Raw genomic sequence first — 72,089 nt, 5'->3', positions numbered from 1 at the left:
CCTGTTGTCCCCAAATGATATTGTTCTTGATGCCACCAGATACGTTTCTTACCAGGTAAACTTAAGGTTCAGAAGGAAAGGACTAATTGTATAATATATTTTTCAGGTGCGTGAGTTGATTGTCAGCTGTGGAAGCTGCCTAGAGAGAGGCGGAAAGAAGAAGAAGAGGAATCCCCAGCTACCTTGAAACTGTAATGGACGTTAACCCCAACACCTGCCTGTACAATGTGGAAAGTGTGTGAATGTGATGCCTCTTTGTTCTTGTTATTGCTTCAGGCCCATCAGGATATGAATCTTTGTGTGTGTGTGTGTGTGTGTGCGTGCACTTGTGCATGTGCGCACACGCGTGCTTATAGTGAAGGTATGTGTGGCATGTTACCATAGGGCACATGTGGTTTTGTTGCTTTCATGTATCTCGGTTTGTTTATCAATGGGTGAAGCGATGAAAGTGAATCAAAAGGTAGATTCTGAAATATAGTGGACTGCAGGCTGATGTTGCTCTTCTGCAGTCCACCATCCTATCTCTCTGTCTATCTATTACCAGACGACTTAATCCTGTAAGGTTTGTCCACAAACAAATCGCCTCCATGTCGCCCTGTACCCCGCCCGCCATTTCACTGCCCTGCTCCCAGCTTACACCCCTCTCTCTCATATACCTCTCCACTCCATTCCTCCATCTCATCCTTAGCCTCCCCCTTCCTCTCCTCTCCTCCACCTCACTCACATACATTATCTTCATTAGCCTCTCACTCTCCATCCTCCTTATTTGAAATTGTGGGTTGAGGGAGGTTGTATATTAGTGTCACCAGGTGAAGGCATCCCTCTTTAGCGTCAGTTCTTTTTTTATTTTAATTTACAGTTGGTGGATTTATACAAACCAAGGATGAACATATTTTTTTTTCCATCCTCCTCTATGCAGAGATAGGGAAGGTGTTGAGGGATGTTTAAATACCTGGGCAGCTCCACCACTCTCACACATCAGTGCCACCACATGAAGGCACCTTAGGCTAAGTAAAGTAAGTCTAGTATTGGACCTTATGTTGTATATGTGTTGGTCAGGAACTTATATTCATCTTGGACATGTGTTATGAGTGTAATGCTGGATGGTAGTGAGACATGGGCAGTAAAGGAAAAGGATATTCATTGGCTCAGACATACAGAGGACAGTGATTAGATGGATGTGTTGTGTGTTCTTGAATGCTACGCCTGGGAGGGCTAGGTTTGTAATGGAAGAGTTGAGAGGAAGGAAAGAACTTGAATGTACTTTTGATTTCACTTCTGTAACCCAGGAACACACACCTGTGAGTGGTAACCATTTTTGTGAGGTGAACCATTTTATGAGGTGAAGTGGAGCCAACTATGGTGCGCATGTTACTGAGTGGAGAGAGAAATGGGTCATTCCATCGTGAGAAACGTTATATTCAGAGATAAGTTACTGATCTACTCTCACTTGTATTATGTAGGCAATATAAATAAATAAATGCTGTTTGCAAGGTATACTACCAACACCTCACAGTACATTATGCCATGATCAGATTATTCATATGTTTTTATTCTGATTTTATATAAATTTTTAAAAGTGGCGTGAGAAACGTTACCACGATGCTACCCCACCTTTTACTTTGCATGAGTATTTTCAATAACTTTGTGATTTTACTGGTTAGGTCAAGAAATACTTTATATCAGTCATATGTCAGTGTATGAGGATCATAATCATGGCCAGCAAATTCTATTTCCCCTAAGAATTTTGCTACTGTTAAGGAAAATGTGACCGTGAGACACGTAACAGGAAAAGTGAGAAACGTTACTTGTGCGATTTGTATTTCTCATATGATTACAAAATCATCTTTTATGAAGGTTACAGTAATTGTATCACAAAACAATGTAAGTCATGTATTAATGTGAAACACGATAAATTAACCAAAACATGATTCTTGTAAACCAGGGTTGGGGGTGATGCAGCGGAAAAGAACAATGTAATTTTGAATATTATGAACAGAAATTACCTTATAAACATGTAGGTAACCCTACAGCCAGTAACAGATGTGAAAGTTACATGATAAGCTTACCTGTATATCACAACAGTGATAGAAATAAGACAAAGATCAACTACTTGCTCATTGAAGATGGAATATTTATCCTTTTAGACTAATTAATTGAGGAAGGAAAGTTGACCCCTATGAATGTGCGTGTCATTCTTGACACATGAGGAGTTGGCAATGCCTGCACAACCATATCCTCTGAGATCTCGTCTCTGTCCAGGTTGTCAGGAAAATGAAACTATTTTGTCAGTGCCTCTCTTTCTTAAATAATTAACTTCAAACATGCCTGGCTCTGGAACTGATTCTACCACTGCAACATAATGCTTCGACAGCTTCTTGGTAGTGTAATGAACTAGTACATAGTTACCTTGGGATGGTTTTTGTGTTGCCTCAATATCATTAGTACTCTGTGGCTCAGGCTGGGACATGAATGACTTACATTTCTGCAAGAGATGGTGTACCTTCCCTATCACTGCTAGTACTGGAGTCAGATTGTGGGTCATAGCCAGTCTTCTGAAGATAGCACTGCTTAAAAGGTGATTGGTCTGCAGTCAAATGATACACTGCTACTTTACAGTGGCCAAGAGGTTTTACTGACCTGCACTGCTGAATGGATTTTGCTGCCTTACAGTTTTTCCAGATCTGTACGTATCTTGACTTCTCAGTGTTTATAATTCAGTAGACACATACATTAGTTCAGTTTTATCAGTTATTTGTTCAGCCTCCTCATAAAATTCTACAGCAGACCTTGCTGTACAGCGACCTTGCAAAACTCGCTTGTAGACATTCCGTTTTAGTAAAGCCCCAATCCTATCATGAGGGCCCTTGCCATGATAACTTAAAATTCCATTTAGCAGTGTAGTTGTGGATGGCTTTGTAAGAGGTTAGAGCTGCCATAGAATACCTATTCTTGAAGTAGGCTGCTGCCTCATCAGTCCACAATGATACATGTGTAAAATGAATACTAGCAGACTTCAAATAATCAGCTGGAGTCACTGGAGACATGATGGTAAAGCACACTCACCAGGTACCAGGCAAAATCAATTTACTGTTTGGAAAGAATAAAAACTTAAAGATAACATACTAAATTACAAACACAGGAGTTTTATATAAACATTGGACTTCAGTGCAGGTACTTTGAGTTTTTGTTCAAAGGTGTGCGTGAGAAACTTTACATAATTTTCTGGTAACGTTCCTCACAGTGGGCATGTAACGTGTGACAGACCATATGGCTTACCAAGGTTTGTTTCAAAAGTATCCCAACGTTACGTTATTAAGGCCTTAAGATGCCTGTTTATAATATAAAGTTATGTTGGTATTCTCCAGATTGTTAGTTGTGTATGGGAAAAATGAGGAAAAAACATGAGACACGTTACTCCTGAAATACTTCCATTTAAAGGTCATGCTACATTCTGACCACAACATACACTATATGTAAACAACTGTAGTGTCAATCACAACTCAAATAGACACATTTTCAGTAAAACACAATGTCAGCTTTCCAAACAATAACATACTCTGGTCAAATGATGTTATGAAAGTTGCAATATTCAGCACTGATTTTTCTTTGGTGACATAACATGACAGTTTTTTATGCAGCTCCCCAAGTTGACAGTTTAGGCTCTTTCTCTTCAGATTGATAAAATTAATGATTAAGCTTTAAAATGATGTATAATTTGTATACTTTTAAGCAATTCTGTTTTTGACACAAAAGGTCGACATCTTTGTGGAATTACTCAAATGTGACATCCATCCAAGAACTAAACTTTTACACTATTCCCCGCTGTCAGCCGCAAGGGAATAGAGACTCGGTGCATGGGAAGGGCAGTTGCTTCCCTGCAGTTGATGGGTCTGCTCATCTAGACAGACAATGGTTGACCAACAGCAACAACAACCCCTGCAGTGTGATATAGACTAATTTCTGTAATTCTTTGTATTGGAAGGCAGATTAATTCAGCATATGGTGACATTCTTTTTATCCCTTCAATATGTAATCTGTAGCTAGCGTATACTGTATGTGGACTGCAGACTGGGGTACTGCGTTTTTATTATTATTATTACTATTATTATTATTGACTCTCGGATACGCTTATGTGAAGATACAGAACGTGGTCAATGTTTTTGGCTATCATACAGAGCCAGGATTCTGGGGGCTTGAATGGTGAGCGAATGGAAGCATGGCCCATTGGATTGGGCTATCTAGACATTGCTACTCCTCACCCTGCCCTAGGGTGGGAAAGGAGGTCCGGATGATGATGATGATTATCATTATAGCAAGGAGGAATACTTGGCTGCCAAGCGTAGGGCTAGAAGAGAGGTATACAGGGCGAAGTCTGAGTCACCGAGACTTTTGTTTGGTAACCTAAATAGTGTGGAAAGGAAAAATATGATATTTAAGGTGGTGAATCAGATGAAGAGGGATAATCGGGATATTATAGGTGAGCAGTGTGTGAAGAATGATGAAGGGTAGTGGGTGAACAGTGAGGATATTAAAGATGCATGGAGAGAGCATTATAGCCGGTTGTTGAATGAGGAGTTTGACTGGGACAGGGAAAGTTTGGAGCCAGCAGATCCAGTGTTTGGCCCTTGATTGATGCTGCTACTGTGAGTGAGACAATAGGCAGGATGAAGGTGGGGAAGGCAGCAGGTGTGTCTGGGTTGACTGCCGAAATGTTGAAGGCCTCAGGAGATATAAGGATGCAGTTAGTCACTGACCTGACAAATATGATTATTTATGAGTGAATGCTACTCGGGGATGAGCGAAGCTGGTCACTCTCATCCTAAATGTCGAGACCAACTGCCTAGCCCCGGGCTCCTACGCTCCTCATGGGGCAATGTAGGATTGGATGATGGATGGATGGTGTTGTCCCAGATGATTGGCTGAAGAGTGTAATTGTAAATGTGTATAAAGGGAAGGGTGATGACCTGGAAATAGGAAATTATAGAGGTATAAAGCTTTTAGATCTGATAAGGAAGGTAATGGAGAGAGTCTTAGAAGGTATGATTAGATAGAGAGAGAGTGAATGTTGATGAGATGCATTTTGGGTTTATGCCAGGTAGGGGGACCACTGATGCCATAATCATTGTTAACAGCTTCATGAAAAATATATTGGTAAGAAAAGGGATATGTGTTTTGTTTTTGTTGATTTGGAAAAGGCCTTTGACAGAGTCCCTAGAGAGGTGGTGAAGTGGAGAATGAGGCGGCTTGACTAGGAGGAGTGGCTGGTTAGGGTGGTTTTGGCTATGTATGTGGGTGCTCGCACCCAGGTAAGAGTGAATGGAGATCGAGTGAGAGTTTTCCATGAACGTCGGTGTGCGTCAGGGGTCAGTTTTGAGTCCTATGTTGTTTATCATGGTACTTGAAGCCCTCTCACGTGACTTCAAAAGCGGATTCCCGTGGGAGATGTTGCATGCTGATGATTTGGTGTTGATTGCAGAGAATGAAAGGGAAGCGGAGGAAAGATTTAGGAAGTGGAGGGATTGTATGGGGCACAAGGGCTTAAGGGTAACTGCAGATAAAGCAAAAGTGATGATATCTAGGGTTGGTGGGGGTACTGTCAAAGACGAGGGAGAGTGGCCATGTGCAGTTTGCCATGAGGGCGTGGGAAGTAATTCCATCTTGTGCGGTGTTTGTGATAAATGGGGGTGCAAGAGATGTAGTGCTGTCAGGCGTGAAGGGATTGATCTTGCTGGTGAATCTCTTGAGTGTGTGGAAGACTTTTGTTATTTGGGAGACATGTGTGCTGGAGCTTGCTCTGTGGCTAGGGTGAGAAGTGGTTGGAAGAAGTTCAGGGAGCTCTTGCCTCTCATGACATTGAGAGGACTCTCCCTACGTGCTAAGAGGTCTTTGTATGCAGCATGGGTTAGGAGTGTCATGCTGTATGGTAGTGAGACCTGAGCAGTAAAGGAGGAGGATATTCACAGGCTTAGACTTACAGAAATGACAATGATTAGGTGGATGTGTAGTGCGTCCCTGCGCATTTATTTAATAACCTATTACATTATGTGATGGTCATATCACTGGGCCTTGGACGGAGCATAATCACCTCGGGTGGGCCCTGGACGGAGCATAATCTCTCACCCAAGGAGATTGTGTGCTCCGTCCCCCCCCCCCCAGGTGATGATGCTCCGTCCAGGGCCCACAGTGATATGACCATCACATAACAGGTTATTAAATATATACATAGTGTAATAATTTTGTCTATTTGTACTTTATTAAACCCTCTCCCAGACATGAGATGGAGGAGGAAGGGGAAGAGGAGGAGTAGGAAGGGGAAGGGGAACAAGGAGGAGGAGTAGGAAGGGGAACAAGGAGGAGGAGTAGGAAGGGGAACAAGGAAGAAAGGGAAGAGGAAGTGGGAGGAGGAGGAGGGGGAAGGGGAACAAGGAGGAGAAGAGGAAAGGGAACAAGGAGAAGGAGAAGAGGAAAGGGAACAAGGAGAAGGAGAAGAGGAAAGGGAACAAGGAGAAGGAGAAGAGGAAAGGGAACAAGGAGAAGGAGAAGAGGAAAGGGAACAAGGAGAAGGAGAAGAGGAAAGGGAACAAGGAGAAGAGGAAAGGGAACAAGGAGAAGGAGAAGAGGAAAGGGAACAAGGAGGAGGAGAAGAGGAAAGGGAACAAGGAGGAGGAGAAGAGGAAAGGGAACAAGGAGGAGGAGAAGAGGAAAGGGAACAAGGAGAAGGAGAAGAGGAAAGGGAACAAGAAGGAGGAGAAGAGGAAGAGGAAGGAGAAGAGGGAAGAGGCAGGATTAGGAGAAGAGGGAAGAGGCAGGAGGAGGAGGAGAGGGAAGAGGCAGGAGGAGGAGAAGAGGGAAGAGGCAGGAGGAGGAGGAGAGGGAAGAGGCAGGAGGAGGAGGAGAGGGAAGAGGCAGGAGGAGGAGGAGAGGGAAGAGGCAGGAGGAGGAGGAAGGAGAAGAGGCAGTGGAGGAGGAAGGAGAAGAGGCAGTGGAGGAGAAAGGGGAAGAGGCAAGAAGAGAGGGAAGAGGCAGGAGGAGGAGGGGAAGAAGCATAATTAGGAGGAGGAGAAGGGGAAGAAGCATAATTAGGAGGAGGAGAAGGGGAAGAAGCATAATTAGGAGGATGAGGAAGGGGAAAAGGGAGGAGGAGGAAGGGTAAGAGGCAGGATGAGGAGGAGGGGGAAGAGGCAGGATGAGGAGGAGTGGGAAGAGGCAGGAGGAGTGGGAAGAGGCAGGAGTAGGAGGAAGGGGAAGAGTCAGGAGGAGGAGGAGAAGGGGAAGAGGCAGGAGGAGGAGGAGAAGGGGGAAGAGGCAGGAGGAGGAGGAGAAAGGGGAAGAGGCAGGAGGAGGAGGAGAAGGGGGAAGAGGCAGGAGGAGGAGGAAGGGAGGGTAAAAAGAAGGGGGGGGGGAAAGAGAGGAGGTTGAGGGAGACGAAAGAGAGAAACAAAGGAGAAGGAAAGAGGTGGGGGGGGGAGAGAGAGAGAGAAGTAGAGGGGAAGAGAGCGGTAAAGGGGGGAGGGGTAAGTATAGGGAGCGACATGAAAGAAATGTAGAGAGAGGGGGGGAATGTAAAGAGTAAGAGGGTGGGTTGAGGGAGAAAGGACAGAGAGGAAGAGGAGGGGGGGAGGTACAGGGGAAGAGAAAGAGCGGTAAAGGGGGAAGGGGTAAGTAGAGGGAGCGCCATGAAAGATGTAGAGAGACGGGGGTAGAGAGGAGGGTGGGTTGAGGGAGACAGGACAGAGGGGGGGGGGGTTAGAGAGAGAGAGAGAAAGAAAGGGAGGAACAGGAGGTGGAGATGGAAGGAAACAGGGGGAGTGGGAGGTAAAAGGGTAGAGAGAGGGGGGAGATGTAATGGGAGGGAGGGAAGTAAGGGGAAAGACGGAGACACGCGGGGTTGAGAGTCACGAAGCAAAGGGAAGGAGGAAGGACAGGTAGGTTGAAAGACAAAACAGACATCAGGCTGAAGCAGTTTACAAATCCTATATCTATGTATTAACAATGTTTTCTATTTACTGGAAGCTAAACTGCCAAAAGCAATTAATTTCCAACAGTTGCTAGAAATTGTTGGGAAAACTAAAGATACATAGTACTTGTAAATGTGAAAATCTTTGGGCTTAGACTAAAATAATGTTTTCTACTTAACAATGATGACTGTGTGGCTATACTTCTTTCATTTTAACTTGGCCCAGGTTTTCCACTTATGCATCTGCTTTTTCTCCATATCAGTTCTGCATGATTAGCACCATATTCTCGTGCTATTTACTCCAGATTACTAGACACACTGACGTCCCTTTTAGGCCAGGTTAACATGAAAAGACTATATTGTTACCCTGAATTTCATATATCTTGTAATTACTTAAAAGTACAAAATAAAGTAATGCATACACTATGGTTTTTCTGTGTCTTCTTTATAAGTACTGGGTGTACAGCCAACATACTACTTTAAATAAAGTTACTAATTATACATACTGCTGGAATAAGCATATTCTTAACCTAAAAAGTAGATACATACAAATATAAGATGGACAGAGACATACTGTATGTATAAATATAAAACCAACTCTAACTTATAAACCATCATACTCTGGCCTTATGAGATTTGGGGGGAATAAATTTACGTCACTGGCCTCAAGGGTCTACTGTGACAATCATGAAATAAGGACTCACAGGAAAGGGGTGTGACGCTGAGAAGGGGTTTTTAGTTCACATATTTTCCGACAGATGGCACCACTTGCAATTCTTAAGAAAAAGAAATGACCGGTGGCGCCATCTATTAAGCCACAAGTAAAACTTTTCTAAAAGTTTCCAAGTTCTCAATAGATGACACCACTTGTTCTTTTATACTCTGCCTCCGGACGGCGCAGGGGGGGAGAAAGTGGAGAGGGGGAGAGGAGGAGGGAGGGGTAGGGGGGAGGGGGAGGGGAGAGGGAGTGGGGGGAGGGGAAAGGAGGGAGGAGGAGAGGGAAGGAGGAAATGGAGAAGGGAGAATGGAAGGGAAGAGGGGAGAGAAGGGAGAATGGAGGGGAAGAGAAGGGGAGGGGAATGAAGAGGAACAGAGGAGGAAGGAGGGGAGAAGGGGGAAGGAGGGGAGAGGGGAGAAGGAGGGGTGAGGGGAGAGGGGAGAAGGAGGGGAGAGGGGAGAAGGAGGGGTGAGGGGAGAAGGGAGGGGAGAAGGGAGGGGGGATGAGAAGGGGAAGGAGGAAGGGAGTTGGTGAGGGGAGGGGGGAGGAGGAGGAGTGGGGGAGAGGAGGGGAGGGGGTAGGAGGAGGAAAGGACAGGGGAGGAGGAGGAGGGGATGGGGTAGGAGGAGGGGACGGGGTAGGAGGAGGAGGGGACAGGGTAGGAGGAGGAGGGGATGGGGTAGGAGGAGGAGGGGACGGGGTAGGAGGAGGCAGGGATGGGGTAGGAGGAGGAAGGGATGGGGTAGGAGGAGGGGAGAGCGAGGAGTGGAGGGAGAAGAGGGAAGAGCAGGGGAGGGAGAGAGGATAGGGGGAGGAGGAAGGGGGGGAGGAGGGGAGGGGCAGTGGGGAGAGGGGGAATGAGGAGGGAAGGGAGGGGAGAGGAGGAATGAGGAGGGAAGGGAAGGGAAGGGAGAGGGGAGGAGGAAGGCGGAGGGAGGGAGGGAGAGGGGGTCAAGGAAGGGGAGAGGGGGTCAAGGAAGAGGAGAGGGTGGTGGAGGAAGGGAAGGAGCGGGGGAAAGGAAAACAGGAACAGGCGTAGGATGGGGAGAAGGAATGATTCAGATGAGGAGGAGGAGGAGGCGAGGGAAGGGGAAGATAAGAGAGGAGGATGACAAAGGAAGAGGTTTGACCGTCCTAACGCCCCCGGTTGGCTTGCATAAAATCACAGTGAAAATCAGCTGTTTTGTGGCTGATTTCGAGGCCATAAACAGAAAGTCAGCAGTATCTCGAAAATGGTGCATTTTAGAGCAAAACGGAGCAAGCAGGTGGCCCCTTTGTATGACCTGGGCCTGTTCTCTCCTTCCCAACCGACTGAGCAAGGTTTCATCCACCTATCACTCATGGGGAAATAGGTAATATGTAATTTTGGTTAATTATTTTTTGATGTAAATATCTTACACATTCGTCTCAAAATGAAACAGCTAGTAGATCTGTGAAATACCTATCAAGTTCAGTTAATAAATATGCTAACACCAATTCGGTTCAGTAGGTACAAATGAGTAAAATATCGGAACAAAAACATGAATCTGTGACGTAAATATATAATATATTCGACTCAAAATGAAACAGCCAATAGATCAATGCATTACCTATGGAATCCAAGCAATAAATATGCTAAAAACAACGCGGTTCAATAGGTATGAATAGGCAAAATCCTTGATACAACAAAGTATATGGGTGTTTCACTCCCCCTTCCATACAATACTGTGTGTGTGTGTGTGTGTGTGTGTGTGTGTGTGTGTGTGTGTGTGTGTGTGTGTTGTGCACATATTCATGTACACTGATAAATGTGCACATAATGATCATGTGCAAATAATGATTCATTAACTTGTTATGTATGTATGTATGTCATGTGCACAATGATCCATTAACTCATTATGTCTAGATGTATGTATATGCATACAGTGTTATGAGTACATAATGATCCATTACCCTTGGTTGTGTCTGTATGTGTTATGTGCACATGATCCATTACCCTTGGTTGTCTGTATGTCATGTGCACATGATCCATTACCTATGCTTCCATATTCTATGTATGTATGTACAGTATGTCATGTGCACGATCCATTACCTATGCTTACATCTTCTGTCTGTCTGTCTGTATGTATGTCATATGCACATGATCCATTACTTATGCTTACATATTCTGTCTGTCTATTTATGTATGTCATATGCACATGATCCAATACCAATGCTTACATATTCTGTCTGTCTGTCTATATGTATGTCATGTGCACATGATCCATTACCTATGCTTACATATCCTGTCTATGTATGTATGTGTCATGTGCACATGATCCATTACCCTTGGTTGTCTGTCTGTATGTATGTCATGTGCACATGATCCATTACCTATGCTTACATATTCTGTCTATGTATATATGTGTCATATGCACATGATCCATTACCCTTGGTTGTCTGTCTGTCTATCTGTATGTATGTATGTCATGTGCACATGATCCATTACCCTTGGTTGTCTGTCTGTATGTGGCATGTGCACGATCCATTACCTCTGATTACGTATATATGTGTATAGCAGACCCACACACCACCCTTGACTGAGACATTTGTGTGCGTATGTATTTTTGTATGTATCCGAGTGTATGACTTACCACGTGTATATGTTATACAGTATACCTGAGCGAGATTTAATTTACTAAGCTAAAGTATCTGTGGACTGAAGATATAATTAACTAATGTGATAATTATAGTCATATAAACCACCACAATATAGACTATTGCTATAAATAATTTATATACTATATATATATATATATATATATACACACACACACACACACACATATATATATATATATATAAACTCAAGACAATTAACTAGACAAGAAATATAATACCAGATGTCATAACTACAACCACACTATTAATGATACACATCACTATAGTCTTCAGATATTGGTATGTTTAGGTGGCTATATCTCATGCCTCCCATACACTTTTCAGAAATCTTATGCTCTTTTCAGGCAAATTTCATTATTATTTTACGACACTGGCAATTAAAATTTACGCTCTTTTATGCTGGTAACTATAGTTTTCTAATATTTTCTTATGAGTTAACTAACCATGAATCATCATGTGGTAAGTCAAAAAACATAACTAAAAACATAATGCATTAATCTATTTTGGTGTAAACTGCAACATCAGTATTCTGTGCTGGTTCTGTCACAATAACTGAACACAAATTAACTAAGATGTCCTTCAGAGTGGACGGTAACTAATTTTACAATAAGCATACATTCAATGCAAACCACCTTAGTTTACTGTGAAGTTAACAGCACAACATTTTGTGTCCACTATCAAAGATGCATCATCAAATAGTACATCTGGAACACTATTAGATTCCCAAGTATGAACAACAACTGCTTCTTAACAATTCATATATTCGTGGTATAACAGGAAATTCCCAAGTATGAACAATAACTGTTTCTTAACAATTCATATATTCGTGGTATAACAGGAAATATACCAAGAGAAGCTAGTTGAGATGAGAAAATATACAAAAAATATAACAAGCATAATACCAGACTTGTGGTACAACTAAAATATACCAAAAAAAGTGATATGAGGTATGAGACAAAATACATCAGAAAAATATAACATGCATAATACCAGACTTGCAGTATAACAGGAAATATACCAAAAGAAGTGACTTGAGGTATAACAAGGCAACATATATAAGAAAAATAAAACAAGCATAATACCAGACTTGTGGTATAACAGGAAATATACCAGAAGCGTGTATGTGGAATAACAAAAAGCATAATAGTGGCTTTGGGATACAACAAAAGGTACCAAAAAGAAGCAATACGAGGCACAAAGAGACAAATACTGTGACTTCATACTGACCTATAAAAGCCCATTTCAAACATTATATATATATATATATATATATATATATATATATATATATATATACATACATACACACACACACACACAGTATACATAGAAAATACAAAATTATCACACCATGCTTTGCTGTACATTTTTTTTTTTTTTTTATGAAACTGAATCACTTTACGATCTCACTATTATTATGTCACCAAACGCCAAGATAATCCAAGTACCTCTTATGACTAAACCTTTAAGTAACGTCACCAAGTATTATGTCACGAAGCATATACTGTAATGTCACCAAGCATATACTAGTACTTCGTCACCAAGCATAGATTTTAATGCCAACAACCATTTTTTAATGCCACTAAGTAATTGTGTTACTAGACAAACTGTCAAAAATTGCAGCTTTCAGCTAGTGTGATCTTCATTCATATGCTTCTAGCTCCTCTAAAATATGGTCATAGTGAGGGACGCCTTCATGTGGTGGCGCTGATGTAATTGGGTGCTTCTACTGCCCACCCACACAAACATCCCTCAACTATCTCCCAAACAAGAGTCGTACCCTGCAGGAGAACAATTTCAACGTCCCTCGCCTCATCTACCAAACAACGGTTGTGGGCTGCAGGAAGGCAATTTCAGGCTGCAATCCACAGGGTTTATATTTCTAATGAACCTGGAGCTACAGCAACAATATATACATGAAGATCACTCTACCCAGGTCCACCACGAGGAGGTAAGCTGCTCGGACCCACACCATGCCCGTCCCAACCACCCTTCCATTGGACATGCTGCCATCATCATCATCGCATAGGCCTTGCAGTTTGATATGCTGAAATCTGTGTTGAACGATGGCAATAGACGTTTGACATTTGGAGAAACGTTTCAAACTGGAAGCATTAAGTTTAGTCTTCAATTTCTTCTTGATCTTTGTCTTTGGAACACTCCGAGAACAGGAAGTGGTGTGTGTGACAAAGAAATCACACCAAGAGCAGGAACTGGTGTGTGTGATGTAGAAATCACACCAGGAACAGGAACTGGTGTGTGTGAGACGCAAAGAAACCACACCAGGAACAGGAACTGGTGTGTGTGAGATGCAAAGAAACCACACCAGGAACAGGAACTGGTGTGTGTGAGATGCAAAGAAACCACACCAGGAACAGGAACTGGTGTGTGTGAGACGCAAACAAACCACACCATGAACAGGAACTGGTGTGTGTGAGACGCAAACAAACCACACCAGGAACAGGAACTGGTGTGTGCGATGCAAACAAACCACACCAGGAACAGGAACTGGTGTGTGTCATGCAAACAAACCATACCAGGAACAGGAACTGGTGTGAGACGCAAAGAAACCACACCAGGAACAGGGACTGGTATGTGTGACGCAAAGAAACCACACCAAGAACAGGAACTGATGTGTGACGCAAAGAAACCACACCAGGAACAGGAACTGCTGTGTGTGACGCAAAGAAACCACACCAGGAACAGGAACTGCTGTGTGTGACCCAAAGAAACCACACCAAGAACAGGAACTGCTGTGTGTATGGAATTGTAAGCTCACGCTGAGAACGGAATCGAATGCTGGCCGCAACGCAATCCCCGCTGGTGCAAGCTTAGCACCATCCGACCGAATGTACATCGAAAGAGTTCTTTCTAGCGAATCAAGCTGGCCCATACCACAGGCTTTATCCGGATATATTTTTTATACAGTGTAGCTTGGTGACATTTTGGTGACATCGTACTTTAGAATACCTTGGTGACGTTTCGGTGACATCGTACTTTTATAATATATAAAAGTACGTCTAATCTGGAAACCTAGCAGCTTGGAGACATTTTTAACAATTAAAAATATCATCCATTTAGGAAGCTAATGAATTGGAGGCACCCTGGAAGACACACACACACACACAAATGCCTTTCTAAAGGCTTGCCAGTTACTACAGAATATTCAGGTGGTCCATGTGGCTGTGATCAAAAGCGATCTAACTCAAGGGGTGTTTGGGGTGCCATGCCCATCAGAGCAATGATGCATGAACCATAGCCATCAGAGCAATGGAGTGAACCATAGTCATCAGAGCAATGGTGTATGAACCATAGCCATCAGAGCAATGGTGTGTGAAGACTGGGAGGATGTGAAATATGTATCAGCGTCCCACGTATGACATTCAGATAAGTGCTGGTGCCCTGATTAACGAGCAACACATCGGCCCAGACTATACTCAATTCAACAAGTCCGACACCATCAGGAATGACATCAGTGCCTCAGGTGTTGATGACCCCACAGATATGGTGCCAGGCAGGGTGAAAATGGCATATAGTCCGATTGTTTGTTGTACCCAGGGGTTATGGCCTCAAAAGCGTCCTCTCAGGTACATCCAACACCCACACGGCACATAATAAACATTTGTGATAAAAATTACTAAAATCAAAATTGAAAATACATTATTCAATAGAAAAAAATAAAAACCAAGCAACCACGTGATTGTCACACGCAAGGGCCGAGTGCATGTGATGGCCGGAACGTCCTCCCTTTGTGACATCTCGCCGTTCACCTTACGTGCCTGTTGTGGGTTCGCGCAGTACATCCTAGGGCCAGAGCATCACATTTAAGACCCCTTCTTAGCGACCCCCTCGTAAGAAGACCATCCCCACACAACAAGCAAGCATGGCGAGACGACATCAATTTGACAGAAACTGGGAGGATATGTATGTGTGGACTATTCTAAGTACTCAGCCATCCAGGCCTCACACGAAGAGAGACAGTGAGAGAGAGGTAAAGGGGAGGGAGGGGGGGACATGACTCAGCCAGGGAAAACACCTGATATTCAGTCAGCTAAACGGTACGGTAAACCATACCGTGTCTGGGCTTGGCAAATTTTTACAGCCGGACACCCACTCCTGACACCAACCCTCCCCAATTCATCCGGGCTTGGGACCGGCATTGAGTTGAGCCGGCATCCTCCTGGGATCAAACGCAACTCAATGGCTGGGTTAAAAGGTCATATACTCCTAATTTAACTTGGCCTAAAACTGCTATCTACCCATGATTCCCTGCAAGGTTAACAAGCACCTGTCATCTGGTGTACGGATTATTTTTTCATATTTTTCCTCCCTCTGTTCTGTTATTTTATAATCATCATCATTGGGACCTCCTTGCCCACCCAGGGCAGGGTGAGGAGTAGAAATGTCCAGACAGCCCAAATTTGTCCAATCCAATGGGCCACGGTTCCATTCACTCATCATTCAAGCCCACGGAATCCTGGCTGTATCGGATATGCCAAAAACATTCAACACGCTCTGTAGCTTCACATAGCCTAAACATATCCAATAGTCAATCTGGACACTGTCACATTAAAAAAAGGGTTGCCAATTCCCTGATCATGCACTTCTCACAATATTCACCTTCTGCTTGGCCTACCTCGCCTCCTCCCTCCTTCAAATTCATCCAGCCAGCTCGATCTCTCGTCAGTTCCCTAGCCTCACCAACTTCCATACCTCTCTTCCTCACACACTTATCCACCATATCCCTCCACCTTCTCCTTGGCCTACCTCTCCTCCTCCCTCCTTTAAATTCACTCAGGTTAACCTTTTTCACCACTCCATTGTTATCCATTCTCTCCACATGACCATACCATCTCAGTACACTCTCTTCGATTCTGGTGTCCCCAGACTTCCTCACTCTGCGACTTTCATGAATCACATTCTTTCGTATCCTATCCACTCTCTGTACTCCATATACATATACAAGACAACAGCAATAATATGCAAATATATCAATGGAAATTACAATAGGAAAAAATCTACATGAGTAATCAGAAAAATCGCACATCACAAAACAACAATAATAATAATAATAATAATAACAATAATAATGTACAGCAAATGCATAATAACAGGGAGAGAAAACGAATCACTCCCCTACATTTACTGCAAGCTAATTAAATAAGCATTTTATAACCTGAGGCTGTTTCCCTCTTTTTCTTTTCTTTCTCTCTCTCTCTCTCTTTTCTCTCTCTCCTTTTTTTCTGACTGATTGTAAGTTTACTGTTTCAAAGTAAAAACATGACCCCTTTCAGCTCAGTGACACTATTTCACTAGTAACCACGGAGATTCTACAGTACAATTGCAGTTGATTGGTTTGATTAGTAACCAAGCAGATTCTGAAGCCTGAAACATGAAATAGAAGATTCATTTGACTAGTAACCAAGGAGACTAGTGTACAATCACACGACTGAGGTTTGATTTGACTAGTAACCAAGGAGGTTCTAGAGTATGATCGCTGGGGAAGTTTGATTCGACTGGTAACCAAGGAGTATGATCGCTGGGGAGGTCTGACTAGTAACCAAGGAGATTGTAGAGTATGATGGCTGGGGAAGTTTGACTAGTAACCAAGGAGATTCTAGACTATGATCGCTGGGGAGGTTTGATTTGACTAGTAACCAAGGAGACTCTAAAGCTTGATTGCAGGAAAAAGGTTTCATTTCACTAGTAATCAAGGAGATTGTACAGAACGATTGTTGGAAATAGGTTTGATTCGACTAGTAACCAAGGAGGCTCTTAATGAACTTGGACTATAATATTTTTTTTAACAATCCAGAAATTAATTTGGTTTGAATAAAAAAAAAAAAAGACAGGTTATAAAATACTTAGCCACATGTTAATAATAATAATAATAATAACAATAATGACAAGCTGCTCCTCCACTTATGAAATTATCATTATCATCATCACTGTCATTATCTATCTATCATCTGTCTGTCTGTCATTGTTCATTTATCTATTAGTTTATATATCACTATCTATAAATTATCTATCACCATCTATCTATCATCACCACTACCTATTACAACTGTCTATCCATCATTATTTATCACCATATATCTATCTATCATCATCACAACTGTCTATCCATCATTATCTATCACCATATATCTATCTATCATCATCTCAACTGTCTATCCATCATTATCTATCACCATATATCTATCTATCATCATCACACCTGTCTATCCATCATTATCTATCACCATATATCTATCTATTATCATCACAACTGTCTATCCATCAATTTCTATCACCATATATCTATCTATTATCATCACAACTGTCTATCCATCATTATCTATCACCATCTATCTAATCACCATCATCACAACTGTCTATCACAATTGTGCGGTATCTATCATCACCATCATCACAACTGTCCATCATTGTCTATCACCATCTATCTATCTATCACCATCATCACAACTGTCTATCCATCATTATCCATCACAATTGTACCTATCACCTATCTATCAATCTATCTATCAGAGGAACTCAATTTAGTGGTGAAGCAACTCTCAACATATCTATCCAACTATGTCAGTCTATCTATCTATAACATTTATCTATCTGCCTATCATTCTACCTAAAAGGTGAAGAAACTTTTAACATTATCTATCCACCAATCTATCACTATGTATCTATAACATTATCTATCCTATTCACCAATTTATCAGTCTATCTATTACATTTATCCTATCCACCAATCTATCTGCCTGTCTATCTATAACATTTATCTATCCTATCCACCAATCTATCAGTCTATCTATTACACTTATCTATCTGCCTATCAGTCTATCTAAAAGGTGCAGCAACTTAACATATCTATTTCACAGGAGCTCATATGGTGGAGAAACTAACATCTATCAATCAATATATCTATCATAAGTGGTGATGCAACTGTAAACGTACGTTAACTTGGTCAAAGAAAATGCTAGTCACAAAGAAGTGCTATGGAGGGATGTATTGCATAGTAATAACACTAGAATATGATGCTAGTCACAAAGAAGTGCTATGGAGGAATGTATAGCATAGTATTAGCACTAGAATATTATGCTAGTCACAAAAAAGTGCTATGTGGGGAAGTACAGCATAGTATTAACACTGGAATATGATGCTAGTCACAAAGCAGTGCTATGTGGGGATGTACTGCCACAAAATTACAATATATTGGCCAAGTTAAACTGAAAGAAATATTGAATAACTCACGATTTTGATGCACTGTAGTAGTGGTGGTGATGGTGGTGGTGGTGGTAGTAGTAGTAACAGCAGCAGCAGTAGTAGTAGCAGCAGCATCAGCAGCAGTAGTAGTAGTAGTAGTAACAGCAGCAGTAGTAGTAGTAGTAGTAGTAACAGCAGCAGTAGTAGTAACAGCAGCAGTAGTAGTAGTAGTAGTAACAGCAGTAGTAGTAGTTGTGGTAGTAGTTGTTGTAGTAGTAGTAGTGCTGACAATTTCATCATCGTCACTACACAGGATGGCCTTGCAGGAGTGCTCCTTGCCTGTGGTTGATGGGTCTGCTCCTTTAGACAACCGGGGTAACCAACAACTGAAAAAATAATTTGATTTTAGCAAACGATATCAAGTTAAGGAACTCTCTCACTCTCATGGCAGGTTTTATCTAACTATCTATCTACCTATCTATCTACCTATCTATCCATCTGATTTACCTTATCTATCTATCCATGTATCTACCTAGTAAACAATCACTCTACCTATCTTCTAACAATCAATTCATCTATTGAACATAATAAACAATAACTTTGTGTGCAGGGGAGGCATCATTCATTCGTATCGTTTCAGTAACATTATTAACATATTACAATCTTTTGCGTAACATTATTAACACATTCCGATCATTGAGTAAAACACATTCCAATCTTTTCAGTAACACATGAACCCATTCCAATCTTTTGAGCATCACCAATAACACATTATGATCATTTGCGTATCACTAACAACACATTACAATCTTTTGCATAGGGTGTGCCTGTTGAGACACATGAGAATGGCGGTGCTTTAGTGGACATTTGAGCCGGGAGGGGGTTGGTGATAGCCAATACCCTCTTCAGGCACAAAATGATGCACAGGTATACATGAAGAGTGATGATAAGGATGGGTGGTGAACTGAATGAAAGGAAGGCAATGATTGATTATGTGTGTGTGGATGAAAGGATGCGAAATGTGTAATGGATGCAAGAGCATATAGAGGCTGAGGGAGTGGACTTTCTGACCACACTTGGTGGCGGTCAGAATTAAGGTCCAAGTAAAATGAAGAAATAGAAGAAGGGAAGGACAGGAGGAAGGAGTAGGCACAAGGAGAGAGGAAAAGTTACAAGAGGATGAGAAAAAGGCAGAATATAAGAGAGAAGTGGAGGAGCGACTGGGTAAATATGGATTGGAGCAGATGGAGGACGTGCAAGATGTGTGCAAGATATTTATAGAAGAAATCTGTGTAGCATGTGAGGTGGTGTATGGGATGAAGAGAAGACGAAAGGGGGTGCAAGGAACAGCATGGTGGAATGAAGAGGTGAGACAGGCTGTGGCACAAAAGAAGAAAACATATAGTGAGTGGATGAGAAATAGGGTGTGGAAGAAGTTCAGAAACGGGAGAGTTGTATGTACAGAAGAAGAGGTGAAAGGATTAGTGAGAGAGAGTAAGAGGAGGGTGGATAAGGAATTTGGAAGGAATTTGAGTGTCAAGTGAAGGGACTAAGAAAATGTTCTAAAAAGAAGTAAAGGGAGTCAGACAGGTTGGAGATGAAGTTAGTCGGGGAGTGAAAGATGAAAACGGTAAATTACTAGTGGAGAAGGGAGAAAGTGAGCAGATGGAGAGAACCCTTTAATGATTCGCTGAACACAGAGAATGAAAGTAATGTGAGTATAAGTGGCTGGGGAATGGCTGGGAGAAGAAGGGATGTGAGAAGAGAGGAAGGAATCAGTAGGATGGAAGTTGTAGAAGCAATGAAGAAAGTCAAAATGGGGAAAGCCCCAGGAATTGATGAAGTGTGTGGTGAAATGCTGAAGCATGGGATAGAGAGTAGTAGAATGGATGTGGAAGATGTGCAGGTTGGCCTGGGAGGAAGGTAGAGTCCCGGGAGGATTGGAAGTCAGGTATAATTATTCCCTTGTACAAAGGAAAAGGAGGAAAAAGAAGTGTGTGGTAATCATAGGGGCATTTGTCTTCTTAGTGTAATAGGAAAAGTATATGGTAGAATATTTATTGACAGAGTTAGGGAAAGAGCAGAGGAATTAGTTGATGAACAGGGAGGTTTTAGGAAGGGAAGAGGTTGTGTAGATCAGATATTCATTCTTAGATCCTTAGTCGAAAAGTTTCTAGAGAAGGGAAAGAAGTTGTATGCAGCCTTCATGAATTTGGGGAAAGCATAATATGACAGGGTGGATAGACAAGGATTGTGGAAAGTATTATATATGGAGTTGTTGGGAAGTTGTTGAATGCAGTGAAGAGTATGTATTAGGAGGCTAAGACTGCAGTGCTTGTGGATAGTGAACTGAGTGAATTTTTCTATCTGAAGGTTGGGTTGAAACAGGGATGTGTCATGTCTACATGATTGTTCAATCTGTATATGGATGGGGTTATAAAAGAGATACAAGGTAGGGCAGTGGATGTTGGGGTGGCCCTAATGAGAGAGGGCAGTGTTTGGAAACTCCCTGTACTGTTGTTTGCAGATGATACTGTGTTAAGTGGCGATGAAGGGGAGCTGCAAGGCTTGGCGGACGAGTTGGGGAGTGTGTGTAAGAAACGGAATCTAAAGGTGAATGTAGGGAAGAGTAAAGTTATGATCTTCGAGAGAAGTGAAGTCAGTGAATGTATTGTGAGGTTGGATGAGGAGGAAATGGAAAATGTGAGTACCGGTTCGTTTAAGGACTTGGGTAGTATGATGTGTAAAGATGGAAGTTTGGAGGGTGAAGTGCTTGACAGGGTACAACAAAGAAGAAAGGTTGGTGGTTCCTTGAAAGCAGTAATAAGAAACAGGGAAGTGAGCATGGATGTGAAAAAGCTACTACATGACAGTATTGTGTTACCAATTCTAACACATGGAAATGAGTTATCTGAGAGGAGCATGTGGAGTCACATGGAGAGACAGACTGACAAATGAGGATATATAAGAGCGTTGTGGTGTAGATGTGGATGTGACAGAAAGTGTTAGGTGAAACACACTCAAGTAGTTTGGCCATATGGAGAGGGAGAGACTGACGAGGAGTGTATGTGAGTGAGGTGGAGGGGGAGACAGGGAGGGGAAGGACAAGGATGAGATGGAGGGATGGGGTCGAGAGGTATATGAGAGAGGGGTGTGATGATCTGGGAGCTGGGCAGTGAAATGGCAGGGGACATGGCGACACGAAGGCGTTTTGTTGTGGCCACCCCGTACGCGACTAAGGCATCTGGCAATAGATAAACAGATCACTAATAACACATTACGATCTTTTGCGTATCACTAATAACACATTACGATCTTTTGCATATCACTATTAACACATTAGGATCTTTTGCGTATCACTAATAACACATTACGATCTTTTGTGTATCACTAATAACACTTTACAATCTTTTGCGTATCATTAATAACACTTTACGATCTTTTGCATATCACTAATAACACATTACGATCTTTTGCATATTGCTAATAACACATCACGAGCATTTACGTATCGCTAACTGCATATTACTAATAACACATTACGATCTTGTGCATACCACATCACTAATAACACATTACAATCTTTTGAGTACCGTATCACTAATAACACATTACAATCTTCTGCGTACCATATCACTAATAACACATTACGATCTTTTGCATATCACTAATAACACCTTTCAATCTTTTCAGTAACACATTATTAACACATTCCAATCATTTCAGTAACACACCAGTAAAACATTCTGATCTTTTCAGTAACAGTATACAGTATATATACACACTGATCTTCCAACACACTAACACAGTTCGATCTTTTCAGTAACACACCATCAGCACAGTCTTTTGAGCTACACACTACTATATTAACACAGTCCGATCTTTTGACTAACACTTTATCGCATTCCGATGTTTATAGTAACATGTTAGTAACATATTCTGATCTCTGAGTAACAATAACAACACACTCCAATCTTCTGAGTAACACTTTTGTAACACATTCTGTTCTTCTGTTCCCATCTTCTGCATAACACATTCTACCATGTAATCATGTACCTCTAGGTGAAGGGAGCAATTAGTGAGATAGGTGAAAGTAAACTTTGTTTCTTATTATTACCATCAAAAAAAGTTACACCCATATGCATATACTGAAGCTGTTTTTAGAACAGTAAACCCTCGCTTTCCCATACCCCACTACACCAGATACCAGGCTTAAACTCCCACATACATATACTGATGCTGTTTTTACCACACCAAAACCTCGCTGAACTGTACCTCGCTGGACCTGATATAGGATTTAATGAACACTTGGAGATCCCTAGACAAACCATTGTACATATCACATACCATCCAGTTAAATGGGACAAACCATGTGGACCAACTAAACGACTCTGGGCCCTCCGGACACTTTTTTATAATTTAACATACACTATCAATTACACGGGGCGTAGGACACACTGATGCTGGTGGCAGTTCTTCCCTACTGTTTGGGCGTCATGAAGAAAAGCAATGCAAGGGTGTGAAATTATGGGCCAAGTCAGGGTAAAATGGGACGTTTTCATTTTTTGTACTAGAACCTGCTGTTTAACTCATTATTATTTCCATTATGAGTTTGAAATTCCACTTCAGGGGAGGACCATCAGACCTACCAGAATATCAGCTTCATCACATTGGAAAGAATGTAAAGCAGTAGTACTGTCCTATTCCGGCACTAAGCTACATGAAATTAATAGGCTGCAAAAGGACAACAAACTGGACAAAGTTAATTGAAGAATACAGAACAATGTATGAAAAGTAGCTGCAAATAGAAAAGGTGTCCCCAGTAATTAGTGCAAGTTAACATTTTTCAGTTTTTTTCTTATACAGGATCACAACACACAACCATTTAAAACCACCTTACTCCCCTTTACCTCCTTTAACATACTTAATATTAGCAACTAGAACTGACACACTTAATGCTGACTAGTTGGAGGGATGCAGCTATGTAGGTGAGGGCAGTCACATGGCAGGGACAGGGCGAAGTGAGCGGAGGATGAGTTGGAGAGGGGACAGCCAAATGGCACAGGACAGGGCGACGTGGAGGTGTCTGTGCCCATCCTCTACGCCCCCGGGATTAAGGTGCCTGGCAATAAGTAAGATAATGTAAGAAAATCAGCTGCAAGTAGACAAAAAGTGTATTAGGAAAAGGATAACATTTCAAAAATTCCTATCAATAGCCAAGAACTAGTAACTATCCAAAAACAGCAAAATTCCCCCCCCCCCCCAAAAAAAAATCTTAGTTATCTTATTGACTTATTGATTAGTAAGTAGAATAATGGAAGTAATCAATCTAATATCCGGACGCCCAATAACCGAACATCCCCACTACCAGGACATCAAAAAAAAAAAAAAAAAAAAAAAAAAAAAAAAAAAAAATCCCATCCATAATTTGAACTTACCGCACGCACCACGGGAGAGCATTGTTTTGGCGCGTCATTCCTCCGACGTCCGATAGAGCGCCCCTGCATCCTCCCCACATAATAAACATTTGTGATAAAAATTACTAAAATCAAAACTGAAAATACATTATTCAATAGAAAAAAATAAAAACCAAGCAACCACGTGATTGTCACACGCAAGGGCTGAGTGCATGTGATGGCCGGAACGTCCTCCCTTTGTGACATCTCGCCGTTCACCATACGTGCCTGTTGTGGGTTCGCCCAGTACATCCTAGGGCCAGAGCATCACATTTAAGACCCCTTCTTAGCAACCCCCTCGTAAGAAGACCATCCCCACACAACAAGCAAGCATGGCGAGACAACATCAATTTGACAGAAACTGGGAGGATATGTATGTGTGGACTATTCTAAGTACCCAGCCATCCAGGCCTCACACGAAGAGAGACAGTGAGAGAGAGGTAAAGGGGAGGGAGGGGGGGACATGACTCAGCCAGGGAAAACACCTGATATTCAGTCAGCTAAACGGTACGGTAAATCATACCGTGTCTGGGCTTGGCAAATTTTTACGGCCGGACACCCACTCCTGACACCAACCCTCCCCAATTCATCCGGGCTTGGGACCGGCATTGAGTTGAGCCGGCATCCTCCTGGGATCAAACGCAACTCAATGGCTGGGTTAAAAGGTCATATACTCCTAATTTAACTTGGCCTAAAACTGCTATCTACCCATGATTCCCTGCAAAGTTAACAAGCACCTGTCATCTGGTGTACGGATTATTTTTTCATATTTTTCCTCCCTCTGTTCTGTTATTTTATAATCATCATCATTGGGACCTCCTTGCCCACCCAGGGCAGGGTGAGGAGTAGAAATGTCCAGACAGCCCAAATTTGTCCAATCCAATGGGCCACGGTTCCATTCACTCATCATTCAAGCCCACGGAATCCTGGCTGTATCAGATATGCCAAAAACATTCAACACGCTCTGTAGCTTCACATAGTCTAAACATATCCAATAGTCAATCTGGACACTGTCACATTAAAAAAAGGGTTGCCAATTCCCTGATCATGCACTTCTCACAATATTCACCTTCTGCTTGGCCTACCTCGCCTACTCCCTCCTTCAAATTCATCCAGCCAGCTCGATCTCTCGTCAGTTCCCTAGCCTCACCAACTTCCATACCTCTCTTCCTCACACACTTATCCACCATATCCCTCCACCTTCTTGGTCTACCTCTCCTCCTCCCTCCTTTAAATTCACTCAGGTTAACCTTTTTCACCACTCCATTGTTATCCATTCTCTCCACATGACCATACCATCTCAGTACACTCTCTTCGATTCTGGTGTCCCCAGACTTCCTCACTCTGCAACTTTCATGAATCACATTATTTCGTATCCTATCCACTCTCTGTACTCCATATACATATACAAGACAACAGCAATAATATGCAAATATATCAATGGAAATTACAATAGGAAAAAATCTACATGAGTAATCAGAAAAATCGCACATCACAAAACAATAATAATAATAATAATGTTCAGCAAATGCATAGTAACAGGGAGAGAAAACGAATCACTCCCCTACATTTACTGCAAGCTAATTCAATAAGCATTTTATAACCTGAGGCTGTTTCCCTCTTTTTCTTTTCTTTCTCTCTCTCTCTTTCTCTTTTCTCTCTCTCCTTTTTTTCTGACTGATTGTAAGTTTACTGTTTCAAAGTAAAAACATGACCCCTTTCAGCTCAGTGACACTATTTCACTAGTAACCAAGGAGATTCTACAGTACAATTGCAGTTGATTGATTTGATTAGTAACCAAGGAGATTCTGAAGCCTGATTGCATGAAATAGAAGATTCATTTGACTAGTAATCAAGAAGACTAGTGTACAATCACATGAATAAGGTTTGATTTGACTAGTAACGAAGGAGGTTCTAGAGTATGATCGCTGGGGAGGTTTGATTTGACTAGTAACCAAGGAGTATGATCGCTGGGGAGGTCTGACTAGTAACCAAGGAGATTGTAGAGTATGATGGCTGGGGAAGTTTGACTAGTAACCAAGGCGATTCTAGAGTATGATCGCCGGGGAGGTTTGATCTGACTAGTAACCAAGGAGATTCTAAAGCTTGATTGCAGGAAAGGTTTAATTTCACTAGTAACCAAGGAGATTGTACAGAACGATTGCTGGAAATAGGTTTGATTCGACTAGTAACCAAGGAGGCTCTTAATGAACTTAGACTATAATATTTTTTTCAACAATCCAGAAATTAATTTGGTTTGAATTAAAAAAAAAGACAGGTTATAAAATACTTAGCCACATGTTAATAATAATAATAATAACAATAATGACAAGCTGCTCCTCCACTTATGAAATTATAATTATCATCATCACTGTCATTATCTATCTATCATCTGTCTATCTGTCATTGTTCATTTATCTCTTAGTTTATATATCACTATCTATAAATTATCAATCACCATCTATCTATCATCACCACTACCTATCACAACTGTCTAGCCATCATTATCACCATCTATCTATCATCACAACTGTCTATCCATCATTATCTATCACCATCTATCTATCATCACAACTGTCTATCCATCATTATTTATCACCATCTATCTATCATCAAAACTGTTTATCCATCATTATCTATCACCATCTTTCCATCATCACAACTGTCTATCCATCATTATCTATCACCATCTATCTAATCATTATCATCACAACTGCCTATGATCTCCAGTCTTATAAACGCAGTGTGTCCAGGCATCTCGAAATGATCGGATCTTGAATTTGGCTCTCTCTTGTATTTTGTTTTTCTCTTGGAGGGAACTGTTATTGTGGGCTCATGGCCTTTGGTTCCTTCTTCCTCGCATTAAAAAAAAAAAGTCTACCCATCATTATCACCATCATCACAACCGTCTGTCCATCATTATCTATCACCATCATCACAACTGTCTGTCCATCATTCTCTATCACCATCATCACAACCGTCTGTCCATCATTCTCTATCACCATCATCACAACTGTCTGTCCATCATTATCTATCACCATCATCACAACTGTCTGTCCATCATTCTCTATCACCATCTATCTAATCATCATCATCACAACTGTCTATCCATCATTATCTATCACAATTGTATCTATCATCACCATCATCACAACTGTCCATCATTGTCTATCACCATCTATCTATCTATCACCATCATCACAACTGTCTATCCATCATTATCCATCACAATTGTACCTATCACCTATCTATCAATCTATCTATCAGAGGAACTCAATTTAGTGGTGAAGCAACTCTCAACATATCTATCCAACTATGTCAGTCTATCTATCTATAACATTTATCTATCTGCCTATCAGTCTACCTAAAAGGTGAAGAAACTTTTAACATCATCTATCCACCAATCTATCACTATGTATCTATAACATTATATATCCTATCCACCAATTTATCAGTCTATCTACTACATTTATCCTATCCACCAATCTATCAGTCTATCTATAACACTTATCTATCCTATCCACCAATCTATCTATTACACTTATCTATCTGCCTATCAGTCTATCTAAAAGGTGCAGCAACTTAACATATCTATTTCACAGGAGCTCATATGGTGGAGAAACTAACCTCTATCTATCAATATATTTATCATAAGTGGTGCAACTGTCAACATAAGTATAACTTAGTCAAAGAAAATGCTAGTCACAAAGAAGTGCTATGGAGGGATGTATTGCATAGTAATAACACTAGAATATGATGCTAGTCACAAAGAAGTGCTATGGAGGAATGTATAGCATAATAACTAGAATATGATGCTAGTCACAAAAAAGTGCTATGTGGGGATGAACAGCATAGTATTAACACTGGAATATGATGCTAGTCACAAAGCAGTGCTATGTGGGGATGTATTGCCACAAAATTTAAAATATATTGGCCAAGTTAAACTGAAATATTGAATAACTCACGATTTTGATGCATTGTAGTGGTGGTGGTGGTGGCAACAGTAGTAGTAGTAGTAACAGCAGCAGCAGTACTAGTAGTAGCAGCAGCAGCAGTACTAGTAGTAGTAGTAACAGCAGCAACAGCAGTAGTACTAGTAGTAGTAATATAGTAGTAGTAGTGCTGACAATTTCCTTATCATCGTCACTACACAGGATGGCCTTGCAGGAGTGCTCCATGCCTGTGGTTGAAGGGTCTGCTCCTTTAGACAACTGGGGTAACACAACTGAAAAAAATAATCTGATTTTAGCAAACGATATCAAGTTAAGGAACTCTCTCGCTCTCATGGCAGGTTTTATCTAACCATCTATCTCCCTATCTATCCATCTGATCTAACTTATCTATCTATTCATGTATCTACCTGGTAAACAATCACTCTACCTATCTTCTAACAATCAATTCATCTATTGAACATAAACAAACAATAACTTTGTATGCAGGGGAGGCATCATGCAGTCGTATCGTTTCAGTAACATATTATTAACATATTACAATATTTTGAGTAACATTATTAACACATTCCAATCATTGAGTAACACATTAACACATTCCAATCTTTTCAGTAACACATGAACCCATTTCAATCTTTTGAGCATCACCAATAACACATTACGATCTTTTGCGTATCACTAACAACACATTACAATCTTTTGCATAGGGTGTGCCTGTTGAGACAGATGAGAATGGCAGTGCTTTAGTGAACATTTGTGCCCGGGAGGGGGTTGGTGATAGCCAATACCCTCTTCAAACACAAAATGATCCACAGGTATACATGGCGAGTGATGAGAAGGGTGGGTGGTGAACTGAATGAAAGGAAGGCAATGATTGATTGTGTGTGTGTGGATGAAAGGATGCGAAGGTGTATAATGGATGCAAGAGCATATAGAGGCTGGGGGAGTGGACTTTCTGACCACTACTTGGTGGTGGTCAGAATTAAGGTCTAAGTAAAATGGAGAAATAGAAGTAAGGAAGGACAGGAGAATGGAGTAGGCACAAGGAAAGAGGAAAAGTTACAAGATGATGAGAAAAAGGCAGAATATAAGAGAGAAGTGGTGGAGTGATTGGGTAAATATGAATTGGAGCAGATGGAGGACGTGGAAGTTGTGCGCAAGATATTTATAGAAGAAATCTGTACAGCATGTGAAGTGGTGTGTGGGATGAAAAGAAGACGAAAGGGGGTGCAAGGAACAGCATGATGGAATGAAGAGGTGAGACAGGCTGTGGCACAAAAGAAGAAAACAAATAGTGAGTGTATGAGAGATAGGGTGTGGAAGAAGTTCAGAAATTGAAGAGTGAGTTATATGTACAGAAGAAGAGAGAGGTGAAAGGATTAGTGAGAGAGAGTAAGAGAAGGGTGGATAAAGAATTTGGAAGGAATTTGAGTGTAAAGTGGAGGGACTGTAAGAAAATGTTCTGGAAAGAAGTAAAGAGAGTCAGACAGGGTGGAGATGAAGTTAGTCGGGGAGTGAAAGATGAAAATGGTACTAGTGGAAAACGGAGAAAAAGTGTGCAGATGGAGAGAACCCTTTAATGAATTGCTGAACACAGAGAATGAAAGTAATGTGAGTATAAGTGGCTGGGGAATGGCTGGGAGAAGGAGGGATGTGAGAAGAGAGGAAGGAATCAGTAGGATGGAAGTTGTAGAACCAATGAAGAAAGCCAAAATGGGGAAAGCCCCAGGAATTGATGAAGTGTGTGGTGAAATGCTGAAGCATGGGGGAGAGATAGTAGTAGAATGGATGTGGAAGATGTGCAGGTTGGCCTGGGAGGAAGGTAGAGTCCCGGGAGGAATGGAAGTCAGGTATAATTATTCCCTTGTACAAAGGAAAAGGGGGAAAAAGAAGTGTGTGGTAATCATAGGGGCATTTGTCTTCTTAGTGTAATAGAAAAAGTATATGGTAGAATACTTATTGACAGAGTTAGGGAAATAAGAGAGGAATTAGTTGGAGATGAACAGGGAGGTTTTAGAAAGGGAAGAGGTTGTGTTGATCAGATACCGGTATTCATTCTTAGATCTTTAGTGGAAAAGTTTCTAGAGAAGGGAAAGAAGTTGTATGCGGCCTTCATGAATTTGGGGAAAGCATATGACAGGGTGGATAGACAAGGATTGTGGAAAGTATTATATATGGAGTTGTTGGGAAGTTTTTGAATGCAGTGAAGAGTATGTATTAGGAGGCTAAGACTGCAGTGCTTGTGGATAGTGAACTGAGTGAATTTTTCTATCTGAAGGTTGGGTTGAAACCGGGATGTGTCATGTCTACATGGTTGTTCAATCTGTATATGGATGGGGTTATAAAAGAGATACAAGGTAGGGCAGTGGATGTTGGAGTGGCCCTAATGAGAGAGGGCAGTGTTTGGAAACTCCCTGTATTGTTGTTTGCAGATGATACTGTGTTAAGTGGCGATGAAGGGGAGCTGCAAGGCTTGGCGGACAAGTTTGGGAGTGTGTGTAAGAAACGGAATCTAAAGGTGAATGTAGGGAAGAGTAAAGTTATGATCTTCGAGAGAAGTGAAGTCAGTGAATGTACAGTGAGGCTGGATGAGGAGGAAATGGGAAATGTGAGAACCGGTACGTTTAAGGACTTGGGTAGTATGTTGAGTAAAGATGGAAGTTTGGAGGGTGAAGTGCTTGACAGGGTACAACAAAGAAGAAAGGTTAGTTGTTCCTTGAAAGCAGTAATAAGAAACAGGGAAGTGAGCATGGAAGTGAAAAAGTTACTACATGACAGTATTTTTACCAACTCTAACGAATGGAAGTGAAGCCTGGACCTTGTTGGAGGGACACAAGTTAAGAGAGCAGTGGAAATGAGTTATCTGAGAGGAGCATGTGGAGTCACATGGAGAGACAGACTGACAAATAAGGATATAAAGGAACGTTGTGGCGTGGATGTGGATGTGATAGAAAGCATTAGGAGAAACACACTGAGGTGGTTTGGCCATATGGAGAGGATGGAGAGTGAGAAACTGACGAGGAGTGTATGTGAGTGAGGTGGAGGGGGAGAGAGGGAAGGGAAGGCCAAGGATGAGATGGAGGGATGGAGTGGAGAGGTATATGAGAGAGGGGGGTGTGAGCTGGGAGCTGAGCAATGAAATGGCATGGAACATTGCGACACGGAGGCGTTTTGTTTGTGGCCACCCTGTACGGGATTAAGGCGTCTGGCAATAGATAAACAGATCACTAATAACACATTACGATCTTTTGCATATTACTAATGACATATTACGATCTTTTGCATATCACTAACAACAAATTACGATCTTTTGCATATCACTAATAACACATTACGATCTTTTGCGTATCACTGATAACACTTTACAATCTTTTGCGGATCACTGATAACACTTTACAATCTTTTGCGTATCACTAATAACACTTTAAGATCTTTTGCATATCACTAATAACACATTACGATCTTTTGCGTATTACTAATAACACATCACGAGCTTTTGCGTATCGCTAACTGCATATCACAACTAACACATTAAAATCTTTTGCATATCACTACTAACACATTACAATCTTTTGCCTACCATATCACTACTAACACATTACAATCTTCTGCATACCATATCACTACTAACACATTACAATCTTTTGCGTATCACTAATAACACCTTTCAATCTTTTCAGTAACACATTATTAACACATTCCAATCATTTCGGTAACACACCAGTAAAACATTCTGATCTTTTCAGTAACAGTATACAGTATATTAACACACTGATCTGAGTAACACACTAACACAGTTCGATCTTTTCAGTAACACACCATCAGCACAGTCTTTTGAGCTACACACTACTGTATTACCACGATCCAATCTTTTGACTAACACTTTATCACATTCTGATGTTTATAGTAACATGCTAGTAACATATTCTGATCTCTGAGTAACAATAACACACTCCAATCTTCTGAGTAACATTTTTGTAACACATTCTGTTCTTCTGTTCCCATCCTCTGCATAACACATTCTACCATGTAATCATGTACCTCTAGGTGAAGGGAACAATTAGTGAGATAGGTGAAAGTAAACTATGTTTCTAATCATTACCATAAAAAAAAGTTACACCCACATGCATATACTGAAGCTGTTTTTAGAACAGTAAACCCTCGCTTTCCCATACCCCACTACACCAGATACCAGGCTTAAACTCCCACATACTGTACATATACTGATGCTGTTTTTACTACACCAAAACCTCGCTGTACTGTACCTCGCTGGACCGGATATCGGATTTAATGAACACTTTGAGATCCCTGGACAAACCATTGTACCGTACATACGCGTACCAGATACCATCCAGTTAAATGGGACAAACCACGTGGACCAACTAAACGACTCTGGGCCCTCCGGACACTTTTTTATAATTTAACATACACTATCAATTACACGGGGCGTAGGACACACTGATGCTGGTGGCAGTTCTTCCCTACTGTTTGGGCGTCATGAAGAAAAGCAATGCAAGGGTGTGAAATTATGGGCCAAGTCAGGGTAAAATGGGACGTTTTCATTTTTTGTACTAGAACCTGCTGTTTAACTCATTATTATTTCCATTATGAGTTTGAAATTCCACTTCAGGGGAGGACCATCAGACCTACCAGAATATCAGCTTCATCACATTGGAAAGAATGTAAAGCAGTAGTACTGTCCTATTCCGGCACTAAGCTACATGAAATTAATAGGCTGCAAAAGGACAACAAACTGGACAAAGTTAATTGAAGAATACAAAACAATGTAAGAAAAGTGGCTGCAAATGGAAAAGGTGTCCCCAGTAATTAGTGAAAGTTAACATTTGTCACTTTTTTTCTTATACAGGATCACAACACAAAACCATTAAAAACCACCTTACTCCTATTTACCTCCTTTAACATACTTAATATTAGCAACTAGAATTGGCTTACCTAATACTGACAACTAGATGGAGGGATGGAGTGATGTAGGAGAGTGCAGTCACATGGCAGGAACAGGGCGGCGACGTGAGCGGGGGATGAGTTGGAGAGAAGACAGCAAAATAGCACAGGACAGGCCAACGTGGTGTCTGTGCCCATCCTCTACATCCAGGGGCACACCCAGGGCGGCGGGGGGGAGGGGGGGGGTCCACCCTTAGCTCTCTGGGTCCTTTAGAAATTTATATATATTTATTTTGATAACAGCAAAAAATTAAAAACTGGCAAGTACAAACAAAGAGTAACACATGAGCAAGCAGCTCTGGCTCAACCTGCATATGACCTCCCAGTAATTATCGGATTACCTGACCTCACCTCACTATGGGCCCCCCCCCTCAGAAAATTCCTGGGTGCGCCCCTGTCAACACCTACGGAATTAGGGTGCCTGGCAATAAATAAGATAATGTAAGAAAATCAGCTGCAAGTAGACAAAACGTTTAACTGGAAAAGGATAACTTCTCAAAAATTCTTATCAATAGCCGAGAACTATTAACTATCCAAAAACAACAGAATTCCCCCCCCCCCCGAAAAAAAACAAATCCTAGTTATCTTATTAACTTATAGATTAGTAAGTAGAATAATGGAAGGAAATTAAAGTGGCAAAAAAGGCAAAATCAGAGCAGGAATTTCTTGTCTAAAAATTTTGGTATAAACCCTCAAAAACCGACAGCCATTAATCATATAAATTAGTAAATTCCTTTACCATACTTTTATTTTAGTTACCTCCACCAACTTATCTAACATTAATAAGTAGAATAAATTGTGTAAATAGCCTGTGATGAGGAAAAAAAAAATGAGTTATCTCAGAGTACCGTACTTGCTATGGCAACGTTCTTTGGTATCTGGTCTCACAATATACCGGTAACCACTTATCAGCCTAATTTCCAAAAATGCCTTAGTATACTTATATCCCAGTTCTCTCCATTAACTTTTCTAACATTAATAAGTATAATTAATATAAGTAAATTATTCACAAGTGGTCAAAAATGATCAGAATACAAACATTACCAAGGCAACCATCTTCTGTGTACCTCTCACAATCATCACATAATACACCAAGATTATCTTCACAAAAATCCTACTAATCTCCATTCACTTCTCTAACAATAGTCATAATAATAATATGCGCAAAATACCTATAAGTAGTAGAAGAGAACGGGATAAAGAGTAACTAACAGGACGAAATTTGAAACGACTTAAAAACAATCAAGAAATAACTATACTGTTTTTACACTAACTTGGCCCAGATATTTGTCCTTTGCAGCATATTTCACACAGCTTATTGATAGAAAAAGACAATTCTACAGCTCTACATCCATTCCATAGCACTTCTTCGTGACTGGCACCGTATTCTTTGGTTAATCTTTCGTTAAAACCCAGTATTCAAGGCAGCGATCTGACAATTTTAGGACAAGTTAGGGTAAAAAGGGTATAATCACCTAAATACCCTAACCATATTCACCTTTTTCTTACCTCTATTAACTGATTTAACATTGATAAATGGATAAATAAGCTGTACCAGTAAGTAGGTAAAAGGTGGAATTAGAGACGGGGACTTAACAACTTTCTTTGACTTCATCTCACAGTAGCACCAATCATATCCTCAAACAATCCTAATCTCCACTTACTTGTGATTACCAGCACACAGAAACGTGTTCATAAAAGAGCCGCAACTAGAAAAAACTTATATATGGATACTTCTCAAGACGAAATTTAAAAAAAAACTAAAATCTATCGATCTAACTATTGCTGTCAATAATTTATCACAAAACACCAATTTCCTTACCATACTCTCATCCTCCTTATCCCTATTATATAACTTATTTAACATAAGAGTGAGGGAAGAGTTCTGGACAAATGTAGAAGTGTGCATGGAAAAGTTTGGAAGGAATGAGAGAGTGTTTTTGATTGGTGATATGAATGGTAAAGTTGGGAATGTGAAGGTGGATGGAATAGTTGGTGAGTGGGGTGTGCCTGCTGAGGTAGATGAGAATGCGAGTGCGTTAGTGGACATTTGTGCTGGGAGGGGGTTGGTGATAGCCAATACCCTCTTCAGGCATAAAATGATCCACAGGTATACATGGCGAGTGATGAGAAGGGTGGGTGATGAACTGAGTGAAAGGAAGGCAATGATTGATTATGTGTGTGTGGATGAAAGGATGCGAAGATGTATATTGGATGCAAGAGTTTATAGAGGTTGGGGGAGTGGACTTTCTGACCACTACTTGGTGGTGGCCAGAATTAAAGTTCAAGTAAGATGGAGGAATAGAAGAAGGGAAAGACGAGAGGAAGTAGTTGCAAGGAGAGTGGAAAGGTTACAAGAGGATGAGAAAAAGGCAGAGTATAAGAGAGAAGTGGAGGAACGATTGGGCAAATTTGAATTGGAGCAGATGGGGGACGTGGAAGGTGTGTGTAGAATATTTACAGAAGAAATATGTGCAGCATGTGATGTGGTGTGTGGAAGGAAGAGAAGACGGAGGGGGGTGCAAGGAACAGCGTGGTGGACTGAAGAGGTGAAACGGGCTGTGGCACAAAAGAAGAAAGCATACAATGAATGGATGAGAAATAGGGACGTGGAAGAAGTTGAGAGGTGGAAGAGAGAGTTATATGTAGAAAGAAAGAGAGAGGTGAAAAGATTAGTAAGAGAGAGTAAGAAGAGAGTGGATGAGGAATTTGGAAGGAATTTGAGTGTTAAGTGGAGGGACTGTAAGAAAATGTTCTGGAAAGAGGTGAAAAGAGTAAGACAGGGTGGAAGTGAAGTTAGCAGGGGAGTGAAAGATAAAAATGGTAGATTACTAGTGGAGAAGGGAGAAAAAGTGAGCAGATGGAGAGAACACTTTAAGGAATTGTTGAACGTAGAGGATGGAAGTAATGCGAGTATAAGTGGCTGGGGAATGGCTGGGAGAAGGAGGGAGGTGAGAAGACAGGAAGAAATCAGTAGGATAGAAGTTGTGGAAGCAATGAAGAAAGTTAAATCAGGGAAAGCCCCAGGAATTGATGGAGTGTGTGGTGAAATGCTGAAGCATGGGGGAGAGATAGTAGTAGAATGGATGTGGAAGATGTGCAGATTGGCCTGGGAGGAAGGTAGAGTCCCGGAGGATTGGAAGTCAGGTATAATTATTCCCTTGTACAAAGGAAAAGGGGAAAAAGAAGTGTGTGGTAATCATAGGGGCATTTGTCTTCTTAGTATAATAGGAAAAGTGTATGGTAGGATACTTATTGACAGAGTTAGAGAAAGAACAGAGAAATTAGTTGGAGAAGAACAGGGAGGCTTTAGGAAGGGAAGAGGTTGTGTAGATCAGATATTCATTCTCAGATCTTTAGTGGAAAAGTTTCTAGAGAAGGGAAAGAAGTTGTATGCGGCTTTCATGGATTTGGAGAAAGCATATGACAGGGTGGATAGACTAGGATTGTGGAAAGTGTTAAGAATATATGGAGTAGATGGGAAGTTGTTGAATGCTGTGAAGAGTATGTACGATGGTGCGAAGGCTGCAGTGCGTGTGGATGGTGAACTAAGTGAATTTTTCTCTTTGAAAGTTGGGTTGAAACAGGGATGTGTCATGTCTCCATGGTTGTTCAATCTGTACATGGATGGGGTAATAAAAGAGGTACAAGGTAGGGTAGTGGATGTTGGAGTGGCCCTGGTGAGAGAGGATAGTGTTTGGAAACTCCCTGTACTGTTGTTTGCAGATGATACTGTGTTGTTGAGTGAAGACGAAGGGGAGCTGCAAGGCTTGGTGGATGAGTTTGAGAGAGTGTGTAAGAAACGGAATCTAAAGGTGAATGTAGGGAAGAGTAAAGTGATGGTCTTTGAGAGAGGTGAAGTCAGTGAATGTACAGCGAGGTTGGATGGTGAGGAATTGGAAAATGTGAGTACGTTTAAGTACTTGAGTAGTGTGATGAGTAAGGATGGATGTTTGGAGGGTGAAGTGCTTGAAAGGGTACAGCAGGGAAGAAAGGTTGCTGGTTCTTTGAAAGCAGTGATAAGAAACAGGGAAGTGAGCATGGAAGTGAAAAAGTTACTACATGACAGTATTGTGATACCAACTCTAACGTACGGAAGTGAAGCTTGGACGTTGTTGGAAGGACACAAGTCAAGAGTGAGAGCCGTGGAAATGAGTTATTTAAGAGGGGCCTGTGAAGTCACATGGAGAGACAGGCTGACGAATGAGGATATAAAGGAGCGTTGTGGTGTTGATGTGGATGTGATAGGAAGCATTATGAGGAACACGCTGAGGTGGTTTGGCCATGTGGAGAGGATGGAGGGTGAAAGACTGACGAAGAGAGTGTATGTGAGTGAGGTGGAGGGGGAAAGAGGGAGGGGGAGGCCGAGGATGAGATGGAGAGATGGGGTGGAGAGGTATATGAGAGAGGGGGGTGTGAGTTGGGAGCAGGGGAGTGAAATGGCGGGGGACAGGGCGACTTGGAGGCGATTTGTTTGTGGGCACCCCAAACGGGATTGAGGCGTCTGGCAATAGATAGATAGATAGATAGAAGAGAAAAAGGTGAATAAAAAGGCTGTAACAAGGTAGAAAAATGGAGTTAGATCAGGATATCAAGACAATTTCATCACCTCACAGTAACACAATTTCATCTTAAAACATAAAAATTCCCTTAACATTTATATCCCAGTTATCTCCATTTGCTTATCTAACACTTGCAGGCATATTATTGTACATAAATTACCCGCAAGTCAGTATACAGTATATAGAATTATAGATAGATAATTATTTAAACTTTCTTAAATTTGTTCTCACAAACACACTAAGATTTCCTTAACTGAAATCTAAAACAGTGGTTCACAAACTTTAACATCTGCCGGAACGCTTTCTCAATCACTGTTGCTTCTCGGCACACACACACACACTTAATGATGTGAATCAATTGAAAATCACTGCAGAGCTTCGTCATTCTTACAGTTTTCAGCGTGATGTATGGGCTTGCTTTTGGTCACAACGACTATCAATATCTGAAAGGATGCTTGTTAGTTGCAGGCGCTCATCAAGTTCTGCATCCAACTTGTGTCTGTATTTTAGTGGCAATATAGCGTGAGAAACCAGCTTCACGCCTAATCGGTGTTGCAAATGGCATCGGATGTTTCATAGCTCGTTTTGTAATATCAGGATACTCGTGCAAAAGCTTTGCCCAAAAGGTAAGCAGCGAGTCTTTATCAAATGTTGTTCTGTGCGTTTGTTCTGTTGAAATTTCAATCAGTTGCTAATTCTCGTTCACACGCGGTCTGTCCTATTACAGAACCAGAATCCATAAATGGACAGAGGGTCTGCTTGCCTCGGAAATTATTCCCTCAAGGTATTACTTAATTGTTTTAAATGGTGAACAATGCATTCTCCTGAACTTCCATCCAACTACAAGGAATTTTTAGTCAGGAACAGATGAAGAGTTGGAAAACATTCACTTTGTTTTGCCTTTGCACAATCAACCAAAAAGTTTACTTTGAGAAGATTCAATATTGTCCTGAACCTTCAGTATGTCACATCTGAGCCTTGCAATGGCAAGTTCAGTTCGTTTAGTTTTTTTAAAAACATCTGTAAGATTGCCGTTTCATTGACTAGACTTCGTCACTAAACCTATATGACAGAGAAATGCTGTTTCCTGTAAGAAAGATTCTAATCTTATTTCGTATCACAGACACGTGAAAGAATTTTGCCGCGGGATAACCAGCGTACCTCCGCGTGCAGTAACTGAGCAGTATGACTGAGCCCCATCTCCTAGCAGAGCCGTAAGTAGCTGCGAATTTCGTGGTCTAGCTTTGATGAAATTTAACACCTTGAATACCTCATCGAGCATAACTTTAGTTCGCATGGCATCTTTACTGCAAGTGCAAATCTATGAAGGCAACAGTGTCTGCCTAATAAGAGCCAAAACACCTTTTACTGGGCTTGTCATTGCTTTTGCACCATCATTGCAAACGGCAGTACGAATACAGTACTAATTTTAGCGAATTAAGTTCCCTTAGATATGTTGTATAGCTACAGTACACCAATGACTTCGAATTTAAAATTCAAATATTCAACAGTTTCTACCCTTCATTACAATAGCTGTCAATAATCACAGATATTTGTCAGACACGTACTGGATGCGTGCCTTGACACACGAAAACTGGTAGCCTACCACGGAATCGCGTAACCCTTTGGGAACCAGTGATCTACGATATTTACATTAACTTATCTAATTATACTAAGTAGATAAAAGTAAGTAAATTACCTGTATCCTGTATATGGGAAAGAAGGGAACTGGTGCAGCATCCTTATCGGGACGAAATACGGGGACGTAACCTGAAAACCAGTCAACAATTTTACACACACACACACACACACAAAAAAAAAAAAAAATCCTGACCATTCTAACCTCTAAACAATCTCTATTAACTTGCCTAAATTTTACAAGTTCAATAATGTAGCTAACTTGGTTGAAAACGGTTATAAGTTTGGAATCAAAGCCAAGTACATGGGACGCCGGCCTCTTGGGCGTCTGTGCACTCCATCACCATTTACCATCTCGAAACACCAATAACCCTTACGATAGCTAATTCAAAGTTATCTCTGTTACCCTTACTAAAACTAGTAACAGAATAAAGTGGGCAAAATATGTGTAAGTAGTCAAAAATTTGAATTAGGACGGATACTTACGAAGCCAACTTTTCGCCGTCGCCTGCTCCAATCTCATCAGTCATCTAAAAGCATCACCATTAAACCATTTCCCTACCATACCCACCTCCAAGTGATCACCATTAGCCTATCTAAAATCAGTAAATATAGTAATGTTTGCAATTTACCAGTGACTAATAAAAAAAAGATGAATTGTGGTCTGGTGCTTACCATGCTGTCCTCTCTTTCTTCAAAATGGCGTCGGGATACAACTTCCTGTCCGATCTCCTTGGCATTCATATAACATCTTCAACAATTTCTGGGATTTTTTGGCATCCATTAGCAACTTACTATTAACCGAAAAAGGGTTGTTTGGTCAATTTTTTCCAGTTTAATATTTCCCTACCTTGGTTGCAGTGAGAGAAAAAATATAAAAAATAAAACATTTTTATCCACGCGCACCTGCTGAAAAACGTTTATAATTTTGGAACCTACCCGCCGATTTGAAAAGTTCAAAGTTTGCTTCACTCAGTTCACTTTAAACAGACCAAAAACTGCCATTTGTATATTTTGACCAATGAGTTACAGCAATAAATTAATAATAGAATATGAAGCTGCTCATGAAGTGGTGTAGAAATTATGTAAGGCTGCACTATTCTCTACGCCGTTTAGCTACGGGACGAGCAACAAAAACTTGAGCCAAGGAGCTTGTAGCGTTGCATTATGATCAACAGAGTGTAAAAGATTTTGTGCTAAATAAGCTATTTGCATGAATTCTAAGACACTGCATGATAACTTAATTGGCTGATGAAAAGACGAAACCATGGCTACACCATGGCTAATAGGTACGATAAAAAAATAAAAAAAATCCACATCTCCCTATATCTTAAGGTTTTAGTGTTTTTATTCTATCTTGACCTAAAACTGACATATTTAATGCAGAGTTAACTACAGATAAACAGACAACAGTTGAGTACGCAACTTGTCACGCAAATTAATCTAACGTAATTCTCAGGATACGTAACTCAACCTACACTAATCTAACATAACCCTTTCGCTGAGCTTTATGACTATTCGACTTCTTTCTCACTACCATTTTCTCCTCCTCTGCATAATTTTCTTCATTTCCATCACCTTAAACTCAAGTACTTTCTCCATTTCCATTTGCTTTCTTAACACATTTCTTTTATCAACTCATTCAGCTCATCTCAGACCAAAACTATATCAGCTTCCATTTCATTTTCTCTTTTTTTTTTTTTCATTTCTTCATGATGCATCTGACATCTTTCCTTTTTCTCCTGTCATCTTCAATTTCCTATCACTCACACTCCAGTACTCTCTCACTTCCTTCTCAGTTATCATCATCATCATCATCACTCCCTCAAATCCTCCCCTTACTCACCCTCAAGCTCATTACTCTAACCAAAATCAATTTTGTCCATCTCATTCCCTCATTATTATTTTTTATTATTTCACTTCCTTCAAGATTCATCTACCCTTGCCTTAAATTTCCTATCATCATCCTTATCCTCATCATCGTCATCCACATTCTCATCATCATCATCATCATTGCCATCATTCATCATCATCACTGTTGTCATCATCCTCATCCACATCTTTATCATCACCATCATTATCATCATCATCATCATCATCATCACCAACATCATCACTGTCCTCGTCCTCGTCATCCACATCCTCATCATCGCCATCATTCATCATCATCATCATCATATACAGTATCTTCTTTCTCTCTTCCCATCCCCAATTTTCACCACTCAAATCACATTCTTTCCTACACAAATAAATTCAATCACGTATTATTTAAATTTATTTTCATCTTTTATCTATCTATTGCCAGACGCCTCAATCCCGTACGGGGTGGCCACGAACAAATCGCCTCCACGTCGCCCTGTCCCCCGCCATTTCACTACCCTGCTCCCAACTCACACACCCCTCTCTCATACACCTCTCCACCCCATCCCTCCAGCTCATCCTCGGCCTCCCCCTCCCTCTCCCCCCTTCCACCTCATTCACATACACTCTCTTCGTCAGTCTTTCACCCTCCATCCTCTCCACATGGCCAAACCACCTCAGTGTGTTCCTCCTAATGCTTCCTATCACATCCACATCCACACCACAACGCTCCTTTATATCCTCACATGTCAGCCTGTCTCTCCATGTGACTCCACAGGCTCCTCTTAAATAACTCATTTCCACTGCTCTCACTCTTGACTTGTGTGCCTCCAACAATGTCCAAGCTTCACTTCTATACGTTAGAGTTGGTATCACAAAACTGTCGTGTAGTAGCTTTTTCACTTCCATGCTCACTTCCCTGTTTCTTATCATGGCTTTCAAGGAATCGGCAACCTTTCTTCCTTGTTGTACCCTTTCAAGCACTTCACCCTCCAAACTTCCATCCTTACTCATCACACTACCCAAGTACTTAAACATACTTACATTTTCCATTTCCACACCATCCAACCTCACTGTACATTCACTGACTTCACCTCTCTCAAAGACCATCACTTTATTCTTCCCTGCATTCACCTTTAGATTCCGTTTCTTACACACTCTCCCAAACTCATCCACCAAGCCTTGCAGCTCCCCTTCGTCTTCACTCAACAACACAGTATCATCTGCTTCCATTCCTTTCTCATATCCTTTGACTAATGCAAGAAACCTACCATGAGGGGGCAATAAAGTCAAAATCAACTACAGTCTATACATACAAGGTTAAGATGGGCCCGGTTCTTGAAATCAAACTCCTCAATGATCTCCTTAAAGTCCGACAGAATCTCATTGTGCCGCGCCATGTCCGTTGCCATTCCTTTCTCATATCCTTTGACTAATGCAAGAAACCTACCATGAGGGGGCAATAAAGTCAAAATCAACTACAGTCTATACATACAAGGTTAACATGGGCCCGGTTCTTGAAATCAAACTCATCAATGATCTCCTTGATGTCCGACAGAATCTCATTGTGCCGTGCCATGTCCGTCGCCAGGATGCAGCGGATCATCCCTTCACGAATTTTCTTGCAGTCCTTGGCCGATACATTTCTGTGGATTAAAAATTGTTTCGTGTGAGCCGGAGTACAGTAATGGAGTTGTTCATACCATGAGAGGGTTTATATATCAGTAATCACTAAAAATTTGGACTTGAATACTCATCCTTGGTCTCCCCTTCCTTCTGTCCCCATTCACCTCACTCACATACACTCTTCTAGTCATTCTCTTATTCTCCACCCTCTCTACATAGCCAGACCAACTCTCCATCTCATCCTCGGTCTCCCCTTCTCCTCCTATCCACCTCACTCACATACACTCTCCTAGTCAGTCTCTCATTCTCCATCCTCTCAACACACTCTCCTAGTCAGTTTCTCATTCTCCATCCTCCTCCTAGTCAGTCTCTCATTCTCCATCCTTTCTACACACCCACTCTCCTAGTCAGTCTCTCATTCTCCATCCTGTCTTCACAACCACCTCAATATGTTACATTCATGTTGCTCCACTCATCCTCGGTCTCCTCCTCCCCATCTCCCTCCCTCCTCTCCATCTAACTCACTCTCCTAGTCAGTCTCTCATTCTCCACCCTCTCTACACACCCACCTGAATGTGTTGCACTCGTGTTGCTCCAGAACAGTGAATGCAACAGAGCAGTGATGGTTTTCAAAGGGTGATATGTCATTGTATCGCAGGGCTAATTCTGTTTTGACGCTGATCTGTGGGCAAAATGAATCTGTTAGTTGGTGCTGTGTATCTATCTATCTAACTGTCTATCTATCTACTGCTCGAGGGGTGAGATATCACTGTATCGCAGGGCTAATTCTGTCTTCGCATTAATTTGTGGGTACAATGAATCTATTAGGTGTTGCTGTGTATCACTCTATCTATCTGGCTGTTTATCTATCTGTCTATCTATCTATCTCTATATGAGTGGTGAATGTCATTATACTGCACGACTAATTCTGTCTTTGCATTAATTTGTGGGTGCCATGAATCTATTAGGTGCTGGTGTGTGTCTATCTATTTATCTATCTATCTGGCTATCCATCTATCTATCTGCCTATCTATCTACCTATATATATATATATATATATATATTGCTTAAGCAGTGAGGTGAACACAGAGTCAGTTCTGTTTTAACACTGATCAGAGAGTGAATATAAATGCATCAAGTATTGGTCTATCTATTTATCTATCTATCTATCTATATATCTACCTATCATCCATCTATCTATCATTTTAAACACTACAGCATATTGATCTATCTATCTATCGATTTTTAACACTACAATCTATCTATCTATCTATCTATCTACTAAACACCTCTTTTTATATATCTCTTAAGGTGCTTTGTCTATACTATAATTTAAAACACAGGCCAAATATAAACAAAAAATACAATGTTTCCCTTACCTGGTAGATGTTATTAAATCCAGGATGGTCAAGGTCCTGGGATATGCAGGATGTAAGGAGAATTAGCACATCTAAATCGCCTGGTCTTTCCTGCAATTCACAACGCTACACCATACCATACATTTGTCAAGAAATCATCATCATCATTATCACTGTCATCATCATCATTATCACTATCATCATTATTATCATCACCACTATCATCATTATCATAATCATCATTATTACCATCATTATCATCATCATCACCTTAGGACAGGATGAGGTATGATAAAAAAAACAACAATAATAATAATAATCACCATCATCATCTAATTTTGTGTTGCCCAACGAGGAGTGTAGGAGCCCAGGGCTAGGCAAGTTGGTCCTGACATTTAAGATGAAAGTGACCAGCCTCACTCATCCCTGAGTGGCATTACGTGAGCAATAAACCCCAACTACCCCTTGGATATAAACCTGCAAAGGCTCAATCCGACTGGGGAGCCTTAATTACCCACTAAACCACCAGGCACCATAATTTGGTTATATGGTTACCACCCAGCGTAGTAAATGGTTTCCTGGTGTACACGAAACTATTTGGCTTGTCACTCAGTGTAGAGTCACCCACAGGCAGAAGGAAGAGGAAAGAATGAAGGAAATAAAGACAGAAGAGAGAGTGCAGAGTCACCCGTAAGCAGAAGGAGGAGGAAAGAATGAAGGAAAAAAGAAAGAAAAGGAGGGAAGTCATCTGAGAGCAGCACTACATCGAGTGAGTGGATGGTGAGCGACCCCATCTACCACTATATAATAATAATAACAATAATGAAAACCTACGACAAAGATAGGACCCACTTACCATCTAAGTGACACAGAAGGCATGTTCGAAGCTGTGAAAGGGGACTTGGTTATAACAGAGGTAGAAGCAGCACAGAAAATAACGCAGCACCTCAATCTCTGTGCCGAACTTGGATAGCAGGCCTAGATCTGTATACCTGTGGAGGGGAGAAATTGGTAGAGTACTTATCTATCTATTTATCTGTCTATCTACCTTTGTCTGTCTATCACCTAACTATAGCCAGACGTCTTAATTCCGTAAGGGGTGGCCACAAACAAAATGCCTCCATGTCACCCTGTCCCCTTTCCCTGCCCTCCCCCCAACTTACATCCCTCTCTCTCATATACCTCTCTACTCCATCCCTCATCTCATCCCCAGTCTCCCCCTCCCTCTTCCCCCCCTCCAACTCTCTCACACACACTCTTTCTACTTAAGTCTCTCACTCTCCATCCCCTCAACTTACACCCCCCTCTCTCATATACCTCTCTACTTCATCCCTTCATTGCACCCACAATCTTCCCCTCCCTCTCTGTTCCCCCCTCAACCTCATTCACATACTCTCCTAGTTAGTCTCTCACTCACTAAGTTTGGTTTAATAAGGATCAACAGCATTTAAGAGGACCTTACCTTATATACAGTATATATATTTACACAGTAGAATGCATGTATACTCTCTCTCTCTCTTGTTCCTCCCAATTCAACTTTGGTCTCATAAACTCACATTTTCTCTTTTCCCTTCCCATCCTCTCTGTCTCTTTCGTTCCTGCCAATTCATTTTCTCTCTTCCCTTCCCATCCTCTTAATTCCTCTCTCCTTCCCACCTCTCTCACATGTGTTGCAGCAGCAGTAATATTTCCGACTCTTCCCACACCCAACTGTTGAAAGAAGGTAGTCGTAGTAGCTCTTGTGTTTCCGCCTCCACCACACCATCACTGCCGAGAGATAGAGAAAATTAGAGACAGCAACAAAAATAAAGTAAATCATCATCACCATCATCATCTTCATCACCATTATCTTCATCTTCTCATCATCGTTATCTTCATTGTCATCGTCATCATCATCATCGTTATCTTCATCATTTTCATCATTATCATCGTCTTTGTCATCATCATCATCATCATCGTTATCTTCATCATCATCTCATCATTATTTCTTCACAATACATTGATGACCAATGCAAATACCACACATTCCACTACTTATCTATCTATCTATCTATTGCCAGACACCTTAATACTGTTAGGGGTGGCCACAAATAAATCGACTCCACGTCACCTTATCCTGCCAACTGACATCCTCATCTCTCATATATACCCACTCCAGCCCTCATCTCATCCTTGGTCTCTCTCTCTCCTCTCCCTTCCACAGACAGACAGATAGATAGATGGTTGGAGTCTTCATAAACAATACAAATATGGCACTAGTCACGAAGAAGTACTTGTCAAGAAACCATACTGACTTTTTCTGCCACTGAGCTACAAAAGTATGAAACTCTGGGCCAAGTTAAGGCAGAAGGAATATACAGTAGTAAGGTCTGTGGTTTATGAGGCTAGCGAACTGACATGAGATCCAAGCTGGCTGGATGAATGTTGTGAGAAGAGCATGATCAGGGATTTGACACCCCTTTTAATGTGTCAGTATCCATATTAACTCTATCGGATATGTTTATGTGAAGCTACAGAATATGTTGAATGTTTTTGGTGTATCAGATAGAGCCAGGATTCCAGGGGCTTGAATGATGAGTGAATTGAAGCATGGCCCATTGGACTGGGTAAACTTGGGCTGTCTGGATGTTATTACTCCTCACCCTGCCCTAGGATGGGAAAGGAGGTCCGGATGATGATGATGCAACAGTGAAGTGATTAACCCTTTAACCGCGGGTATTGTTTTGGTCTGACTGTCCTCTCCCGCGGGGGTTTCAGCCAAATGTAAACAAACCTTTAAACCTTAATAACTCTGCACAGAATAAAGCTAGAGAAAAAAAAAATAAGGTACCATTAGAAAGTACTAACCTTCAGCTTTCCATTGATGTAGGTTTCATGACTTTGTTGACTTTCACAGGACGGGCAGAGCCGTTAGAAGTGAGGGGTGTGAAATAACTATTTTACGCCCCACACACCAGTACCAAATGCCAACCACTCTCTCATAATAGTAATATAAACATATATGAACACTGTACATACGATAAACACCCACTCTGTGTTCACTGAGGTAGGTAAAAGGCACTTCACTGCGGCTGCGCCTCACTTCACTGCGGCGTCACCCGCTCACTGACGTTTCAGGCGATCTTTTCATTATTTCTAACTTCTAATATTATTTTACACATAATCTGGGCAATATACATTATATTTACACTGCACTTATTACTATATTGCGTCACTGTCGCATCACAGAATTACACAAGTGCCGCAGAATTACACAAGTGCCGCAGATTCTCTTATTACAATATCACTTATTATACTGGCCAATATTTACATTTTTTTCTAGGCAAAATATCTCTTATTACTACATTATCCATTATACAATTATTGGTAAAGCACGTCACTGTCGCATCACTATATATCACTGTCACTTTCAGTATTTACTCAGAGAGTGGTACTCGGCAAAGCACGGAGTTACACATAGAGCGACTTGGCATTCCAGGCACTGGTGTGTGCTCATTTTTCTCGTCCGAGGCCTCCGTGTTGTGTTATGACATACTCTGCAGCGGCCCTGTGACAACCTGCCGCCTGCTGTAAGAGGCAATTTCACAAGCTGGTGCCGGCTCATGTAATTGCGGCACTCAAGACGGTCAGGTTGTGTGTCAGAGTGTCGCCTCGGGATCAATGCCGTCACCTGACCAAATCGTGCAAGCAGCTGCTGCACGACAGTCTTGGAAAACTGTCTCAGTGATGGTTGCCTTATGCCCCCGACTTGTGTCTTGTAGAGAATGAAGGCGCTGAGCATGCACATATCGAGCATGTGCAGGCAAGCCTTCCTGTACCATCGGGTGTTTCTCCTGAGACAGTCGATTTCGCCAATCATCATATCAGACTTATCAACAAGTCTCATATTGACATTGTAATCAATGACGGCATCAGGCTTCATGATTAGCTCTCCCGTCCTGTAGCTGACCTTCCCAGTTCTCTGCAATTCCCCCTTGTGGATGGTGCTGATCATATTCACGACCTTCTTGTCATGCCACCTGATCGCCAGAAGCTTGTCTGACTTCTTCAGGTGAACATCTCCCTTGGATGATGATGATGCTTCGGGGAAACTTGGCCACTCTTTCCTATAGCTCCGTACAGTGCCAACAGTGCCAATGCCGTGTTCAGTCAGGTATTTGGAGAGTTTCGGTGCTGTGTAGTAATTGTCTGTGTACAGCACATGATTACCATCAAAATACCTCTCCATCAGCACTTTTACAACGGAGCCAGAGAAGCCAAGGGGGTCTTTCCTGTTCACGTCCATTGTACTAGCAGAGTAGATGACAAAATCCAGGATATACCCCGTCTCACAGTCACACAGCACAAAGAACTTTATCCCAAAGCGGTGGCGTTTGCTGGGGATGTACTGCATGAATTTGAGACGTCCTCTGAACAATACCAGGGATTCGTCTATGACGACTTTCTGCATAGGCCGGAAAAATCGCATAAATCGATCCCTAATCCTGTTGAGAAAATCCCTCACTTTCCACAAAGGGTCAGTTTGGGACGGGTTTGCATTGTCAGCGAAGTGCAGGTATCCTATAGTCTCACCAATCTAAAACCAAGGTTTGGGTGGGGTCTGGCGCTGGGTGCAGCCATGCCATACTTCCTAAAAGAGCGATAAGTAGATTCTGTTATATATGTAATAGGCATCACAGATAGGTACACACATACTAGTACAATATAAACGTAAGTATTCTAGCATATCAAAGGAAGGTAAACTTGTAATGCATATGGCTCTTGTACATCAATAAAGAAACGTGGCATACATATTTTACAGTGGTGCTGAAAAAAATGTAGTTACTTTTACCGACTTTCACGGTAGTTCTAAGTTGGGTAAGTAATGTAACAATTACGTTTATAATATAATTTGAAGGAATCAGTAGAACATACGCTATTTTCTTAATAGAAATAAATAAGTTAAAACACTCACGAGCGGCAACATCCAGGCCCATACTGGGAGTTAATCCACTGGAGGGAGATTTAAGCTTCTGTCACGTGCTTCCACTGTTCACTTTCTGTTATATATATAACTTAAATTATATTTATAACTTAAATTAGTTTGTCTTTACACACACACACACACACACACACACACACACACACACTCACACACACACACACACAGAAGTGGGTGAAGTCATGTCAGGCCAGGTGGCGAGGCGTGAGCGGACGAACTCTAACGGTGTCAGGTCAGCCACTAGCCAATCAGAGTATAGGAAACAAGGCATCGCTGTACGCCGGGAAATCCCCGGCTGGACTCCACCCAAACCTTGGTTTTAGATTGGTGAGACTATAGCAGCTGTCGGAACCGATCCCGTGACATACTTCCCGAATATTGGGATAGTAGTAATGTCATCCACGAGCCAGTACTCCTCCAACTCATGTCTCTTTATATGGGGCATCAGAAACATTAGTGCAAAAAACACATACAGCTCACTGATTCCGACAGGCAACCACAACACTTGCTTTGGTGAACCAATAGGTCCCAGCCCTTCTGCTGCACACTGAGCTGCATACCTATTGGTCTCATCGCTGACATGCTGCACGATTTCATCATCCATGAAGGCCAGGAAGTAGTCCATAAAGTCATCTCCTGCATTGCATGGAAAGGCAGGCTGTATTCCAGCATTTGTCATATCAAACGGCGGATTGTGTGGCTGAAAATCTGCACCGTCAGACCAAACAAATGCATCAACCTTCCCTGTGCGTGGTTCAGTGGAAGTGGCAGGTTGCATTGCACTCGTTTCCCCGTGAGAAGGAGCTGAGGTGGAGGCAATGGGTGAGGCAGGAGGTGAGGCAGGAGGCGAGCGGGAGGGGGGTGAGGCAGGAGGCAACAGGGAGGGGGGTGAGGCAGGAGGCAACGGGGAGGGGGGTGAGTGGGGGGGTGGCGAGGGTGAGGGAGCTGAGCGGGGGGCAGGCGGGGGGGTTTCTGACCTGGTGCGTGGTGAAACTTGACCCTTTCTTCCCTGCTTATCACCTCGCTTATCGCCCAGCTTTGCCCTCCAACTGCCACGCATCCCCTTTGTTCTAGGCCGGCCTGCCCTGCCTGCACGGCCTGCACGGCCTGCCTTCCCTCGTTTTGCAGGCTCTGGGAATTCGTATTCCTCAGATGATGTAGACTGAGGAGAAGGCATGGCAGATGATGATGATGATGTGAGGGCAATAGGGCTAGGGGAACGGGAAATTGATGGGAAATGCTTACTAGGGCCTGGTGTGGGAGACGTAAGTCTGCGCTTCACTCCCTTCCCACGTGCAATACCAGTTTTGCCCATAGGCGCCTTCCCTTTCCCAGAGTAAGTTGGGGGTGGTGGGGGGGAAACAACACGGTCACTTTCATCACTGTCACTATCAATGGAAAATGGTTCACCACCAATCACTGCCAAATCGTCACTGCTTGCTGTGAGTGTGTCATTTTCACTGCCACAATCAAGAGTAGTACTTACTGTTTTGTCCAGCTCAGTTCTAATTTCAGGAGTGCTCAACCCCTTCTGCCTCGCCGTCGGCAGTTCCTTCACCCGTGTAGAGGTAGAAGGCACACTAGCACTAATCACTTTCGAGGAGGAAGCGAGCGACGATGAGTCGGGATGGAGCGCCATTCTCACGCACAGAGCTGGACAGATACTGACTGATGCGGGTCAGGGCAGGGGTTGGGGGGGCCCCCTCGGGATTGGAGGAGGGAGGTGTGGGATGGCTGGCATGAAAGAACTCGACAGCTACTCTTGCGTGAGACACTTTGCGCGCAGGAAAAACGCGCGGTGTTCAAAATATTCACGATCATTCCAGAATGACACCCGCGGTTTGGTCCAGTTTTGTCAATGTCATTCTGGAATGACACCCACGGTTAAAGGGTTAATGAAGGCTATACCTAACCCCTGTAATAAGTCTCTCCTATGCCAAACAAGATCATCTGGGGATGGAAAGAAAAAATACAAGAACAGGTCATCCCACTGCGTGAGTTGAAAACCATACAGCGTGTGACCTTGGGTTCTGTGGGCGACATGGGCCCAGAGGTATGGGCAGACTCTCCATTGCCTGCACATCCCACCACTGGCTTGAACTACAGCTGTCACGCATAAAGAGAGTAAGATAAACCATCACCATTACCATCATCATCATTATTACTATCATCATCATCATTGTTTCCCAAGTAACTGGCAGTAGAATATTAAGCTATAATGAAACAATTATGGAAGGAGTGGTAGAAAGCCAGCTAAGCTTTTGATAAATCAAACTTGGAACTGGCCTGGACACATTCCTGGCAACAAAGGTGTGAGGTCCACAGATGTGCTGTTTGGTTCCCTTCTTCTTCTAGTTACTACTCTGCTACATCTTATCAGACTTGGAACTATTGAATATATCAAGATTTTTCTTTTCCTGCAAACTGGTCAAATCATAATAAAACTTCCTGGAAATGCATAGTGGATTATCTGTTGTGCAAAATGGTTTTGTTATAACTAATGCAATGAGGGAAAATATTCTCACAGAAAATTGCACATTGATAAAAAAGAAATTGTGATACTTAACATTTCAGGGAGCAAAGGAATTGAAAATGGGAAAAAATGACAAAAATTATCAAAATCAGAGATGAATTATAGTAAATGCAAAGAGAAGCTACAAATAGTATGTTTTGAGAAAATAAGCATCAAGGTCGAGACTTGATTGTATAGGTTTGTAATTGATATAAAGTGCTGTATGATGGATGAATGAAGTTTTGTGCCTGCTGTGTTGCAAAGACTGGGTCTTCCGGTTTGTGAACCTCACTGCTGGGCCTTTTTGGACAGTGTATCACTGACAAGGTTTTGTCTGTGCCAGCGATGGTCCCCTTCCCGTCTCTCAACAACTATCTCTAGCTAAGAACATACCAGGTACAGTCCTGTAGCTTTTTGGACAGTGGAGGCATGATGCTTGCCTTGAAAACACCACTGCTAGCAGTGACCGACACAGGGTAACCCGAAAGTGTTTTGGTTCACTGACAGTAAAAGGTGGATTTTCAGTGTTGTCAGGCGAAATCATAGCAAATTCCGTCATCTCCTGGTCTGCACTCCCCCTGCTTATACAGAAAGATGTCAAACACCATCAAAGAGAAATAGACGAAATTATTATTAGAAAATCATGCTGGCCCGTCGATCAGTTGATCTTTGTTGACATTTGGCAGGACATGCCTTGGAGAATTCGTGACATCCCTTCCTCGGCGACTTATTTGGCCTGCTATACCTTAATATCCCCTAATATGGTGTTAATAGGAACTATGACTGTATTAAAAATATCAATAACGACACAGAAGACAAGAAAGTGTAATATACCAAATAAATTGCTCAGGAAAAGGTACTAAAAATCCTTCCATTTCAACGATATAACGGCTTAATTTTCAACCCCGACTTAGAAGGCTTCGTAAGACCTCTTCCTCAGCGATTCATTGTGCACATTACACCTTAATATATTATGTAACTGATGCAAGTGCCGATATTTTAATTAAACCGTAATCTCTCATATAGAAGATTTCGTAACATTTCCTTCTCGGCGAACTACAGCGTTTTGCACGCTTGACCTTAATATTCCCTTGTGTGTTTTTTGATGCAAGCTATGGCAGTATTAGCAATGTATAAATATCGTACAAGCCGATAGAAAGGCCTAATTTGCAAATAAATCGCTAAGGAAGAAAGTGGTGCGAGGGCCACCATTCCAGCGTGAGGGCCACCATTCCAGCGATATTACGGATTAATTTTCAATTGACTCTGATAATTCCGTAACACTTCTTCAGCGATTTATTTTGCACCATGCACCATAATATTCTCTTCTATGTTACTTTGACTTGCACTTGTGTCGACATTAATAGTTCCGCCGAAATCTCTCATATAGGCTAAGCCTTTGAGATTCCTCGGCGATTGTTTTGCGCATACACCTTAAAATCCTCCAGTGTGTTATAAATGGAATTTACGTCGATATTAAAAGTCACAGATTACATGAATAATAATATTAATGTGTAATATGCCTTTGACACCCCTACCCCCGACTTTTACACTTCCCATATTCCGCACCCAGCTGTCATCCTCCATCCTCTCCACATGCCCAAACCATCTTAGTCTACCTCTCCACACCCAGTTAGCATCCTCCATCCTCTCCACATGCCCAAACCATCTCAGTCTACCCCTCCTGGGTCATCCTCCATCCTCTTTACATGCCTCCCCCGCTACCCCTCGCTCGCCCTCACCCCTTCCCTCCGTTGCCCCCCCCCCTCAACGCCCACTCCCACCTCTTCCGCCCACGCCACCACACCCTCACCACAACCCACTACCACCACCCCTCCCCCACCCACCATGCGTACACCCACTCCACCAACACCACGCTCCACCCCGCCCACAACACGCGAAACAATCCGCCCTATTTAACACCGCGCACCCCATACGCCCACTTCCCCTCCCATCCCGACCCTCAAGACCACCACCACCCGCTCGGGCCGCCTCTCACGCCCACCCACCCGATACACACACACTCCTACACCACCCACCTCCCCACGACTTCACACCATCAAGCTACATCAGGCCCAAATCCCCTCTACCTGTACTCCCCAGAGACTCAACGCCGCATTACCACGGCACAAAATCCGGCCCTTACCCTCGGTATCCAGCATTCAGCTTCCGACCACACCGACAGCCACACCAAGCAAGATGAGAGTGAAGTGGGCCGTATGGGCGCCTACCCTTGGCAGGAACCAAAGACTCTGCGGGCCACACCACCTGCTAACCCTCCTCCATTCCACCACCACCGCCTCCACACTCTTCCTCACCTGTGACGCAGAGCAGGAGGAAAACCCCTACACCATCACCTGGCAAACCGTGCTGCAACACCTCCAGCCCGTGTACACCGCCCACGACACGCAAGCATTCCACCTCCAGCCACGAGGACGTGACTTTTTACAGGGGAAGAGTGGTAAAATGCATGACTTACAAAGCAGTGCCCCCGAAATGGAATCAGAAGAACACCATAGTGCCCCCAAAATGGAAACAGAAGAATACCGTAGTGCCCCCGACAACAGGGCAAGTGAGATACAGCCCAGTATGCCCGGGAACGTGCCGACACCCCTACATGGACCACGCGGGGTAGCCGCCACCAGTCGGAGCAACCCCCAGCAACAACGGCATATGTCAGCCCGGGCCGTGCGCCCCTATGTCACGCAGCCACCACGCCGTCGCCGTCGTAGGAGAAGGACACTACCTTCACGGAGTGGGATTGTTGAACCAGCTAGGGGTGGAGTTGTTCTAGACACTCCAGACAGCGCCCTTCAGGAGACGGCCTATTGTCGCTCCCGCCCTTGTGAGACGGCCTATTGTCGCTCCCGCCCTTGTGAGACGGCCTATTGTCGCTCCCGCCCTTGTGAGACGGCCTATTGTCGCTCCCGCCCTTGTGAGACGGCCTATTGTCGCTCTGAAGGTGCCCTGGTTGAGACGACCTATTGTCGCTCCCACCCTCGTGAGACGACCTATTGTCGCTCCCACCCTCGTGAGACAACCTATTGTCGCTCCCACCCTCGTGAGACGGCCTATTGTTGCTCCGAAAGTGTCCTGGTAGAGATGGCCTATTGTCACTCCCACCCTCGTGAGACGGCCTATTGTTGCTCCGAAGGTGCCCTGGTCGAGACGGCCTATTGTCGCTCCGAAGGTGCCCTGGTAGAGACGGCCTATTGTCACTCCCACCCTCGTGAGACAGCCTATTGTCGCTCCTGCCCTCGTGAGATGGCCTATTGTCGCTCTGAAGGTGCCCTGGTAGAGACAGCCTATTGTCGCTCCGAAGGTGCCCTGGTAGAGACGGCCTATTGTCGCTCCGAAGGTGCCCTGGTAGAGACAGCCTATTGTCGCTCTGAAGGTGCCCTGGTAGAGACAGCCTATTGTCGCTCCTGCCCTCGTGAGATGGCCTATTGTCGCTCCGAAGGTGCCCTGGTAGAGACGGCCTATTGTCGCTCCTGCCCTCGTGAGACGGCCAATTGTCGCTCCTGCCCTCGTGAGACGGCCAATTGTCGCTCCGAAGGTGCAATGGTAGAGACGGCCTGTTGTCGCTCCGAAGGTGCCCTGGTAGAGACGGCCTATTGTCGCTCCGAAGGTGCCCTGGTAGAGACGGCCTATTGTCGCTCCGAAGGTGCCCTGGTAGAGACGGCCTATTGTCGCTCCGAAGGTGCCCTGGTAGAGACGGCCTATTGTCGCTCCGAAGGTGCCCTGGTAGAGACGGCCTATTGTCGCTCCTGCCCTCGTGAGATGGCCTATTGTCGCTCCGAAGGTGCCCTGGTAGAGACGGCCTATTGTCGCTCCGAAGGTGCCCTGGTAGAGACGGCCTATTGTCGCTCCGAAGGTGCCCTGGTAGAGACGGCCTATTGTCGCTCCGAAGGTGCCCTGGTAGAGACGGCCTATTGTCGCTCCGAAGGTGCCCTGGTAGAGACGGCCTATTGTCGCTCCGAAGGTGCCCTGGTAGAGACGGCCTATTGTCGCTCCGAAGGTGCCCTGGTAGAGACGGCCTATTGTCACTCTGGCCCTCATGAGACGGCCCACTGTCGCTCCGAAGGTGTACGGAGGTGCACTGACTCCCCCACTCAAGCCACGGCCAATTGCCGGGCCACAACACCTGAGAGCCCTGCCCCTGGGCAGCCGCGGCCAATTGCCGGGCCCCTCAGACGGAAGGAGGCATGGAGCGAGACATCACCCCGGCAGGAGACGAGAGCCCAGGCCTCCCGTACCAGAGCGGCCCAGTCAGGCCTCACAGCCTCTCCTGGCCTCCGCTCCCTACACCTGGCTCTGGAACAGACACACCTGACGGGCCCCAGTGTAAGCCGGTGCCGCAGTCCTCCCCTGTCGGCGCCCCTAGACGCTGAAGACCGCAGTCCGCAGTCTCTCCCGATCCTCCCCAGGACGCCCGGGCGCGATCTCCATACGCCCCCACGACGACGAAAGGCTCCCACCTCCGGCCGAGACTTACACCAGAGGTTCCTGGAGCTATTCGGCCCCAGTCCCGAGGGCCATACCCCCAAGCCCAGCCCGGAGGCCAAGGGTAGCCCAGGACGCGAGAGGACGCCCCTACGAGTTGTCCCGTGCCCTCTTGGCACGCCTCCCCTTGGCGGTGCCCCTAGCCCGGCAGGATTGCCGACGGCACATTCCCGACCCTGCCCCCCACGATGAATACGTGTGATGATGCCCAGAAACAGTGCAAGTGATTTAGGTTAAGTGTGACTTTGCCCAACCTACAGTAGTGTAATATCGTGCAGTGACTTAATATAGTGAATATCGGGGCAAGTAAGATCAGTGAGAGAATAAAGGACGAGTGTGTGAACCAAGATCTGATGAACTATATTTATGAGTGACGTCCCTTATATACACTTAGTAAGACTGTGCAGCCTGGAAATTCCTCCGTAGTAATACATCCCCACTGATGTAAACGCTAAAGAAATAATACGAGAAAGTGTTAATGATATTCCCCCACTCACGCTACCCGTAAATCCTGTACAACACTCCCTCGTCCCAGTATCTAGTGTAAGTGTAAACCAGGAATAGAATCAATTACCAAAGTCCCTTTGCTATTGGAAAACGTGTAATTCCCATTGTTAATACTTGCCTCTCTCCCGTATTACCATAACTCCCTCCTAGCCGTCACAAGTCACTCTCCGCACCCCCCCCTTCCACCACCCCCTTGTGAGACTCACTCCCTGCGCCGCACGCGCACGCCTATATTCACTGTACCCTGAATACACTAGGCTTAATTGTGTTGGCATTAATATCAGATAAGCAAGTATCCTGCGAGATACACATGTCCTAGATAAGGTTTTTATTTTGCTACATATGTTGTAATATCTGCTGATTTGTCCTGTGTCTGATTGTGGTAATATACGTGTAAAGGTTATTGCCTGAAGTTTTTGTGTCCTGCCTCTCTTTATTGCACTAAGCTCCGGTCTCGAAAGAGGACCCCGCTCCACGTTAGGTGTTTTAGGAACGAGAAGTCGAGCCTACTTACACCTATAACGATATCCCATATCTAGACGTAAGAGTTGTAATTGTCCAGTGTATCTGTATCAATGACATATACTCGTTCCCCTGTCCAACTTAGTAATACACGTGTAAGGTTGTTGCCTTGAGTTTTTGTGCCCTACCTCACTCCTATTTGTCTAAGCTCCAGTCCAGAAAGAGAGCCCCGCAACACACTATGATAGTATACCACTCTAAACTGGCAGTTTGAGTGGGGCGCGAACCTCTGTACAGTAATGCTATGTTTCCCAAACCTGCGATGTGAAACGGCTCTTATATACGTAAAAGGCATCACAAATAAGATAAACACATATGAATACAAGGTTAACGTGTGTATTATAATATATGATCGAACAGTATTATGAATAAAATATTTATACGGCAATACAGAAACGTGGCATAAATATTTTAGTGTTGCTAAAAAAAAAAAAAATTAGTCACTTATTGGCTTTTACCGTATTTCTGGGGTGGGTAATAATGTCAGTTATGATTATAATTTAATGTTCTGGAATATAAGTAAAAGTATGCCAATTTCTTAGTGTAAAAAAAAAAAAAATACATTAAACCTTCTTGAGCGGCAACACTCACACAGACCCAGTCTAACCCGGCCAGGGAGAGAAGGAAGGAGGGAGAGAATGATAGAATGAAAACAAAGCATGGCGCCGCAACAGCGAGGTCGCCTGGTGCCATATGTAAAACTATTTTCTTTAAATATGGTTAGATATATTAAAACAAAATACAGAAATGAAAGCATAAGTTTATAACAGTTACTCATAAAAGAAACAAAATTCCCCAGGGTGACGCACATATCCCCCCAGGAGAGAGAGAGAGAGAGAGAGAGAGAGAGAGAGAGAGAGAGGCGTTGCTGGTACGGAAAACGTGGCAACACTGTACAGAGGTTCGTGCCCCACCCAAACCGCCACTTTACTGTAGAGTGGTACCACCACAGGCATTTATGGGATGGGAAGCCGGACCTAAAACACCTAGCATTACAGTTTTCTTTGAGGTAACAGGTAGGATACACTGATGCTCATATTCGCCACAATTTTCCTGAGTATCGAGTGAATTAATTTTGTAATAGCCAACCAGGTAATTTTCTTTCTGACCTGCTCACAAGTGGTTTTCTTTCAGGTAAAAGGTAGCCTAACTCAAGGTAAAATATCCGCCGCCACCGGACCCCCCACCCCACCACCAAGCCACCACCACACCACCACCCCAGGAGGACACCACAGCGGGGTTAGTGACCCGGAACAAGAGGGTCACCGGGACACTCCTGTCCTGAGTCCCTCTTCCCCGCAACTGTTACAACACCAGGTAAGAGGGAAGAGACAACGACCCTGCGAGCGGGGCAGCCTTCACCAGGTTTGGGGTGGGACTGATCCAGAGTCAGTCCCAGGCAACACAGCGGTACGGCCACCGTACATACCGGGGATGGAGCGGTCACTGTTCGCCCTTCAGTTGTTTTCCCCCTGTGATACCGCCATCACGGTCACCGTACGTGAGGGGGAGGGAGCGCCCACCGTACGCCCTTCAGTCTCAGCCACCTCTGGGGACGGCCTCGGGGCGTTAGTTTTTGAACGCGCCACGACTGGCAGAGACAGGAGTAGTGGAACCGCGATCACGGTCACCGTACGTGACAGGAAGGGAGTGGCCACCGTACGCCTCTCATCCACTATCTCCTACTACTACGGGAGTAACCTAGGTCAAGAGAATTACTAATTCTCTTGACCTAGGGAGTAACACCGCGTTCACAGCCACCGTACGTGACGGGGAAGGAGCAGCCACCGTACGCCCTTCAGTTACTTCCCAAAGGGCAGGCAGGCCCATGGCTACGGCCACTGTGCGTGCCAGGGTAAGTAGACCCTCGGCTACGGCCTCAGCACGTACCGGAGAGGGCACTGCCCCCATGCACCCTTCTCTTGCCTTTTCCTCCTTCGGGAGCAGCACCACCAGCACTGTCTTTGTACGTGCATGGGAAGGAGCAGCCACCTTACGCCCTTCAGCTGCGAGCCCTAGGAGTCACGAAACCGCGTTCACAGCCACCGTACGTGACGGGGAGGGAGCAGCCACCGTACGCCCCTCATTCGTGATTCCAAAGGCCCTCCCAAAGCAGGTCACTTGCGCGGCCAACCCTTCTCCCCCCGGCTGCGTGGGACGCCCTTTGTCTCCCTACAGGAGTGGTTCCCCGGAGGTGCTGCCGGAGTAGTGGCGTGGCCTGATCCAAGCCCTACCTCCTACACCTGGGAGGTCCCTGTCCCTGACGGACACCCGACAGAGGCGGCGCCGCAGTTCACCCCCGACAGCACTTTCCCCGGCAGGCGGCCGCAGCCCCCGGACTCCCAGGCCTGACCAGCAGCGCCCAGGTCCGGGCAACCCAGGTTCTCTCTCTCCTCGGAGCCAGAGGCGCCAGGCCCGCCTCCTGCAGCTGTTTGGCCCTAGTCCCGAGGGCCACCTCTCAGGTCGAGGCCCCCAGACCGGAGGGCCTCTCTGCACCCCACCGACGAGGCTCCAGTACGAGGGCCTCCTCTCAGGTCGAGGCCCCCAGACCGGAGGGCCTCCCTGCACCCCAACGACGACTACAACCCGGGCAGTGACGCCCCTGCCGGCAGTGCGTTGCCCCTTGCAGGAGGGCTTCCCGTAGGGCCCCTCTCTCACGCCCCGGACACGCAGCAGGTGATGCCCAGGAAAATACGGGTATAAAGTGACATTAATAACTCTAGTGACGTGAATAGTCGAGACAGAAATGGACAGTGATTAGTGACAGAGTGAAGGCCCAAATAATATAAGTGACTAAAGTTACCAATTGTGTACGGAGACCCGATACCTGGCAGAAAATAAAATAAAAACAACTATATACAGGATGACGTACAGAAATCGTGGGCCAAGATCATTGGTGCACGGAAATCATTAAAGACCTGTGAACTAGTGTTACCGCGACTAAGTGACTTTCCCAAAGTGTCGCGACCCACAACATACCCACTTATGATAATATTCATTCCCCTAACCCTTGGTCCCGTCCTCTCCTGGTGTATCGGACTTAATATATAAAATGCCAATTTTGCCTATAAACAGTATACGGGTATCGCAATATTAGAACCCAATAGTCATGTATAAGTGAAGAGTGACGTATCTTGAGTGTAACTGTAACCATTTGTATTAAAGGCTAACTCTGTGTCCCTGTCCCAAAGCATATCCAATATCTCTCTGTTTTATATTGTAACGGTGTAGGAATTAAGACAATAGATGTGTTAAGGTGTACTGCCTAGTTTTTATGTCCTGTTCCTTTGTGGGTGCTTTACTTTCAGTCCAGAAAGAGGACCCCGCTTAGTCGCTGGTGTTCTTAGGACGAGAGGTCGGACTAAAAACACCCAGCATAACACAAGGCATTTCTAATAATTTTTTCACCAATATCCAGTAAACAGCAACACATAATGCACAGCACTTGTAGAACTTATTACTGTATAAAACAATAATATCAATCACTTGTTATAAGTTACAATACTGAACATTTCACTTATTTATAAAAACATACACACTTGTCCATTCCTGTACACTGTTTACAGTTTCCCACACACCTGCTCAGTATTCATGCTCTGAGTGATACTTGGAAAAACATTCGGGGCATAGGGGAACCTTGCACTCTGCACACTGGTATGAGGTCTCTTTTCGTGCTGGGGGACGGAGTTTGGTCATGTGACATGTGGCACAGCCTGTAGGCCTGACGACCTGCAGTAGTACAGCCAATCTCTACCAGCCTGCACCACCGGAAATACTCAGGACAGCTAAGCCTGTCCACTGTAGCCGCTGTCCCCCGCCTAGCACCTGGCACCTGTGCAGTTGAATATTCTTCAAGGGGTTTACGTGTAAGCTGTCTTTCAGACTCTCGTAGAAAAAGGTTTCCTAACAAGCTCCTTGAACAATATGTATCTGTTCAGGATGGTGATATCAAGAAGGTGTAAAAATGCCTTCTTGTACCACCTGCAGGACTTACGTTGGCAATCAACCTCACCAATTTGCATTCTGATATGAACCAACCGCATGTTGATATTATAATCGTTGACAGCATCCAGCTTTATCACAGGTTCCTTGGTCCTGTAGTCTGTTTTTCCAGTTTCCTCCAACACATCCTTATGTACTGTAGACAACATGTTAACCCATCTTGTCATGTGAGAGAAAGGCTAACATGTTGCCACATTTCTTGGTAAGAAGGGCTCCTTTCTCAGTATTTGCTGGAAATACAGGGATATTCTTTCTGATGGCCCTAACAGTTCCAAAGGACCCAATACCGTGTTCAAGCAAATACTTGGTCAACACCGGGGCAGTGTAATGATTATCAATACAGTATACAGAATGCCGTGCCTACTGAAATACCTTTCCTTGAACACTTTCATGACAGATGCTGAGAATACGTGAGGATCGTCACTAGTTACATCAATATCTGTTGCCGAATAAACTATCACATCTAGCACATATCCAGTTTTGCAGTCCAAATGGACAAAGAATTTGAGGCCAGATCGGTGATGCTTTGACGGCACATACTGAATAAATGCCAGCCTGCCCCTAAATGACATCAGCGACTCGTCAAAACCACTTTCCAGAACGGACGAAAAACCCTGGAAAATGACCTCTTGAGCATTGTTAGGATTGGTTTTATTTTCCACAACCTGTCGTTCAGTGCAGGCCTGTAATTTCTATTGAAAGAACCTTAGGATTGCCAGGTACCTGTCATGGGCCACATACCGGTACTTAACAAGACAGGTGTGCCCACGAGCTCATTAACCAACCAATAGTCATGAAGCACATGTTTTCTTGTGTGCCATCAACATGGTAAGGGCTAGCCACAAAAACATCTCCCCCACCACAGATATGCAGCCACGCATGTGTATGCTCTTGCGGGCAGCCATGTCCAGCCACTGTACACACATGGCCTGGTGGAAATTGATTTCCTCCTCCAGGTATTGCATGAAAGCTGTTGTGAAAACTGCCCTGAATATACTGCTAATAGTCCAAAGCCTGGGGGAAAGCTCGTCCTCCTGCACACCTGCTCCCTCCTCATCGAATACTGGCACAGACGGCTCAAAGCCGGCACCATCTTCCCACACAAAGATATCGACTCTGCCCACATGTGGTAAAGCTGGCCATCTGGCAGTTGCAGGATGTTTTTCTGCACTTGTGCACACCCACGGGCAGGGGGTGAGGGGGAAGGAGTGGGAGAGGTATGGGAAGTGGGGGAGTAAGCGGGTGATGACTCACCTGACGCGAGACATAGCTGGGAAGATGCTCGGTGCCGAATGTCTCCACATGGGGCCCATGTGGGAAATACCACTCCCGAAGGGCCCGGTTGTGGAGAATCCACCCTTGAGGTGCTAGGGTGAGGTGTAGGAGATCATTGTAGGGTGAGACATTGGCGAGCAGGAGGCAAGAGTGCAGGAGAGATAACTCTTTGGTGTTTGTTTCGTGGATGAATGCCAGCTCCAGTCACCTTCCCCAAGTACTGGGTCGTCAATCGCCTCCTCCTCAGCGAATTCATCACTGTCATATGCCCTTCCCTCCTCCTGAAGGAGTTTCAGAGCCTTCTGTGGTGTTGGAGAGTGGGTAGGGGTTGGAGAGTGAGAGAGGTCGCTCTCCACATGGTAGCTCTTCCTCTCTTCCGAGGACGTGCTCTCACTAAGTGTCCGTGAGGACACAGTGTCATCTAAGGCACATCCAATGGCACTATCACTTAGCCCTTTCCCTAACACTAAGGGCAGAACTTTCATGGGGGTCGATGAGGCAATCAGCCCTTCATGCGGTGCTACAGAATCGGATGATGACAAAGAAGACGTGGCTCCTCACACTACCACTGCCTTGTACAGATTGAACCGCTCATCCACGGGGTACCTGGAAGTCCTACCTACCCGGTGGGTATCATAGAAAATGGTTGCAAATTCAAAGGGAGGCGGGAAGGTGAGTGCGGTAGATGCCGTCACCTGGTGGCACTAAATGCTCTGAATTGTAACAGCTATACTGTACATGTCAGACAGCAGTTAGGGGTTAAGATACACTGCTATAGCTCCCGTACACATCATGTCCCAGTCAACGTCCCCAAAGCCCTCCAATGACAACAAACAAGGAAATGGAGGTGGGGGAGGGAACTGGCCAAAAAGTGACGACTAAGGACTGAACAAATGGACATGGTACTGATAGCTACATGGAATGTAAGGGGTGCGAATGATGAGGTGAAAGAGAGAGATTGTCCAGATGCTTGAGGGTGCGAAAGTGGATGTATGTGGATTAACTGAAACTAAATGGAGATGTGAGAATGGGAGTATGGACGGGGTATATGTGCGGGAGTAGGTGTGAATAAGAGGGCAAAAGGAGTGAGTATTGTTGTAACAGATGGAAGGAGAATATAACAAAGTATGGATTAGTTGGCTCTGGGATTGTATGGGTAAGATTGAAAGTTGGACTACAAAAGTGGGCAATTGTGTGTGTGTATGCGCCAATGCAATATCGTGCAAGCACACTGGGAGAAGAGTTTTGAACGAATGTGGATATGTGCATGGAAAAGTTTGGAAGCAATGAGTGTTTTTGATTGGAGATATGAGTGGAAAAGTAGGGAATGTGAAGGTGGATGGAGTAGTTGGTGAGTGGGGTGTGTCTGCAGAGATGGATGAGAATGGCAGTGCTTTAGTGGACATTTGTGCCGGGAGGGGACTGATGATAGCCAATAACCTCTTCAGGCACAAAATGATCCACAGGTATAAGTGGCAAGTGATGAGAAGGGTGGATGGTGAACTGAATGAACCGAAGGCAATGACTGATTATGTATGTATGGATGACAGGATGAGGTGTGTAATGGATGCATGAGTATATAGAGGTTGGGGGAGAATCAGTGTCCAAACAAAATGGAGAAATAGAAGAAGGGAAGGACAGGAGGAAGTAGCTCATTCAAGGAGGGTGGAAAGGTTACAAGAGGATGAAAAAAGGGCAGAATATAAGAGGGAAGTGGAGGAGCAACTCGGTAAATATAGACTGGATCAGATGGGGGACGTAGGTGTGTGTAAGACATTCACAGAAGAAATATGTGCAGCATGTGAGGTGGTGTGTGGGGTGAAGAGAAGATGAAAGGGGGTGCAGGGAACAGAATGGTGGAATGAAGAGGTGAGACAGGCTGTGGAACAAAAGAAGAACGCATATAACGAGTGGATGAGAAACAGGGGCATGGGAGAAGTTGAGAGACGGAAGAGAGAGTTATATGTAGAGAGGAAGAGAGAGGTGAAAAGATTAGTAAGAGTATGAAGAGAGTGGATGAGGAATTTGGAAGGAATTTGAGTGTAAAATGGAGGGAATATAAGAAAACGTTCTGGAAGGAGGTAAAGAGAGTTAAACAGAGTGCTACAGAAGTTAGTTGGGGAGAGAAAGATAGAAGTGGTAGATTACTATAGTCATGGCACGCAACTCGGAGGTTGCTGTTATCGTGCCTTGGCAACCTACCCCTCAACAGTGCTTCTGATTTCGTGTATAATATGAGACGCATGTGATTCGTGTATAATATGTTCGTGTATAATAATATTTGTGTATAATATATTTGTGTATACCATGACACGAAATCGGACGCACTTTTGAATGGTAGGTTGCCAGGGTACGATAATGACAACCTCAGAGTCGTGTGCTGTGACTATAGTGGAGAAAGGAGAAAAAGTGAGTAGATAAAGAGAACACTTTAACAAATTGTTGAACACAGCAAATGAAAGTAATGCGAATAAAAGTGTCTGGAGAATGGCTGGGAGATAGAGGGATGTGAGAAGAAAGGAAGAAATCAGTAGGATGGAAGTTGTGGAAGCAATGAAGAAAGTCAAATTGGGGAAAGCGCCAGGAATTGATGGAGTGTGTGGCGAAATCCTGAAGCATGAGGGAGAGACAGTAGTAGAACATAAGAACATAAGAAGAGAGGATAACTGCAGTAGGCCGGTTGGCCCATGCTAGGCAGCTCCTAGAAGAGTAACTGAACTACTAGAATGAGATAAGGATAGCAAAGAAGATGGATGTAGAAGATGTGCAGATTGGCCTGGGAGGAAGGCAGAGTCCCGGAGGGCTGGCAGTCAGGTATAATTATTCCCCTGTGCAAAGGACAAGGGGAAAAAGAAGTATGTGGTAATCATAGGGGCATTTGTCTTCTTAGTGTAATAGGAAAAGTATATGGTAGGATATTGTTGACAGAGTTAGGGAAATAACAGAGGAATTAGTTGGTGAAGAACAGGGAGGTTTTAGGAAGAAAAAAGGTTGTGCAGATCAGATATTCATTCTTAGATTTTTAGTGGAAAAGTTTCTAGAGAAGGGAAAGAAGTTGTATGCAGCCTTCATGGATTTGGAGAAAGCATATGACTGGGTGGATTGACAAGGATTGTGGAAAGTATTAAGAATATATGAAGTAGATGGGAAGTTGTTGAATGACATGAGGAGTATGTATGAGGGTGCTAAGGATGCAGTGCGTGTGGATAGTGAATTAAGTGAATTTTTCTATTTGAAGGCTGAACTGAAACAATGATGTGTCATGTCTCCACGGTTGTTCAATCTGTATATGGATGGGGTTATAAAAGAGATACAAGGTAGGGCAGTGGATGTTGGGGTAGCCCTAATGAGAAAGGGCAGTATTCGGAAACTCCCTGTAATGTTGTTTGCAGATGATACTGTGTTGTTAAGTGAAGATGAAGGGGAGCTACAAGGCTTGGTGGAGAGCTTGGGAGAGTATGTAAGAAACGGAATCTAAAGGTGAATGTTGGGAAGAGTAAAGTTATGGTCTTCGAGAGAGGTGAAGTCAGTGAATGTACAGTGAGGTTGGATGAGGAGGAAATGGAAAATCTGCATGTGTTTATGTACTTATGTAGTTTGATGAGTAGGGATGGAAGTTTAGAGGGTGAAGTGCTTGAACGTGTACAAGAAGGAAGAAAGGTTGCTGGATCTTTGAAAGCAGTGATAAGAAACAGAAGTGAGCATGGAAGTGAAAAAGTTACTACATGACAGTATTGTGATACCAGCTCCAGCGTATGGAAGTGAAGCCTGGACCTTGTTGGAGGGACAGAAGTCAAGAGTGAGAGCTGTGGTAATGAGTTATTTGAGAGGAGCATGTGGAGTCACATGGAGAGACAGACTGACAAATGAGGAAGTGAAGGACTGTTGTGGTGTGGATGTGATAGGAAGCGTTAGGAGAAACACACTGAGGTGGTTTGGCCATGTGGAGAGGGAAAGTGACAGATTAACGAGGAGAATATATGTGAGTGAGGTGGAGGGGGGTAAAGGGAGGGGGAGCCCAAGGATGAGATGGAGGTATGGAGTGAAATGGAGAGGTATATGAGAGAGGGGGGTGTAAGCTGGGAGCAGGGTAGTGAAATGGTAGGGGACAGGGCGACAAGGAGGTGATTTGATTTTGGCCACCCCTTATGGGATTAAGGCTTCTGGCAATAGACAAACAGATAGACTTCATCTGGTCACTCAGAACAGACACGATAGGGCTTTTTCATCATGGTACATGAGACTGTTTGGAAAAAGATAGCAAATGCGAAGGTGGTGGTGAACAGTGGAAAACAATATGAAGATAGAATGGCTTACATGAGTGAAATAAAAATGGTTTATTTTTACAAATAGTACAGCAGCACATGAGTAAGAAACCTAAATTCCTGTGACATAAAAGTAAAGACACAAAACTGAAACTTACTTTGCTTGATTCATGTCTGAAAAGAAGTGAGAAAGCAATGCTCTATATGTTTTTCTGAGGTGACAGGCAAATGGGATTAGGATGATAATGAGAATTATTAATGCATAACAGTTGCTAGTGACCAATAAGGTTATGACAATTCTATGGATAATGTTCATTTTATACTCTGGTAGGGATCATGCTAATCATGATACAGTATAACAGTTTTTAAAATACAGACAAATGTTATATGCAACTACATGCAACAATACAGTATTATACCAGTAAGCTGAAAGCAAAATAAATAGAAAGCTCAGTAATATCTCAAATATTCTTGGTAATTTAATACTGTACATCACAATATGTAAAACTGAATATAGTGAACAAAAGCAAAATGTGACAAACACAACTGAAACCTTTCACAGGTTATCACACATAACACTAATATCTTGACATGATTAACGCTGTGTAAATTCAAAGAAGGTCATATGTGGTTTACATTATGTTCAGCAGAATCACATTTAATCTCCACAATATAACCTCATATATATATATATATATTATATATATATATATATATATATATATATATATATATATATATATATATATATATATATATATATATATATAGTGAATGTGAATCTGGCAGAGTGCAGGTTGTAGTTTCTCTTCTCCTGCAGTTTCCCACCCTCTTTTCATGAGATGGGGAAAATGTAGGCCAATGAACAGACCTTGAATTTGGCTCTCTGTTATCTTGTTTTTGTTTTTTCTTGGAGGGAACAATCTTGTGGACTTCTGGCCTTTGGTTCCTTCTTCCTTGCATTAAAAAAGCTTCATAAATAGCACTGGAGCTTAAAGTTTTTCTTTAATTATTGATGGATTAAATAAAAAATATATATATGCTACTGAAAATGAGGATTGCCTATACTTTAAATTACAGATAACTTGAACATCTTTTTTCAGAATATCCAGAAATAAGTAAAATAAATCAACAGCTTTTCTCTTCAGGTAAATACTGTCCACTAGAACATTTTTGATAGGAAAGTGTGCCAAACTAATTATTTAGACAATCTCTAAGAGTTTGGGTTTTGCTTGAAGCTGATGTTGTAGCCACCTGAGCCTGGGTCTTGCTTGAGCTCAAAATTTGACGTTGACAACCCAAATGGCCGCAGGATCATGTTGCCCAAGTCCTTTAGTTTGCCTGGTGGGTAAAAGTTATTTATTTATATATTTATATATGAATGAATGAATGAAAATTATTTTTTACACTAAGCATACCCCCACCAACTTGATTTACCTAACAGTACCTTTTATTAAGCTGAATGTCCACACTACTAAATGGATACCTTGTGATTCAGTGAAATAAGGTGCTCCAAACCAAAAGGTTTAAACCTAAGGGATGATAGCATAATTATATATACAAGGTCTGTTCAGAGAGTATCTGACCTTAGGCTCTAAAAAATATAAATAGCTAACCTGTTGGCTAGGTCACTAATTCCCTCAAACTAGGCCCCTTCTGACTTGACTTTTGTAGCCCAGTGTTCTTTCCACCACCTCAAACACTTTTCAAAGTCACTGTGCTTTGTCACATTTGTCATGATCTCTTCTATTGGATGAACATTGCTCAAGACATGTTGTAGTGTGAAAATAGTGATCCAGACTTCCTGAAGACTGTTATCACTGGAGATGAGACTTGGGTGTATGGGTACGAAAGAAACCAAAGTACAGTCATCCCAGCGGAAGCATACACGGTCGCCTCAGCCAAAAATTGCACAACAGGTCCACACCAAGGTGAAATGGGCTCACATTTTTTTACTTTTTTTTTTTTTACCATGGTGATGTTGTGCATCACGAATACACACCAGGTCAGACTGTCCACAAACATTACCACCTTGACGTTATCCGTCGTCTTCAATGACAGTTCAGGGAAAGAGACCAGGCCTTTGGAATGTGGCAAGCTGGAAGCTGCACCATCACAACGCCCCTGCCCATTCTTCTCAACTGATTCAGGACTATTGGCCAGGCACAACATCCCACAAACATGGTTCAATGCGACTTTTGGTTATTCCTCAACCCTCAAAAATCTGCCGAAGGGTTCTCACTTTGAGATGAGAGAAAAGATCATGACAAATATGACAAAGTACTTGCAGGAGATACAGAAAGCCAACTTTGCAAAATGTTTCAGGATGTGGAAAGAATGCTAGGCTACATGTGTCAAGTCAGATGGGGTCTACTTTGAGGAGGATTAGTGTCCTAGATCAAGAGGTTAGCTATTTGCTTGTTTGTTTGTTTGTTTTTATAGCCAAAGGTCAAACACTTTTTGAACAGACCTCATATATATATATATATATATATATATATATATATATAGGCAATGTAGGATTGGATAATAGATAGATAGATAGATATATACAGTAATCCCTCCACTATCCGACATAATAGAGCCAAAGGCATGTCCAGAAAGTGGTCCTGTCCAGATAGTGGGCAACAGCCTCCTGGACTTATACTTATGGACCCTAACTCAGAAAAACACCTATACAACTCCCTCTGGACATGCATAGCACCTATTTAAGACCCAAATCACACCAATAAGGGACATAAAAGACTGAAATAAATGCAAAAGAAGCATAAAATGAGGTTTTTGAGGTAGGTTTATACAATATTAAACATTCTGGGTACTTACAAATCCCTGGCTCCTGGACTGGTAGTTATGGACCCTAACCTAGCCTAACTCAGAGAAACACAGCCCTACTGCACATGCATAGCACCTAAGACACTACATATTCACACCAATAAGGGACATAAAAGAATGAAATGAGGTGTTTGAGGTAAGTATAGTATGGAAAATACAGTACAGTACAGTATGAAACATTCTGCCTACTTACAGCAAGTCCATGGCCATCTCGATGAATAACTGCCTGCTCTCAGACTCTCACAGTAAGAAGGATTTCCTGAAGCACTTGCAGTACACTGTTCATGAAGTCTTGCACTTAACTTAGTCATTCGCACTCAGAAGTCCATTCTCTTCACACTGCGCACTCTTGTCTTATTTATGCTCTATTGTAACTTAATAATGTCTTTCCACTCATAAAAGCAATTTCAAAACAAATCACAAGTTTATTTACGTTAAATTTAGTCCAAAAATTTTGTCTTTTCACTCAAATTTCTACTTTCTTTACAATACTGTATGCACTGTTTTTCTTTCACTGCACAACACTAAATTCCCGTGTGGTATAGTGGAGAAGTTCTTGCCGTTTAATCACTGTCAGAGTCTGAGAGTATCGCTGGCAGGTGACCTAGGGGTGTGTTGCTGGGTCGTGGTGATGACGTACCCACTGCAGACGACTCAGAATAGACGGAAACTCACATCGAGCGGTGACTCCACTGGGGCTGATGTGCTGGGCTGTGGCTTGGAGCATGAGGGCCTGTCTTGGGGAGGCAACAGAGTGGAGCCAGGGCTGGGCACAGCAGGGGTCACAGGCCTGAAAAAGCTGTCAATCATTGATTGACACAAGGAACGATGATTCTGACGATTTATGATGCGCTGCCTGAAAGAACGCACTTCCTCCACGAGTCCCAAGGGCCCCATCTCCCTGTCGCAGTCCGGGTGTTCCAGGTAGTCCAGAATGAACTCTGGGTGTTCCCGGAGTGCACTCAGCTTGGGGATGGCTGGAGTTGTGTCATGCTGAGAGGAGTCCGCATCATCGTCGCCATCCTCGTTAGAATCTTCAAGCTGGGTACTGACACCTGTGGGTACTGACACCTGCAACTGAAGATGCAATCTCGATATCAGACAGGGTCTGATACCCAGGATCGCCCTCGTTGTCATCCAACCACTCATGCACTTCGTCCACATCAACATCGTCGCCGTGCGCACGTAGACGTGCATGGAAGTCATCCACGTCGAAACCTAGGAAATCATACTCCACATCCGTTCCGAGAAGCAGACAAGACCAACCATTTTCTAGAGTCTTGACAGGGATTTCCTTCCATGCACTGGCCCAGTTGTAGATGGCAGACTTGATGTTGTAGCGGCGAAGGTTTTCCAAAGTCAGCTGGCCTCGCGTGTCCCGTCCCTCCCTGCGCTCGTCCTCATCCTTGGGAACAACCATCACCTCATCCAGGAACTTCCGTCGGTATAGGCGCTTCGTTGCCACGATCACTCCTTGGTCCATTGGTTGGATGACTGCAGTAGTTTTAGGTGGCAGAAACATGCACCTAATGCGGCCATTCTCAGCCACCTCCTTGTCGCACGGGTGGGCAGATGCATTGTCGAGGAGAAGGAGGGCCTTTACCTGGTTGCGTGAGATTCCCAGTTTCTCCGTCTGGTAATGTATGACCTCCTTGACGAAATGGCGGTGGAACCAGTCTTTGAAGATGTGGGCTGTGAACCATGCCTACAAGGAATGGTACCAGACAACAGGAAGGTCATCCATCACCCCACGAAGACACCGAGGCTGCTTTGCACAGCCAACAATAATGGGCTTAAGCCGGTGCATGCCGTTAGCATTGGCACAACACAAAGCAGATCGCCGTTGTTTGGAGAGCTTGCAGCCAGGTACACGCTTCTCCATCTCCTCGGCTAGAGTGTTCGTAGGCAAAGAGCGATAGAATAAACCAGTTTCGTCGGCGTTGTAGACTTGACTAAGAGTGAGGCCCTCCCTGTCGATCAAGTCCTTCACCTTGCCGAGACTCCTCTACTCCATCCTCGTTAGCATCCAAAGCTTCGCTATGAGACTTACGGTTGGTAAGGCCATGCCGTAACTTAAACGCGAAGAGCCAACCCTTGGATGCCTTGAAGTCTAGGGCATCGTGAAGCCTTGCGAACTTCTCAGCAGCAGCCTTCAGCTCCGTACCACGTACTATCACACCAGCAGCACATTGCTGTCGATACCAAATCAACGTGGAGCGGACGACTTCAGCAAACTTGTGAGTAAACATCATCTTCCTCTCCACGTTGCGTTTGCTTTTCGTCAGCCGTGTACTGCATGAGTTTGTATCGGGATCTCTTAATATCAAACAAAGTAGATTGGGCCAGGTTAAACTCACGGAGGATGCGTGAAGAAGACCATCCCGCATCTGCTTTCTCCAATATCTCCCGCTTCTTCTCCAGGGTCAATACCACTCTCTTCCTCTTCCCAGGCAGGGGGGCCATCATCACACACATGAAGGAGAGGCATAAGAGCAGCAGGAGTGCCTGCAGCAGGTAAGGCACCACCACAAAAGCGAGCACATGGGCTGCCATGATGACGAGCATTCACTCATGACAAGAGACAGGTGGAAAGTGGGGAGGATGCAGGGGCGCTCTAGTGGATGTCAGAGGAATGACACACCACAACAAATCACGTGCGCCAAGCTCAAATTACGGCGGGATTTTTTTTTTTTTTTTTTGCGGTTTTCGAACCATTCTGGGAATATTGGATCCTGGGACGATTATGTCCGGTAAGTG

At 43.4% G+C, this 72,089-nt stretch overlaps 2 protein-coding genes across 2 annotated transcripts in view; both read right to left on the bottom strand.

The window, feature by feature from the left end:
• Positions 1-42,423: 42,423 nt before the first annotated feature.
• Positions 42,424-61,109, bottom strand: LOC145407053 (high affinity cGMP-specific 3',5'-cyclic phosphodiesterase 9A-like). The gene is made up of 6 exons (XM_080278076.1): positions 60,997-61,109; positions 45,599-45,700; positions 44,880-44,925; positions 43,955-43,990; positions 43,145-43,257; positions 42,424-42,595 (listed from the first exon to the last, which is right to left on the bottom strand). Exons 1-6 carry the CDS (start codon positions 61,107-61,109, stop codon positions 42,424-42,426), a joined length of 582 nt encoding a protein of 193 aa, XP_080134202.1.
• Positions 61,110-67,229: 6,120 nt separating this feature from the next.
• LOC145407262 (tetratricopeptide repeat protein 1-like) overlaps positions 67,230-72,089 on the bottom strand; it is an 83,860-nt gene continuing 79,000 nt past the window's right edge. The window contains exon 7 of the mRNA XM_080278298.1: positions 67,230-67,841. Within this exon, the coding sequence (XP_080134424.1) occupies positions 67,714-67,841 (128 nt within the window). The 3' untranslated portion in view covers positions 67,230-67,713. The remainder of the gene's footprint in view (positions 67,842-72,089) is intronic.

Source organism: Coenobita brevimanus, chromosome 72 (genome assembly GCF_032717465.1).
Source record: "Coenobita brevimanus isolate Jiangsu-jjx chromosome 72, ASM3271746v2, whole genome shotgun sequence".
Taxonomy (NCBI): Eukaryota; Metazoa; Arthropoda; class Malacostraca; order Decapoda; family Coenobitidae; genus Coenobita; species Coenobita brevimanus.
This window is presented reverse-complemented; position numbering and strand designations above follow the sequence as displayed.

Bases quoted from the DNA above. Each gene is read 5' to 3' on its own strand.
- LOC145407053 (XM_080278076.1), bottom strand. From the start codon at position 61,109: ATGTTGTCTACAGTACATAAGGATGTGTTGGAGGAAACTGGAAAAACA. The intron at 43,991-44,879 runs GTGCTGCGTTAT...TGCATATCCCAG, and splicing joins AGTTCGGCACAGAGATTGAG to GACCTTGACCATCCTGGATT. The intron at 43,258-43,954 runs GTAAGGGAAACA...TTTTGCCCACAG, and splicing joins GATTTAATAACATCTACCAG to ATCAGCGTCAAAACAGAATT.